This window comes from Juglans regia, chromosome 3 (genome assembly GCF_001411555.2).
Source record: "Juglans regia cultivar Chandler chromosome 3, Walnut 2.0, whole genome shotgun sequence".
Classification (NCBI taxonomy): Eukaryota; Viridiplantae; Streptophyta; class Magnoliopsida; order Fagales; family Juglandaceae; genus Juglans; species Juglans regia.
In genome coordinates, this window is record NC_049903.1 from 4482262 (window position 1) to 4553375 (window position 71114).

Here is a 71114-nt window from a genome sequence, read left to right on the forward strand (position 1 = left end):
GGATATGGAGAAAGCCTATGATCGCATGAATTAAGACTTCTTAATATATTTGCTTGGGAGGTGTGGATTTGGGGAGATATATTGTTCTTGGATCAAATAGTGCATCTCAACGGTGAAGTTTTCAGTGTTGGTAAATGACAGTCTAGTTGGTTTCTTTAATAACTTGAGGGGCCTAAGACAAGAGGATACATTGTTCCCACTTTTGTTTGTCATTGTTATGGAGGCGCTTAGCAGAATGATCTCGACCTTAGTTAACAATAGTTTTGTGGCTAGATTCTCAATTAGTGACCCCAATAGGGGTATTCTAAACATTTCTCACTTATTATTTACAGATGGCACACTGATTTTTTGTGAGGTAGAACAAGACCCATATGTGGGCATTGAGGGCTCTCTTACTGTAACACTCCACTCCTCACGGTTAATAATAAAGTCACTTAAAACATTCTAGGGAGCTGGAATGCTATTATTGAACCTTGACTTAAAAAAATATTTTCTTTTATTTTAAAGGAATCGTCGGGTACGAAGATTCTATAAATAAAATAATTCTTTATTAAAATGCTGAAATTATAAAAGATGGTGCGCGTAAGCATTTATTAAAATTCCTCAAAGCTTGTGTCATAAAAATCATAACTTAAAATCTCTATACATAATTTAGGTCACTGTCATGCCTCCCTGGAATAAGTCTCATCTTGCAGCTTTATCGTCAAAATAATTTTAACCTGAGGTGGTTTAAAAATATAAAAACAAACTAAAATGAGTTGATGACTTAGTAAGAAACTCATCATAATGTAAATATACTTAACATAAGCTTTTACAAAAAATATTTTATGCTGAAAACTTAAAATCATGATCATTCATGCGTATGCTTATGTCATGCATGCGTTGTCTTGAATTATCTAACTTGTCATACTTATCTTACTTACTCACGCACTTAATCTTGTGTGCAACGTTGTGCACTGACTCCACATCATGCCGTCATAAGGGGAGCCACTAATAATATTATAGCATATTATAGTAGACCATGCTTAGGTCTGTGGCTTACACGTCCACCCATAAATTCGCATTCGTACCATGCATCTGAATGACCATCTAATTTACTGTTATGAGTTTATCTTACACTTGATCTTATGAAAATTTACGTGTCTTATTTAATGTGAGATGTATAATACATATATAAATATAATATGTGGAATGAAACATGATGAATGACGTGCTTGCAAATATTAAGACATGCATGGTACGTAAACATTGGCTTTAAAAGAACTGGTTTTAATAATAATATATATAACTAGCTAACGTATGTTAATCCTAATTTATGATCAAGCTACTTATCTTGTAGTGTTGCTTCCTAAAATTTCTGATACAAAATCGATCATGGTGCTGAACTGAGAAGTTTATGGTTTTTTTTTTTCCAAATAACACGCGAAAGAAGATATTTATAGAGAGATTTGGGAGAGAGTGACAACTAGTTTGAGTTGGACTAGGTTAAAGAGTTTTAACATGAAGATGACTTGTAGAGTTGTATCTTTGTTGGAATAGGATGCCGACAAGTTCGAGTTCGAGTTGGACTTGGTCACGATCATTCAGGAAGAAAGTTTGAATTTAAAAACATGACATATTAGTTCATTCAATGTAGGATTGACAGTAACTCAGATTGTGTAGGAGACTTCAATCAGTGATGATTTTAAATTGAAATAAATTTTTAATGGCCAAATCTTTAAATTCTAAAATGAGTCTCACTCGTTCAATAAATAATAATAAATGAGATTTAACCTAGTTATTGAACCTAATTAAAACTCTTAAACAACCTTAATAATTTATGGCTAGTGGACTTATCCAATATGGTCTATTAAATATAATTTAGGCCCAATAAAAATTAGTAATATCTCGACCTTAGAATTATTAAGCCAAGTCATTACACTTACTTTGCTTTGAAACGACATCAGGCCTGAAAGTTAACTTCGACAAATCAGAGTTGGTGCCAATTGTTAATGTTCGCAACACCCAGCAGTTGGCTAATATTCTTGGATGTAAGGTTTCCTCTCTTCCCATAAGTTACCTTGGTCTCCCGTTGAGAGTTGTGTCAAGGGCTAAATCGATATGGGATACAGTGATTGAAAAGATTGAACGTAGATTGGCTGGTTGGAAGAGACTGTACTTATTAAAATGTAGTAGGATCAAATTAATCAAAAGCACTTTATTTTTTAGAGTGGTATTCATGGAGAGGAATTCAAATTCCACTTGGTTAACTGGGATAAGATATGCTCTTCTATCTCTTCTGGTGGATTGGGAATCAGAAATCTAAGGATTTTTAATAGGGTCTTACTTGGGAAATGTTTGTGGATATATACTAAGTAATCAGAAATCGTATGGAAGTTGGTGATTAATTTCAAATATGGAGGTGGGGGGGGGGGGGGGGGAATTGGAGCACTAGAAAGGTGAGCGAGGCCTATAGAGTGGGACTTTGGAAGCATATTAGACGAGGATGAGGGTATTCACTCGTCACACTAGACTTGTGTTGGGAGATGGCTCTAGAATTAATTTCTAGAGCGACCTATGGTGTGTAGATAATGACCTTAAGGATTCATCCCCATTAGTTTTCAGGATCGCATGTGAAAAAGAAGTTTTAGTGGCTAATGTTATGGTAATATCCGGGAACCAAGTACAGTGGAATGTGAACTTTAGTAGGGCTGCCCAGGATTGGGAATTTGATAGCTTTGAGGATTTTTTTCATCTTCTATACTCCATGAGACCGAACAATCAAGGAGTTGATAAGATGTCGTGGATATCCGCATGTAAAGGCACACTCTTATTCGCGCTTTGAACTACCTCAATGTGACATCGTAAAAAAGTCTCAAATAATCTACAAAAGTAGCAACAACCTTCAAATCATCATTAATAGACTTTCCTAATCCCTCGTGCTCATCAAAATATTTTATATATTGAATGTCTTCATCACCTAATAATTCAAAGGTTGCCTTATATTCTTAGGCCGCCTCCAACATAAAAAATGTTGAGTTCCATCTCATAGGAACACCAGTACAAAGGCCATTTGTGGGTGTTATGTCTGCATTCCTCGCAACAACCTTGAATTTTTCTAATCTAGCAGGAGAAAATCTCACAAATCTCACAGTCGTTCTGAGTTCTTGCAATCGAGTCATCAACATCTTTCAACCCATCAGTTACAATTAAATTCAAAATATATGCAGCACATCTAACATGCAAACAATCACCACTTAAGATTGTCTTATTTGTCTCTCTAATATAGATCTTAAGATATCTCAAGGAGACATCATTAGATGAGACATTATCAATTGTAATTGTCAAAACCCATACCAACTCACACTCCTTTATTGCGGCCTCTAAGGCATTCATAACTGTCTCACCCTTGTAGTAAAAAATTTGAAAAAACTTCACAATTTTTTTGTATAGTGTCCAATCACAATCAATGAAATGCACAGTCAAAGACATGTAATTATAATCTTGGACGGATGTCCAAGTATCGGTAATGAGGCAAACTACTTGACTTGCCAATTGGCCCCTCAACAATTTTTTCTCTTTCTTGTAATGTGTTTTAATATCTTTTGTCACTGCATGGCAAGAAGGAAGATTAAATCTAAATTCCAAGCAATTAAAATATTTTTGGAACCCTCTCCCCTCCACAAACTGAAAATATAGCTCGTCCACGATAATCATACGAGCTAACTTTCTTCTACACTCATTGAGATCGTTCTTAGTATACTCCTTCAACGTTGAACCCCCACTACTCTCATCCGACATTTTTTTAGTCCAATCTTTAGTCTAGATCGACTATTCTCTAGTAAGGATTTTAATATTAGACTCTTCTTGAATTGTTCTTCTAAGTTGACCTTTAATTGTGATGTATCATGTTTCCTATAATGACATCCATAGAGTTTACCACTATGGTTACACTTTGCTTGAGAGTTATTGGAGTCATCACTCTCTAGTTTTGTCAAGTTAGACCAAACTCTGGAAATAACTTTCTTGTTTTGTATGGCCTTGGGGGTAGGGCAAGGTTCCGTCTTTGTAGGGTTAGGACTAGGGTCTGTGGGGTTAGTGCCAGGTGTTGGGGTAGGGGTATGAGATCTATCACTAAAATCTGCCGGACTAGACATTCTTGATACTCCAAAACAGTAAAAAATCAGAAATGAAAACATGCCACTAACATCAACAGTCAACATCACAGATTCACAACAACACCAAGAATTCACATAATGAGAAAAAAAAATTTGCAATAAAAAATATTTCCAACAATTAGATAAAAAAAGATTGCAATAAAAGACACCATTTCAAATATATCCAAAATTTGAACCAATTTGGCCCATCACAACATTCCTATGAGAATATGCTAAAACTAACAGTTGTTCTATATTTATTGACCATCCATCAAACATTGATATAAGAATTTGCTACAACTAATAATTGAGCAATTTTCAATTTACAGACTGCAGGGATTGAACAATTTTGCTGATTTAACAAGTTTCTCTTAAACAAATGTTTCTAGAGTTTCAAGCTATTTACAATGTCACTAATAAAGCTGATGAGAAACTCATTTATGAATTTCTCAAATAATAAAGGATGCCGACCTTCAAACTTATTAACGCCCACACACACACATATACATCAAGGATAAATTCCATTTTACAGCCCTAAATTGACAGCCACACCAAAATAAACACAATTTAACTAGAGGGATTGAGATTTTGTAACAATCAATTTGAACCATTTTTAGTTTTGAGAAAAAATCTAGTAACAAGCCGTAGATTCATAAACCCTAATATGCAAAATTATAATAATTTTCACAAATTAGACATCATAAACTCGATGAAAAGCTCATAAACCCTAGGAATCCCTAAAAAAAAGACCTCCACACTCCACAGATTCATAACCCCAACTTAATTTAGGGTTTCATGAAAACTTAACATAATTAAGTTTAGGGTTTCAATCTGAAATTCTAAAGTCACCAAAACACAAAAAACTAATTAACACGAACATCACAACCACATGCACAAATTGAATCTCCACAACACACAATTCACAAAGACACAATCCCATCCTTCGACTCCTCCATTTAATTACATCCCAATCTCCATAACTCAACAAAAAAATAAACATTGGAATAATTGGATTCATTTAACTTACCTTCGGTGATGGAGATGCAGACAGATGGCGATGGCATAATGCGAACGTCGATGAAAATGAGAGAGAGAGAGAGAGTTTTCACTTTCAGTAGGGTTGCGGGAACAGCGAAGGGGTCATGGGGGAGGGGGGCTATGACAAAACAACGTTGTTCTGGTATGGGGTGTTTTATAAAAAAACCCTAGTAATAAAATGAAGCCGTTTTGTCAGAGACAGAATGGCGTCATTTTATGACGGAGTTTTTTTATTATATATAATTACACACACACACATACATACATACATATATATATATATATATATATGGGGCGAGGTTGGCCCCCTCTATCCCTCGTCTCCGCTGGAGGCCCCATATGTGGGGCCACCCTACCCCCACATCTAGCGGTACGGATGTCTTCAAATAAAACAATAAAAAAGAGAATTTACTTAATCTTTTTCATTGTTGGAGAACGCAATTAACAGTACAAATCTAATTATAAATTTATATTTATAAATATAATTTTTTTAAGCATAATTTTTTATTAATTTTATAAAAATGTTATATACTACATCTTGTTTATATCAACTAACGTAGTATGATATTATCTATTATTTTTTTATTACTTAAAAATATAAAAAATAATGTAAATTAAAAATATATATGATTTAAAATGAAAATTAAAGTTTTCAAAAATTTGGAAGATAAAATAATAAAAAAATGATGATAAAATGTGAAAGATAAATTTTAGGGAAATGCTATATCTCCAGCTTGGGGCTCCTGCTAGAGATTAGTAGTGTATTTTTTATGTGTTTTTTTAAAGTTATTTTTTATATAGATTTTTTTAATATTTTTTAATATTTTTAAAAAATAAAAAATATTTAGAATATTATTAAAAAATATTTTCTTAATCACGAAATAAAATAAAAAATCATATTTATGATTTTTTATTTTACTTCGTGATTAAGAAAATATTTTTTAATGATTTTTTTTTACTTTCTATTTAAGGAAGTGTTTTTAATGATGTTCTAAATTTATTTTATTTTTTTTAAAAATATTTTTTATAATTTTTTATTTTACTTCATGATTAAAAAAATATTTTTTAATATATATTTTTTTTACTTTCTGATTAATAAAGTATTTTCTTAATAATGTTTTAAATTTATTATTTTTTTAAAATATTTTAAAATAATAAAAGATCTATATAAAAAATTATTTAAATAAAACAAATAAAATAACACGGGGTTGTAGCATAACATTACTTTCCATAAAAGATATATAAAATAAAATGGACCAACTCGTTAGAGTAGGGTGAATTGGAAAGAAAGGTAATAGGGAGAAAAGTACGAAGAAAGAGAGTAGAGACTTCCACGGGAAGAGATCAAAGGAAAGACGGGTGCTCGAGCTTCGTCTTTCTCCCCTTGTTCACTGAGAAGAAGATGAACGGTGGTCCATCTGGCTTCAGTACGTAGAGTAGTCTTTCTCGCTTAAAATTATCCCATAGTCTTTCTATGTTATATTTCGTTCCCTTTTCTCTATTTCTCTCCAATTTTTCCGACATCTCTGTTCTTTCCTTTGACAGACAATGCTCCTGTTACAAGAGCTTTCATTATTGCCTCTGCTCTCTTCACCGTGTTCTTTGGAATCCAAGGCCGTTCAAGTAAACTCGGATTGTCATATCTGGTACTCTTTTTTCTTTCTTTTTTTCATTTCGACATTGAACTTGTTTTGGTGATTTAATTTGGTGCATGTAAATTCTCTTCAGTTTATTTGAATCTTTTAGATGTAATCCAACGTTGGGTTTTTATTTATTTTCGTTACTTTGTATTCCTTTTAGTAAGAGCTAGAATTGTAGAGTTCTTCCTAGCTAGGTGCTTTCTCTTGTATACATCCAGTGTACTTGGGCCGCGCCTACTGGTATTAGCAAATTTTTTACTTATAATAAAAAGAGCTCAAAATTGTAGAATAGAAATTGTGGATCTATTAATTTTTGTTGTATTTTCTTCATGATGATCTTTGATTATTAAAGGTATAGTTTAATCTTACTTTTGAGTTTGTTTTCGATGTGGGGGCGTTTCTATCTTTCATCACCATCTGAAGAAATGATTTTTACTAATGTACTATTGCTTTTTCAAGTGAAGTTATTGCAAATAGGTTTTCTGTGTAAATAGCTGAATTGCAGTTGACTTGCTGTTTTTAATCATGTTTTTTAACTTATTTATAAATTGATTTGTGGTTACTTTCCATCATCATCATTAGAGACCACCTTAGACTGGTGTACTGCTGCTTTTGACATGTAATTAAAGATGGGGTTCTGCTGTTGTGTAGGCATGGCTTGGCTTCACTGGTGCTTTTCCTTATTATTATTTGGATCCATTTTGACCTGTACTGTTGCCTTTCAGATAATGCATTATAGGCTGTTACGAGTAGAGAATTTTGTGGTGCATGTGTGGGAATAGCTACAATTGGAATTACAACTTTGTTGCCCTCTTGGGATCTTAATATGAGGAGTGGGATTACCTATGGACGTGTTATTAGTATTAGTAATAACACTAATTCTTCAATTCTTGATTTTGAAGGTTTTGTTTCTTCAATTCTTTCTATTATTTGAGGATAATGAAAGCTCCTGTAGCTTCGCTTTTGGGTTCTTGATGAGTGTTTAATTAACACTATCCCAGATTTATGTGTGCAGACCAAGTTAAGAATTATTGTGCCTTGGCAATTAACTCATGCACCCAACAGGACCTAGAACACCCTAGCTCACCCACCAAAATTATATCATTAGTAAGCATATATGCTGGCTAAGGATCCTGGCTAGAAAGTACCCACACTAAGTCTGATTGGTCTGAGCACATTACTTGGTCCATATCTCACTGGCTCCAAGATTGATAATTAGAGTCAATTACTCCTGTACTTGATTTTTCTTTAGAATCATATTCAAGCGGAGGAGAGGATATAATACCTCACTGGTTAAGTAGTGGAAACTTTGGTGGTTCCTATTTTGTCTAGACTTTCAGAGGATCTGCTAAATGCTATGTTTTGTTAGAAGAGTGCCTAATGTGCAGAGGTCCTACAAAAGCATTTTTTTTTTCTTTTTTCTTTTTGGTGGATAGTTGCTTTGATTTAGATCTTGATTGTTGAAAACCTCGTCAAGTGTCAAGATTGGTGTTACTTATAAAAAAAAAAAAAAGTGTCAAGATTGGTGTTGCATGCACAAGACCAGATGTGGGACAGATAATCATGTCTTGTTGCATTGTGCAATGGTAGCATATGTGTGGTTGATAGTATTCTCTTCTTGGGGCTCAATAATTAATGCCTTAGATGGCAGTTGAGGATTGCCATTGCAAAGGGAGGTATGCTCAGTATATTTATAAGGGTGAACCATTGCATGGTGGAGCTTCAGTATGCAGTTATAATTGTGCTTTTTTTACATTGTGGAGTTGTGTACATATGCTCCTCTTGGCTGTTAGAAATTGAAGTTTCTTCCCCAGGATAGATTTCTGTTTGATGAGATATTTTTTATGGATGTTCTTTTTTTCATGAAAACTTAGAGATGTTAAAAATTTTATTGTAGACAATATATGGAGAGGCATTTCCCATGCTTCTTTAAAATATGTTTTGATATGGTAACTCCCTTGAAGTTATAGTCAACAGTAACTCTCGTGAAGTTAGTTCCTGTAACCTACTCTAACGAGCTGAAGAGTGGGACTGTATGTCATTGTTGATAACCTAAGACTGAAATTCTTGCATTTTCCTTTTTTGTCTTCTTTAAAATTGGTATGAACTGTTCAAATTTGCAACTAGCATTCATTCATTTGAAAGTGTTTTATTATTGTGACAGGATATTTTTGGGAAGCTTCGACTTTGGAAGCTAATTGTGTCAGCTTTTGCCTTTTCTTCCGTACCAGAATTGATGTTCGGACTCTACTTACTATACTACTTCAGGGTCTTTGAGAGACAGATAGGTTCCAATAAGTACTCTGTGAGTAATCATCTAGCTTAAACTACTCATGAGTTTGACTTTGATGTCTTATATAAATTAGATATACCTATTGTAGATCCATTGGATTAATGCAACGAACCAAATTGCCGCTGTGATGCAAATATCTAAGATATAAGCAAGGAGAAAGAATTTTAAAGCATCTTTGTGAAGGTCACCAATTTTTATTTGCTTACTTTTCTTGTACCTGGCCAAGCTAGTTGACATTAGAAGCTTGTAATGTAACTATTCTCTTGGGCCATGAGTCTACATCCCTACATTATGGAGATTGGTACAACCAGTGATGGCAAATCATGTTAACAAGTCGTGTTCATGTTGTGTCAAGTCATGTGTATTATACGATATGGGTCAACCCGAACATGACCCGTTAAGTTTAATGAGTCAGATTTCCAAACCCTAACATGACTCATTAAAATAATGGGTTGACCCCCGAACCCTTTTTGACCCGTTATGAATTAATTAAAAATATATCGACACGACTTGTTTAAACTTGTTTATGTAAATAGGTTGAATTGACCTAAATAATCTATTTGACCTGATTAACATAATTTCATATAAAATTTAAAATCACAATATCTCCCAAAAATATAAAACTAACTACATAAGTCCAAAATTACAATTCAAACAATAAAAACTCCAAAATTACATTCCAGAGAAAGTGTGGGAGGCGGTCGTGACTTGTGAGAACTAACTCAACTGAGAACTAAGAGTGAGGATCGGAGAGAGAGTTAGGAAATACAAAAAATGCTTAGGGTATTTTTGTTTTTAGGTTAAAAAGGATATAATTATAATTTTGAGTAAAAAAGTTAACGGGTCTAAACGGGTTAAGTGGGTTGATCCGTTAGTGACCCTTTAATGAATAGTGTCTTAACAGGTCAACCCATTTTGACCTGAATCCGTTAACATCAGATCCAAACCTGCTACTTTCGTGTCGTGTTTGTGTTCGTGTTGGGTTAACAGGTCGTGTCACATATTGCCACCCCTAGGTACAACCATGCTGGGACTTTAGACCATGACTAGGTTTTCTGTTAGAATTGAGGGCAAAAATCTAACCCTTGCTTGAAATGAAATTATATGTGGACAAGGTGCCCACTATAGTCAGCTGCATGGACGCTGTTCTGTCATTTGGTCATTTCCTTAAAGTGTTTTATTTTCTTTTTGAGAATTTATAACTGCAATCTAGCTTTGGCTTTCCTTATCGTGCTTTGGACACACAAAAGACTGAGCTTAACATCAATGGGGTTAACTTTATTGGTTACGTTGTGCTTATAGATTCAGTGCCCCTCTTTCTTTAATTCTACAGGGGTGTGTTATTGTAATCTGAGAATCAACGCTTTAGGAAATGGTAATAAATCATATTTATTCTTGTATGATTGATGTGTAATCATTCCACCGATCAGTTATCAAACATGAGAGAGAGAGAGAGAGAGATTATTTTTTCACCTATTTGGTTTTAAAACCAGTCTGCCCCATTCTGCAGGTCTTTATCTTGTTCTCTATAATCGTTGCATTACTCTTTGAGTTCCTCACACTAACACTCCTTAAAGGTATGGCTCCCAATTATGCTTTTTGTAGTTTATCTATTATGCTTTTTTTGCATTTATGCTGTCTCTTGGTTCTTAGTTATATCTATTTTCCTGCTTCTACATTTTCCATGTGGAAAGTTTCTTTCACTATTTTCAAAAGATGACCCTTTATCAAATAATTAGTACATAATCTCCAAAAAAAGAGAAGTGCTCGGTTTACAAAGAGAACTACAAAAAAAAAAAAAACTACAAATTGACGTGGCTTGATGTGGCACGTTAGATCTACCTTACAATAAAAAAAGTTTTAAAATTTAACCTACCTCATCAAGCCATGCCATACTGTAAAACAATTTTTTTTGTAATTCCCTTTGTGGGTCAAGCATTTCTCTAGTAACTTGATTATGGCAAAGCATAAATGATATTCACCTCATATATTAACAGTCATGGTAGGCTTGTGTTCCTTACTACAAAAGCAAAAATGAACATAGAAAAGGTCTTTGATGAAATGCTTAATGAGGAGAATAAAAAAGAGTTGTTATTTCAATGAACTGATTGCTGTTAAAATCTTATGTTTTCCTGCATTTTCTTTGCTCTTTTCCCTCAAGACTCTGCTGGCATACTGCAGTTATACTGTCAGTGCTAAAATGGCTTCTTCTTTTTTTTGGCAGATTCTGCAGTGAACCTGGTCACAACAGGACCTTATGGTCTTATATTTGCTTCATTTGTCCCTTTTTTCTTTGATATACCAGTTTCAACATGGTTTCGTGTATTTGGAGTGCGCTTCTCTAATAAGTCTTTCATATATCTGGCTGGTCTGCAGGTAAAAGTTGACAGATAGTTTATCTATACAGTTTATGGCACAAGATAGACCATATTTGAATTTCATTTAGCATATTTGGCATCCCCATCTCTCTCCAGCCACTATAATCTAATTTTTAGTTTTTGTCTTGCAGCTGCTTTTATCATCCTGGAAAAGATCCATCTTACCAGGGTTATGCGGCATCCTAGCTGGTTCTTTATACCGTTTGAATGTCTTTCATATCCGCAAGACAAAGGTAACTTGGCACTGTTACCTTTGGAAAGAATGATGCTTATTTTTTCTTATCCCTTTTTGTCCCTTTTTTATGATAACTTGTCATCCTATTCAAATATCTATAAATTCTTACATTAGTGAAGCCATCTTGAGAGTGCAAGTGAATTGCAAGTTTGAAATTATATGTAGCAGTCACTTAGATGGAACTCCCTGGATACATTTTACTTAATAGTGCTAGATTTGGAAAAGCCTTTGCCATCTCTTTGTCGGAGAACTTTTTTTCTCATATTCAAGAAAGAATTATTCAGATTGTTTGAGTCTTCTCTTATTTACAAACGTTACAACTGCTACAGCTCAGGTAGAAGTTAATTGAAGTAACATGTGATTGTGCATGTCTTTTCTCATGCAGTTACCAGAGTTCGTTATTTCATTCTTTTCTCGGATTTCTTGGCCAACCACGGGGAGTCCACCTTCAGCACCAGCTAGGAGTATTGTAAGAAACATACCATCCAATGCAAGTCGCCAAGTGGAGGCAAGTGTTTTGCTTAATGCTTTCAATCAATCTTCTATTAGAGAATATTTTGACAATTTGTAATTGCAGTAACTCAAATGAACACGCTTGAAAGTCATTTATCTTATGTTGTAAGGTATCGCACAAGATACCAACACCAACCCAGAACAAGAAAGAATTGGAACAAGAACGTGATCAAGAAAGGAGAGAAAGAAACCAATAATCCACTTTATTGATTCTTGAAATAAGGTTTTTGAGGAACCTTAAACCGCCATACACTTCCAAGAATTGATCTAAGCAACTGAATAGAAAACAATCAAGTTCCACTTCGGTTTTATACAAATCGATGTAAAAGAGAAATAAACGATGTTGTTAAGTCTCCGTTGCCTTTCTTCCCTCCTAAGCCAAAACGCACTGCTTCACTTATGGGATAAAACACATCGTTCTCACTCCAGTCCGTTAATTCTATTATTCCTCACTGCACACCGTTTCATTAAAGCCAAGCTCACTGTTGATTCCTTCAAAACTCAAAACACTACTTCAATCTTACTCAGCCCTCTCCTCCCATACACCTTACAATCACCACCCCTTTAAGGACCTTGTCCACAAGGCCCTAACATTCCCCTCTCCTCAAAGGACCTTGCCCACAAGGTGTGGGTAAAGATTCCTCAGCTTCCATAATAGTTCCCAAGAGCTGTCCTCAATTGGTGCCCCAAACCATTTAACGAATACTTCTGTTGCTGCCTGATTTCCCACCTTCTTCAATCTTCTTTCCAGTATTGCCTCAGGCTCGGGTTGAAGTCTTCCTTGTGTATCCACTGGAGGTAACACTGGCAGTGGAGAAACACCTTGGACCAACTTCTTCTTTAGGCATGAGACATGGAAGACAGGATGTATTCTTGAAGATGTTGGTAAATTCAGCCTATAAGCAACTGATCCAATCTTTTCAATCACCTGAAATGGACCATAAAACCTTGGTGACAGCTTCAAATTATGCCTCATAGCGATTGTTCTCTATCTATAAGGTTGAAGCCTTAAGAAAACCCAATTCCCTATCTCGAAAACTTTCTCAGTTCTCTTCATATCAGCAAAAAACTTCATCTTTGCTGAGCCTTCTGTATATTCTCCTTCAACAAGGACAACTCCTCTCTAGACTTCAATTGGTGATCCACAGTTGCATTAGCAGTTGTTCCAAGTACATATGAAAGTAACTTGGGGGGCACATAACCATAAAGGGCTTCAAAAGGAGGCATGCCAATAGATGTATGACAAGTGGTGTTATAACACTACTCAGCCATGGTTAACCAAGAATTCCACTCTCTCGGCTTATCATTGGTGTAGCACCTCATATATCCTTCCACAAACTTGTTCAAAATTTTAGTTTGCCCATCTGATTGTGGATGATAGGCAAAACTAAAATGAAGAGAAGTGCCTTGGAGCTTAAACAATTCCCTTCAGGCTTGTAAAAATAGCGTCCTTGTCTGAAACCATTGTCTTGGGTATACCATGCAATTTGAAAACCCCTAAGAAGAATACTTGAGCCACCTTGCTTGCTGCGAATGGATGGGACAAAGGGAAAAAAATGAGCAAACATGATTAGTTTGTCAATAACAGAAAATATCACAGAAAAATCATTAGATGAAGGCAGCTCTTCCACAAAATCCATGGAGATGTCCAACCATGGAGAATGAGGAATTGGTGGGGGCTGCAAAAGCCCTGCTGGATTGAAGTTCTCATGCTTGTTGGTCTGACATGTAACACATTCTTTAACAAGCCTTCTAATGTCACTTCTCATGCCTTCCCAAAAGAAATCCATCTTGGCCCTCTGCAGTGTTTTCTTGTACACCATATGCCCAGCCTGTGGGCTATTGTGAATATGCTGCAAGACTTTAACTTGAAAAGGAGAATCAGGAACCAGTACCAGTTTGTCTTTCCTCAACAACAGGCCCGGTTGGATACTGTAATGCTTAGGGCCTTCCAAGCCTTGTTGAAGCTTAGAAACAATATCACTGATAATAGAAGACAGTTGATAGCTACTCTTCAGTTCTTCAATCCATATTGGGGTAGGAAAAGTAATCAAGGCCAAGGTAGCAGACTCATCTTTAGCCTTCCTCAAGAGCCCATTTGCTACTACATTTTCTTTGCCCTTTTTCTAGTCAATGGTGAAGTCATAGCCCATTAACTTGGATAGCCACTTTTGCTGAAATTTTGTTCCGACCCTTTGCTCTGATAGGTACTTCAAAGCCTGTTGATCTGCTTTAATCTTAAAGGTTTGGCCCAGTAAGTAGGGCCCCCACTTGCCCACTGCAGACACGAGCCAAAAGCTCTTTCTCATATGTGGATAACAAGAGAGCCTTACCTTTCAATTGCTGTAGAAGGCAATTGGCTGGCCTTCTTGCATAAGGACAGCCTCCAACCCTACACCAGAAGCATCACACTTTATTGTAAAGGCCTTAGAGAAATTAGGTAACCTCAAGACAAGAGGTTCAATAACTAAGGCCTGAGTAGTAGTGTCACTCCAAAGTTCCAAACAAAAGTATTCTTCTTTAACAAATCAGTTAATGGTGCTGCTATGGTGCCATAATTTTTTATAAACTTACTATAGTATCCAGTGAGACCAAGGAAGCCTCTCAATGCCTTCAAAGATCCAGGAATTGACCATTCAAGCATAGCTGTTATTTTTGAAGGATCAACACTCACACCCTTAGCAGGAATTACATGGCCCAAGTAGTCGATTTCCTCCAATCCAAACTTGCATTTGGACCTCTTAGCGTATAAAGTGTTCTGCCTCAATACCTCCAAAACCACCCTCAAGTGTCTCAAATGGTCAGATTGTCAAAACCAAGAGAACTTTGGAAAAACTGATCCTGTGTATTCAGTCACCTTCATTATCAATCTGAAAAACCATATACAAAGGAAAGTAGGTCAAATGCTATACACGGGAAGCATCTAACTGATCCCTGATATTTAGCCTATATACATGGTAATATATCTATATAGCTAATATTAATAGAGAAGTCCTAAATTGTATAAACTCCTAAATTGTATACGTTAACATTCCCCCTTAAATTGATGCTGATAAGTCAACCATCAACAATTTGCCAACCAAAAATTGATGCCACTGTCGAGTCATTGCTTTGGTGAAGACATCGGCCACTTAGAGATCCGAAGAAGAAATGTAAGGAAGAGATATCACCCGACTCTCCATGGTATCTCGGATAGAATGACTATCAACCTAAATGTGCTTGATGCGTTCATGGAAAATGGGATTGGTGGCAATCTGAATAGCTAGTGTTATCAGCATGATGAGGTGTAGAAGTAGTCTGAGGAAACTCAAGCTTCTCAAGAAGACCGCCTAGCCATACAATCTTAGAACAAGCAGTAGACATGGCACGATACTCGGCCTCAGCAGAGGATTTAGAAACACGATCTTGTTTCTTACATCTCCAAGAAATTAAGGCATCACCTAAAAACATACACCAACCTGTAGTAGATCGACGTGTATCCAGACACCCAGCCCAATTAGCATCACTATAGACAACAAGTTGAAGAGATAAGCCTGTAGGAAAGAATAACCAACGAGTAGGAGAACCTCGAAGATAGCGGATGATGCGTCAAACTACAGCAAGATGGAGATGCCAAGGAGAGGACATAAACTGACTGACCTGATGAACGGCATAGGAGATATCAAGGCGAGTAGTGGTCAAGTAGATGAGACTCCCAACTAGGCACCAATAGAGAGTAGGATCATCCAGAAGGTCCCCTTCATCTTTCTTGTATTTGACATTTACCTCCGTAGGAGTATCAACAATAGAAGTGTCCTCCAAACCAGCCAAAGTAATAAGATCTTGAATATACTTATGCTGGTTTAAGAAAATACCATTGGCCCGATGATATACTTCCAATCCTAAGAAGTATGTGAGCTGGGCAAGATCTTTCATATGGAAAGTCGCATGCAACAGCTGCAGCAGCTTAGTAATCAAACCACAATCAGTGCCAGTAATGATAATATCATCCTTATAAACCAAGAGAATGACTATACCCGATGCAGACTTGTGGAAAAAGAGAGAAGAATCATACTGACGTTGTGTAAAACTGAGGGTAAGAAGTGTATTGCAAAACTTCTCAAACCAAGTCCCGGGAGCTTGCTTGAGCCCATACAGAGAACGCCTTAACTTACAGACATTATGAGGAGAAGAAGTAGTCATACCAGAGGGAAGCTTCATGTAGATCTCTTCTTAGAGATCACCATGAAGAAATGCGTTCTTCACATCCATCTGATGCAGTTGCCACGACTGTGAAGCGGCAATAAGCTAAGATGGTTCAAACCGTGGTCATTTTGGCAACAAGAGCAAATGTCTCCTCATAATCAATCTTATATTCTTGTTTGTTTCCCAGAGCTACTAGGTGAGTTTTGTACCGATCCAAAGAGTCATCAGAACGAAGCTTTATAGAGAAAACCCATTTAGACAAAGCCTCTACATCTTTAGGTGCGGGAACACTCCCATCAATATGACCTCACAATTCTTTCCCTTTGACAAATAATTGAAACTGAAATTCCCAAGCAGAATAATTTTTGCCAGTAAAACAAATATGGAACGAGTCTAATTGATTTGATGACATGATGGAACTAAGAATAAATTAACCCACCAGAAGAGTGCTGCGACAAGCACAAAAAAATGTGCCGAGAAAAACCCAGACCAGAAAATCAAATAGTTGGCAAAATATTACCACACCAGAAAACCACAACAAAGAGTGCCAAAATTGTAGTCAAGCCAGGAACAAAAGGGCCCAAAAGAAAATTGAACCAGAGGATTGCACCAAAACAAGTACCAAACCAACAAGAATTGAACCAGAAAGTGCGCCAAAATCCAGAAACCCCAACAGATTGTACCGAAACAAGAATCAAACCAAAGAGACGCAACAGAAGACGCCGATAGGAAGAATGGAACCAGAAACTGCTCAAACCTGACAAAGGGTGCTGAAACTTCTCAAACCTTAAATAGGAAGTGCTGACAACACCAACCCAGAAAGAGAAGACCGAAAACAAGGAAGCTTTCACGATGGGTTCAACGAGAGCCACACAGAACACGCCGAAACACGAAACGAGAGAAAAGAAAAAAAAAAAACTCAAGTGAGAGAAGAACCTTACCAACCTGCTCTTGATACCATGTCAAAACCAAGAGAACTTTGGAAAAACTGACCCTGTGTATTCAGTCACCTTCATTATCTCTGAAAAACCATTTACAAAGCAAAGTAGGTCAAATGCTATACACGGGAAGCATCTAACTGATCCCTGATATCTAGCCTATATACATGGTAATATATCTATACAACTAATATTAATAGAGAAGTCCTAAATTGTATAAACTCTTAAATTGTATATGTTAACACAAATAAGGTACTGTTGTAAATAAGGATGTCATCAAAGAACACCAAAACAAACTCCTTAAGAAGGGCTTGAATATGTTATTCATCAGCCATTGAAAAGTTGCAGGTGCATTAGTAAGGCCAAAGGGCATTACTAAGAATTCATAGTGGCCCTCATGAGTTTTTAATGTTGTTTTCTCAATGTTGTCTTCCCTCACTTTGATCTGGTGATAACCTGATCGAAGATCCAGCTTTGAAAAAACTTTGCACCAAACAACTCATCAAGTAACTCATCAATGACAGGTATGAGAAACTTGTATTTGATGGTTTCTTGATTCAAGGCACGGTAATCCACACATTGTCCATGATCCATTAGCCTTTTTAACCAATAAGACAAGTTAAGAAAAAGGGCTTTGGCTAGGCCTCACCACTCCTGATTTCAACAAATCCTTCACTATGTTCTCTATTTCGGTCTTCTGGTAGTGTATATATCTATAGGGTCTGATTGAGATTGGTCTAATGTTTTCCTTCGAAGGAATTTGATGGTCAAAACTCTTTTTAGGAGGCAATCCCACTAGTTCAGCAAATATGTCAGCAAATTCATCAATAACTGTAGTAACTTCATCAACCCCACTGTTTACTGCCTGCTGAGAATCGTGTGCCATCAACTGCAGGAACCAACCATGTTGATTCACTAGGGAAGATTTCAAGCACCCTTCCCCATTTTTAACCTTTAAACCTACACTTTTTAGTCCTTGCAAAACTACAACTGACTGTCCCACCTTGAAACTCATAGCCATAGTTGAAAAATCCCAATTAATGGGTCCCAATGTTCTCAACCATTGAACTCCCAGCACCACATCACATCCCCCCAAACTTAACACATGGAAAGGGATTTTGAATTTAGATCATTGGATCTTAAGAGTCTCTTCACATCTTCCTTGACTCAAGACAGTGTCACCATTGGCAACTTTAACTTGCAAGCTGGCCTCTTTTTCAACTCCCAACTTAGCTGCCTTGATTACTAGTGGATCTAGGAAGTTGAGTACTTCTAGAGTCCACTAAAATCTCTACTGAAGACTCACCAATTCTACCCAACAACTTCATAGAATTGTTGTTAATGCATCCTAACAGTGCATGAATGGAAATTTTCATACTTTCATCTTCATTGCTCACCTTCTCACCCATTATAATCTCATCCTCACTGCCCTCCTGCAGTACAAAATCTTCAGACAAAGTTTCTTTCCCATGTAACACATACACCTTAGGTTTTTTACACACGTGTGTTGGATTCCACTTTTCATCACAATGGTAGCACAACCCTTTCTCCTCTTCCCATCCATGTAGAAAAAACCTTCTTAATTGATCTTGCTGTCTTCTGAGACTTATTCATCTCAGATGGTGCATCAAAATGCTTTCTTTCAAAACTACTTCCCATACTCCTCACTGACTTCCTAGTGGCCATTACATACTCCTCTTGGATTTTTGCTAATCCAAAGGCTGCATTGAGATTAATGGGATTGAGCATTCGGACTGGCAACTGAATCTCATCCTTCAAACCACTCAAGAAACAGCTCAATTTAGGCCTTTCTGACAAGCCCTTAAGCCTGTTAGACAAAGCCACGAATTGAGCCTTATAGTTGGTCACATAAGTGATTTGTTTAAGGCGTGTCAAGGCCTCCATAGGGTCATCATAGGCTGTGGGGCCAAATATGACTTGCAAAGCCTTGATGAATGTATCCCACCCATTAAAGACTCCACCATCTAAGGCATCTTGGTACCAAACCAAGGCCTCATCCTCCATATGATGCGCTGACATTAAAAGCCTCTGATTCAAGGGAATTTGATGAAAATAAAAAAAATTGGCTGGCTTTAACAACCCAACCCGCAGGATCATTTCCATCAAAGAGTGGAAAATCAAGCCTCACCCCACGAGGAAAAACTGATCTTTCTTCAGGAACCCCACTACCACTACCATGAATAACAATGAACAGGAGGTACAACTTGTCTACATTCAACCAAAGACTTGAGCATATCAGATAGTTGTTCTAACCTGTATGGAGGTCATCCAACTGTCGTTGAATAGCTTCCTGTTGCTTCTGTGACCCATCCAACTGTGACTTCAGAGCTCCTCGCATACCTTCCGCCATGAGAGGATCGGCCTCTCTGATACCAATTGTAAGGTATGACAAAAGATATCAACACCAACCTAGAACAAGAAAGAATTGGAACAAGAACGTGGTCAAGAAAAGAGAGAAAGAAACCAATAATCCACTTTATTGATTCTTGAAATAAGGTTTTCAAGGAACCTTAAACCTCCATACACTTCCAAGAATTGATCTAACCAACTGAACAGAAAACAATCAAGTTCCACTTCGGTTTTTATACAAATTGATGTAAAGGATAAATAAACAACACCGTTAAGCCTCCATTGCCTTTCTTCCCTCCTAAGCCAAAACGCACCACTTCACTTTTGGGATAAAACGCATCTTTCCCACTCCAGTCCGTTAATAAAGCTTACTCAAACACACTTCAGTCTTACTCAGCCCTCTCCTCCTATACAGCTTACATATGTCTGATGTTTGATTCCAAGCTGACAGATAAAGTTTAGGAACCAAGATGAGGCTGGATATATTAACTTTTAGTGAACCCAATATGTGCTTTTGACATGTTTTGCATAGTTTAGTTTTTCCAAACTACGCATAAATAAGTGTCATGGGTTTGCTTTCATGGATATAAATTATAGGAGAATGGTAAGGAGTATCATGAAGTGGGCCAGCCAGGTTTATAATCACCTACAGCTGGCTATTGCAAGTAAAAACCAACTCAATTTTGATTCTAATGTTCCTTGTGAAAATACTAGTTTTCTTCTGCACGATAATGCATCTTATGGAAACTTTTGGCTTCAAACCATTAGGAGGGAAACCACGTTGATATGACATATTTGACAGGCTGCAGGCATCCTGGTACCTTGGGTGTTTGAACTGTAACTTCTTTCAGATTTTGATAATTTCTTGACTTTTTTAATTATTTATTTCCTCAAATGAAAAGGAGTATCTCCAAATTCTGGTCTGTGGAAGTTTCACTGAGGAAATATCAATATGAAGTATAGTCAAAACTCATATGGTCATAAATACTCTTTGTAAAAGCCAAAACAACACAGCTTAGACAGGGTCAGGTAGGGTGCGGCTGGCTTGCATATTTTTCTTTTGAAACCAAGATTCTAAAAGAAAATATCTCTTAAAACTGATGTGTAAAATATAAGCTAAAAGTATGTGGAAGTACTTTCATGGGTACAATTTTTTTTTGCAACATTGTTGCTCTAGAATAACTTCTTCCCTCTTTTTGTTTCAGAGAAACTACCCGTCCTCCATGCCATCTGCCATAGAGCCATCAGAGGACTCTATCGCTACCCTGGTTTCTATGGGCTTTGACAGGAACCCAGCCCGGCAGGCACTTGTGCAGGCTAGAAACGATGTCAATGTGGCTACTAACATCCTTCTCGAAGCACAGTCTCACTAGTTCCATCAACACTGTTCCATAAAATGAAACCTATATTGTTTCAAATTCTGAGATGGAATCTTATCTGACACAGACATGCTGGCCAAGCAAATTTGCACGAATGAGTGACAAGATTGATATGCCTAGAGAAACCCCGTCAAGGTTTTTGCAGTATCACTCTAAAGGAAAGGGTTTTCCTCTTTATTTTTTCTTGTAATTTTTAGTTTCTTTTGTAGTCCTTGTCATTTTGGTTGTAGCTATTGGTTGCAAGATAAATATTCATACGCCACTAACAGACAATTCGAAACATGTCCAATTTTTCGCACTAACTTGTGAACTTGATTCTATGCCCATGTATGCCATGCTTACCTTTGATAGGTGTGAACATGCAGATTCTATGTGTGACCCATAAATGATATGCTTACCTTTGATAGGGTTCTCTATCTCCCTCTCTCTGGCAAGCTAATTCTTATCATGGTAAAGTCCGTTGTAGAACTAACCCTATTGTAATTAAAAACACATTTGTGTTTAATTTATAATCTAATGTATATGTTTTTCCATTATTTCCTTATATAAAAAGTATAAAAATCATCACTTATCAGGTATGGACTTTTGTTTGGATATTATCCATAGATATTCCTATAGTAATAGCTGTAGAATAAAATATTTCTCAAGTATTTGAAGCACTTAGTTGTATGAAGTTATGAACCAAACAGCGGACTGCACTTTTTGAACATGTAAAAACACTAATTTCCGAGAGAGAAGGAAGCAAAGAAAGAAATGCAATTGGCACAATAATTAATTGGAGAGCAGAGTCCCACCCAGCAGTTTATCTCGTAGTGTCTGTCTCTCATATTTTCGTGCCAAAAAAAAAAATGCCTAAAACACGAACTCTGTGACAACATGATATTCGAAGTTTCGAACAATCAATCAAACAAGCCAGCATAGTGGTAAATTACAAAAAGCTAGGTAAAATACATCGTAATCATACTTCACTCTCCCACTGTAGATCCATCGTAATCAAATTGGTAAAATACAAAAAGCTTGGAGAGGCCTTAGTTCTAGAATTTCAGGTTCACTTTGAAAGTATACCTTCTTCGAGCCATATATTTGAGAAGATTATAGTATTGGTAAGATACCGAGCACTTTATGGCTGGAGGATTAGCTCATTTGCCTTGCAAGCAAATATTAGACAGTGCTGATGTCCACTCGGCTTTTATGGAGCTGAAAGGCTGGGGTGATCCAGCTCCCGCAACTGCATTGGATGCCTGACCAATTGAAGTAACCCAACCGGGCTTCACAATGGGCACACGACAACTTGCCCTCCATTGCACCTTCTTTAACTGGGTGACAACATATAAACCACTATAAAAACCTTAATTATTTCATACATGCCTATGCACATGACAGAATACATGCTAAGATGCCCTCAACAATAATAAGTTCAAATTATAGTTGCAGTATATGGAATCGCTTGATTTGGTCTAGATTACAGCAATAATCAAGATGATCCAATTGCAGTTAGTCAAATAGACTAATTTGGACAAGAGCGGCCCCGGATCCTTTTAACAGCAGTTGGGATCTATATTCAAGATACAAGGTGGCTTTTATCTACCTGGCAGTAAATAACCAGAATGGAGGAAGTAATTCTTTAATGCAATCAATTTACAAGAAATTTCAAACAGATGTAAGCCCCATGAAAACCCTACTTGTCTGTCATAGTTAGAGCTGGTAAGACAGTTACAGCTCATACCTCAGTATTCATCTCCATGTACACCTCAAGAGTAATCCAAAAATCAGAAATTTACCTGCTGTCATCCATCGTAGAGGCTCAACAAAAATGGATGAACACTCGGTCTCATCAGACTTGATAAATGGGTTTCCGCTTTTACGCTTGTGCCAATCAAAGGATGTTTCACCCTCACCTGGAAAGTGATCTACAACATTCTCTTGCACAGCAACAACTCTTCGGCATTTCTTGCAGCGGTATGCAGGAGTGCAAATATTTCCTACATTTGAAGTTACTTCCACTTCTGAGGAAATTTCTGTAGACAAGCCAGGATCTGCCCCAAATCTAGAACTCTCTATCTTCTCCCCACGGTTGTACAACTCACCTGAGACCATGAACGGATATACCTTTAGATTAACTTAGAACTATTATAATTATCACAAGTAAAATAATTTAAAGACAAAATTACACCTGAAGTTGATTATAGAGCCTGATATTTAAAAAAGGTAAAAAAAAAAAAATCAAGTAAAGAAAGCAAATACAGACCGTATTTAAGTGGTATATCTAGTAAATAATAAAAGAAAGATATCAGGCTCATGGCAGGAAGCTGGCAGCTCATAGAACACCCAGGAGTCAAAATGATGCTCCGGATCTAACACTTAAAGGCCATGTGGACCAGTGACAAATAGGTTGACAACAAAATTTAAAAATTCTTGGTTGATTAATTTGGAGAATGGACACCCAAGGGATAACAAGGAATGAAAAACTGAAAATAAGACAATTAAATGAATCATTTATCAAGCAAATAAACATTTATTTTTCTTTCTAAAGTCATTGGTTTAAGATCCACTAGGTGCATGTAGCTTACAAAGAAAACAAAAAACTTTTTAACAAATATATATAATTGTTTCCGATTCATAAATCCTAATATATTGGATTAAGCCTCAGAGCTCCTCCCTATTAAGAAGTAAAAGCATCACTATGCTACAAAGGCATAAGCTAAATAGACGATTAAGCAAAGAAAAGAAGGGGGTTTACCCAATACTTTCAGTCGAAAGCGCTTATATATGGGGCTTGCATGGTCAACCTTGAAGCCCATCTCCTCAAACATTTTTAACTGATATGGCAAAAAGAAAAACATAGATTTATGATAATGTACACACAGGAAATCGCGCCTTAGACTAACCATGTGATGGAGCATTTTGTTGCATTACCTGATCTAGAAAACCATCATTGGGGCAAACAAACTCACAGCTTTGCCGTAAGGATTCAAGTGCATCTGGAGGAATGTAGATATTCTCGATCTCATCAGACAATGGGAAGGGGTCATTGAAAATATTGGAAACAAGAATAGAAACCAGGCATATACCAATTTGTAGACCTATATAAACTTCATTAAAAAAAGGGACTTGCTCGCACCTTCTTGAGATAGATGTTCTGTTCTCATGAGATATGCCGTAATGATAGCTGCACTGCAACAAAACACATGCAAAGAAGTGTAAGTCCTTGAGACTTGAAAACTCAGCCAATCGAAAACCTCTTCCGAATAATTTCTGACATTTATTAGTATACTGACATATGTTATATGTTTAGTAGTAAATATTGTTTTAGCTAATCCTCATACAATTTCTGAAATTTAGTTATAAATATTGTAATGATATTTCTACTTGTCAAAAAAAATACTGTAAATATTTATGACATTTGCAAATTTTTATACTTCTTCAAGATCTTGATTGAATGTTAAGCATTATACCCTAACGACTCATCTGTCTACGGAATACCGCAAATCCCAGAGTTGATCCCTATATACTACCAACTACAACCATCTTAGATCTCAATCTACGACCACCAAAAGCCCAGGAGGGCGGTTACTGCTACGAGCACGCCACCAGAAAAATATGGTAGGCACTCGTACGACTGAAAAGCGCTTAGCAGTATCTTCGTTTCCAAATTACAGCTATACATACATCGACAACAATATTTATCACTAAAAAGAAAAACAATTTATACCTTCGTGACACGCCGGCAAAGCAATGGACCAAAACGGGCCCTTCTTTTCGACTCTGATCAATGAAATCAAAACAAACATCCAAATAATCCAACAAATCTTCACTCTCCATATCTCTCAGTGGCACAGCCATCCTCACCATCTTCAAATCCTTGCCTGCATATTCCAATGAGTACAAAAGCTTTTCAGGCGACAAGGAACTCTTCAACCCTCCGTCACGACCCGAAGCATCCTCAGAACCCGAACCAACACCTCTGCTATCGGACCCACCAACATAAACCTTCTTGATTTCCTTTGTGGGAATAACGAGACCGCTACGCCATTCAGAGAAAAACGATATCGAGACCGAGCTGAGTACGGATAATATGTGTGTGATCTCAGCGCTACCCTTTTGGAGAACCTCCGCCGCGTCGCTGATGTTGCCGATGAATAGATTTTCGCGAACACGGTACGGCATGACAACACACAAAAGATTCCGCCCAAACCCTTGAATACCTTTTCCTACCAAAAGATGCGGTTTGTTATGTCATATAAACTGATCGTCTAGCAGTACTAACCGAGCTGGAAACTAAACTTTTCCCTAAAAAAGTAACGTTATGTATGGTTGCAGAGAAAATGAAGGGAACGAAAAATGAAAAAAGCGCCACATTATTAACAACCTAACATTTTCTTCTTAATCAAAAGCTACAAGAATCAGTTCATCCTACTTTTCGAATCAATTCACATTTATCAATCGAGGATAATAAGCAATTAAAGCATCGGAAGATTTTCAGAGAAACAAATCTCTGCGTGATTGTTTGGCTGCTGAGAAAATGTTGGAAAGCAATGGTTCTGAAAATTGGAATGCTAGCTCAGTGAAGACAAAGCTCAATATCTTCAGAAACCGTCATAACATAAACGATAAAACATACAGTTCGAATTTCGTCTTCTCTCAATTTTCCCTCGTTTCCTTCACAACCAAACAGATTTCATGCGAAAGAATCGCAGTCAATCAATTTTCCGGGTAAACATAGGGCTTCTCAGCAAAGAAAAAATCGCCTGATTTTTTTTTTTTTTTAAATAGCTTCTTTGACTAAAAAATCGAAAAGGAGTAATATAAAAGAAAATCTAATTTTAGGTTTAAATTGCGAACTAAGATTATTTCATTTCCTGTTGAAACTCAATTTTTTTTAAAAAAATAAAAATCTCAAACCTGAAATCTCGGAATATTCCGGTCACTCTCTCTCTCTCGTCTCTCTCTCTCTGCACTTATCGTTTCCTATTCAATTAGTAATTACATTGTGGTTATGTAGTGCTCGGTACGTGGGAGCAACTGCCATGTGGGGAGTGGACCCCACCGAGTATTTGCGGTTAAGAGGTGAAGTCAAAGTCAGGCCGTGTTATGCCGTGGAAAGATCAAGGCCCTACACTCGGAGTTTGCCTACCGAGAGTAGTAGTGGCTCGACGTGTTCAGCTGGACGATTAGATTGGTGTTTGCGTTTGCTACTTTCTTTTTCCAAAAGATATTTATATAAAAATTCTACTAGTCATTTTCATATCACATAATTTTTTTTCTTATTAAATATATGATATTTAGATTATGAATAGAAAAAATTAATTAGTTTAGAAATAATAAAACTAAATAAAAAATAAATAAATATAATGTGTAGGATGATAAGTAGCAAAACTACATTATATATATTAGCCTATGTTTGGACGTGAAAATCACCTCAATTCATTTCATATTAATCATTGATGAGATTTGCTATTTTTTCAACTTCTCATAAAAAGTTTAAACTCATCTCAACATATTTCATACATTCAAACATATATCTCGATTTATTTATATTCAAACACATCTTAATAGAATCTATAAAATACTATTATTTATAGATCAATTCAGATCATCTGAGATCACAAACACATCCTTAAACAACGTACAATAGTCGAAGGAGTGGGAGATCCTTACAATGATCGCAAACTAGCTAATAGAATACAAGAAAAATAATAAAAAAAATGAGGAATTTAGATCTAATGACTTGACTCCCACCCATTTTCCATGAGAAATTGCCTAAAGCGATTTTATTGCAATAAAAAAAGCATACTACAAAACTACAACAAAAAGTTGCAATAGATTGTTTTATGTTGTATTTTGCTGATCTGGTTTGGTTGAAGGAAACTTTCCATTTCTATTTCTATTTCTCATGATCTTTGGTTAGTAGAAGCAGAAACATAAGAAAATAACAACTATTAGATAGTACGATACGCCGGCAAACAACCGTCAATGACTATATATACATATGGGAATCACCGATCACGCGCCACTATTGGAGAGAAGAGTAACGCGTCACTTTAACTTTTGTGCACAAGACTCACACACCACTTATTTAGACGATATCCTTTCAAAAGTTAAAAGGATCAAAAGTTAAGAAGTCTTGTGGCACAGCGCATTACGGTCGTAGGTGGCCGAAAAGTAATAGATCGACCCACCCGTTAGACAACTTCTAAAAGGATCAAATGGTAGGAGGAAAAGAGGAGCTGAAGCTCTACCCCTGGAGATAGGAGGATCTTTGAGAGTGAGAGAGAGAGAGAGATTTTTATGTTTTCTTTTTTTTGCCCGTTTGCTATTTTAGATTCTCTCTCTCTTCATTCTTGGCTGGGCAAATGTATTAACTTTATTTAGTTAAACCTCGTAGAGTTTTGCCATATTATAAATACTAAGATGGTAAACATTGTGAATCTAAAAGTGGTAAATATTATTATGAGAAAAATCACATTATTAAATTAAAAATTATGGCTGGAATTTTAAAGAAATCCAATTGATAAAAATATATTATCATAGATTATAGATATTAGATAGTAAATAACTTTTATAGAATCATTGTCCTAAATTAAAAGTTATAAGATAGGAAACAATGATTATACATGACTCAACATTTATATTTTTTGCAATTTAGGTATTTCTATTTATAAAATTAAATATTATTATTTAAGTAATATAGGATAGTATGTTATACATTTCATAATATAATAACTCTTTACTCTAAAGAATAGAATGATGGAAAGTGTTTTGTTTTTAATTTTTTTATCCAGGTGATGTCATAATTCCCAATAGAAAATGATAGATATACAACTATTTTTACAATATTTTATACAATTATATTTTAAATTAGAGATATTTTTATAAAATAGCTTATAAAAGTAACACCACTTTACATAAATACTTTTATTTTAAAATATAATTTTATAAAAAATTATAAAATAATTATACGTGTATCATTACTCTTTTCCAGTATATGTAGTATAGGGAGAGGGAGTGATGGGGGAGTGTCCAACTTTGTGGACAGTTATCATGTGCGGCACAAAAGCTACAAAATATTGCTGTCGTTTTGACAGCAGTACAATGCCGTGTCCCTTTCTAAGTGTTGTTTTAGGAGACAAATTTGATGGGTCCGATGACAATGTTGGTTGGGACTACTTTTGCTTTGGGAACGCGCATTTAATTACAGATAGAGCGTGCAAAATCCTGCATTTTATTCCAAGAAGATAGCCTCTACTTGGACTAGGGAGGTGTCGCGAGGCCGATACATGTGGATTAACTAATGATCAAAAGACTTGCTTTTATTTTCTCTTCAGTCACTATTCAACATCTCACATCTCATATCTTATAAAACATACCTTAAACTTTATGAAAAATAAAAAATAAAAAATAAAAAATAAATTTTCACATTATGTGTAGAGTGTGTGATGTGAATAATTACTGATTTGTAACAAAATTCTTACGGCAATAACAAAAACTATATAATGTTGCACGGGAGACATACATAAATAGTTGCAAGACGAGCAACGTTACGTATAGTCCTCATTTGGAGACTACATTGCAAGCCTAATTAATTTTATCTTTAATTTTTTTTTAAATTACAATAATATCTTTATCAAAATAGTACTTTTTCCATTTAATAAAAGACTTACACATGCAATCCCCATTTAAAGATTATAAATAAAATTTCTCTCCTTTAAAAATACCGTGAGTGATTTGCATTTTGCCCTAAATGTTTTTATTTTTGGCTCGAGGTCCTGAAATTGGTCCAAGTTCCATAGGTTAATTTGGGCCATGACCAATGACAAGGTATGAACTGGGCTTCCAGATACGAGGCCTTTCCGCACTTTATCACCATTGACCAAGTCAATTTTCGAGCAAAACGTCTGAGAGAGTGCTGAGATTAACATTTTGCTGTATCAAGACCTGGAAAGGCACATATCTCCAAAGGGAAACAAAAAATAAGCATGCCGAGTGGACTTGTGAAGATATAAATACCTTTCAAGAACACATACAAGCCTGTGTACAGCTAGGATCGCAATTTACAACATCAATCTAAGCGATCAGCCTCTCATTTCATCCCATTATCTTCATTTTTCTATGTGAAGCTGTCTGATATGCAACTTAAATATCTGCCTATATAAGGGAGTGAGTGGGAAGAATGAGATGAGTTATGGATGAAACAGATAACACTTGTGGAAGCCGTGTCAGCTTCCCTCTTCATCCATGGTATAGACAGGTATTTGCCACATCTTGTTGTTCTTCTTAGGATCGTCTGTAAGGTAGAGATCTGTTTCATCTAGCTTGAATGTTTTAATGAATGTTTTTGCACCCATCATGATAAGCCTCTCAATCATGAACAACTGGTAGTTGTTCTCAATCAAGGGATCCAGGATCTGACTATAGTTTGATGAGTATGCCAACTTGTACCTGCAAATACGGATCACCACAAATCAAGGTCAGCAGGTCTTCACATGACAAATTACTCCCCAAAGACACCTGATCGTGAGCCAAAAAGTACCACAAAATGCAATTTCTGACTAACAGTGAACAGTGAGAGCATGCCAACACCCCCCTAGAATGTTTCATCCTATAAAAGGAAAACCCTAATCAAGTTAGCCAACAGTGTCATCTAGTTTCACCGCACCATTATGCTAGATCTTCCAGTTCCAGATGGACTGCCATGTAGCTCTCACATACTAACACAGAAATGGTTGGATTAATGTTTTTGACAAAACAAACACTCTGCAGTTAAAACTCGTTGAGACCTTAATTTGCTTGAGAGGAGTAGAGCCAGGGGGGAAGGGGGGTTACCTGACAGAGAGAGGTGAAAAAAATCCAGGTGTCCTCTCATTTGAAGCAATGAAAATAGTTCGTCCAGGTGGAACCCACTTTTTAATCCTTCGGAGGATAAATTCAGGACGTGTATCCCTATCCAGATGGGGATGCAGCGTCCTCTCAACCCCAAATCTGTCCTTCCTCGTCTTCATCTTATCGCCACGACGAACATGGATGGCATCATAATCACCAAGGACTGCCTTAACCTGTGGTCATGAATTTGTTTAGAGATTGATCAAAATTTTCTCACTGAAAATTTTTGATGCAGTTTATGGCCCACATTTAGGGAACAATAATTCCAAAAATGTACCAATGGCATAAGACATAAAAATGTAGTAACTACCAATCGGCTGTGAGAGGAATCTTAAATTCCCAGCACAGGGAAAAAAATTCATCGTTTCCGTTCCGAGTTCCAACACTTCATATTGAAGATAGAGATCAACAATATAAATAGCCTGAATTAAGTTCAGAAGCATGTACTGGATGGAGAGATATTGGCTACGTTTGGGTAGTGAGGTGATCTTAAATAATCTGTGAATAATAGTAAAAAAGTGGTAGGTAATAATAAAATATCGAATAGTAGTGAATAGTAGTAAAAAGTAGTGAAAAGTAATGATAAAATATTGAATACACTACCCAAACACAGCCAGTCTAGAATCTTCAGAAATGTCCACAATCACTTTAGAACAGTGTTAAGACTTCCACAATCGAAAGTTTGAGTGCCAATTAAGGGATAAAGACAGGGTTCAAATTGGGTTAAATCTCATCCAGTTATAAACTGCATAATTATTCTATCTTCTTTTCTTTTCTTTTTAATGAAGAACAATTCATTCTATCCAAAACCAATGAACAATGAAACCATAGAGAACAGAGATATTCACGTTCTGTGGTACCCACGGCCCACAGGTTTGAAATATAAAAGCAAGAAAGAAAATCAACATCTTGAAAACTATACCAAGTGTTTCAACATTTTTAAAAGATTTCAGAAATATAGATATTCGTAATGCCGAAAAAACCATTTTCCTAAATAGCATACAGAAGAAAAAGAAGTGCACAAAATGAAACCTTAACGGGATGTCAGATAATTCAGACCTTATCAGCTGCATCTCTTAATTTCTTTGCCGCCATTGAGGGGAGAAAAGAATATGGCAACATTATAGCACTTCGGTTATTTCGGTCCTTGCACTCCATAAACCTGAAGAGCAGTCATTATCAGAAACTCATATCGTTGATATAATTCCTAACTGACCCACATTAAGTTGCAAGGAATTGAGAGAATATATGAAATCCAATTAAACAAGACGGATTTTTCAAAACTCTCACCAGTAACAATATTGGATTGCATAAAGGAAATCAAACCCTATCTCTTATTATTCAATGGTTATTCCAATCAACTTTTCTTCAAGTAAATAATGGGGTCAAGAGGTTCAAAGAAGTCTGAATCAAGTTCAAGTACTTGCACTGAAACTTGAAAAGAAAAGGAAAATAAATCCCAGCAAAGGAAGAAAGAGTAAGATATACAAAAACAAAAAAGAAAGGGGAAGAAGAAACCAACTTACCATGAAAGGGGGCTTGCAGTTCGGTTTATGAGCAAGAGATTTGAGTACAGATTGTTCTCTTTAAGAGCAATACGAGTGACTCCTTCCACGTGGGCAATTTCCCTTGCTCCCAGCTTCATACTTGTAGAGAGGACCTGATACCATAGTTCTGAATTGTCTAAAATCACCGGTACAGTATTAGATATGAGATCCATATCATACAAAGAGTCCATGGCACATGAGCTTGCAGCCCACCTACCAAATTAAAGGATGGGAGTTCAGATTGTAAAACACTTTACTTTCGTGATTGAAAATTAACATATACATTAATAGGAAATAAATTCAAACTGCAAGTGTAAAACCTAAAGTAGAAGTTATCTTTCTGGCACATTCAAAATTCAGAGCAGACAAAGGAAATAATAACTTTGAAAAGAAAGGAAGAATTAACATTTCAACAACAACTCATCTTCTTCTGGGACAAACCAACAAGGAAAGCCTCAATGAACTCACCTTTCCTCTAAACTTGCATTATCAGAATGATGCAGAATTCCTTTCTTATTATGTAATGGATTGATACACATCCTAGAAGGCATGACAAGAGTTCTGCACGAAGAGAGAGTAGTGAAAGACTAGGCAACGTCGAATAGAGTTACTATATTGGTACAAAATAAATGTTATGTGAGTACGAATTCCAGAGGAAATGAATCAGTTCAAGGAGGATTACATAGCATAGGAACGCAAAATTCGTAGCAAACAAAACAGAATAAGAACTACCGTAATGTATGATGCCCTTTATAGAATACTTCAACTGCCAAACTCCAAGCAAGAAAATCTTACTGACTCAAATAAAATGGACCCCAAATTTTGGAAAACCAAGAAAGACCAAGTCTTCAACTATATGAAATTCAATATGGAAGGTAAAATCGATTCATTTGCATGCGATAAACAAACACAGTCGAATCATTTTCAATCCTACTCAAAACACCTTGAACTGAACCAAATTAAAAAGTATAACTAGTTTTGATCATCTCTTTGGATTCTGAAAAACATGTTTCTTTAAACTCCACTGAACATCCTAACTGACGAAAATTCTGTTTTCCCTCATAACAATTGTGCTTGTTAGCGCACATTTTTCCTACACTTACTCAGCAACCAAAGAGATCATAAGCTCCAACCCAAGCAACAAAACACAAAACAAAGGCAAACCAAAGAACCCAAAGACTCGTATATATACCTCTGGAGAAACATGGCTTCCTCAAGGGCACACCTGAGGCTGGACTCCTGGTGACCCAGACCCTCACAAGAGTCGCAATGCTTTCCAGGGCAGTCAATTCTGTTACCCCAGTACAAGTACTTCTCGTGGCCCGTGCGGATTCTTTTTTGCGGGTTCCAGTTCTTGGGTTTGAGAACGATTTCCCGGGTTCCAGAGGAAGACAGAGAGGACCCATTTGTGGAAATGAGGGAAGAAAGGAGAAACAAGAGTGCAATGGCGGCAATGGCGAGGGTGAGAAACAGTATTCTGGATCTCGGTTTTGGTTTGGGCTTCGGGACTCTGTGGAATGCCATGGGAGTTGCAGAGGGGGAAGGAAGTGTGAAGTGGGAAGTTAAATGAACTGAGAAGCTTTTAGTTCAGTGCTCTCACCATTCAGATCTTGCCAGATCAGCATATTGGTCAACCTGACGTGGCCGATATTCTTTATTTTTTTTGGCCTTTTCAAAGACTCATGTCGCTGATATTAAATTTAAAAAAAAAAATCAGATTAACAAAAGAAATCCTAAAGCTGCTAAACCACGTGGAACCACTAATGTTGAAACACGATGACGTACTTGTGCATTGAGGTCTGAGGATAAACGTGTGTCTAAATTCAGAGTCAAATCTAACCAGTAGCTTTTGGATAAGATGCTCTGTCTAAAAACCTACCATAATCTATTTCTCTTCATTCAATTTTCCTCAATTCTTTTTATTTATTAGAGTCACTAAAAATGAAAGTTTTAGTTAAAGTTAAAATTATTATAGAGGTCAATAATTATCTATTTAAAATTTCAAATAATAATATAATAATAAATATTTTAATAATAATTTTCTTTTTTTATTTTATAAATACAATCCATATATTAATTAATAATTTAATTTTTATTTAAAATTATTATTTTTCAACTATTTTTTTCAATCTAATTATTCAATAGTAGTCATTGAGAATATTTTTTTAGTAAAATATTATTTTAAAAATAAATAGTAGCTGATCAAATATAGAGAGATGGATGAATTTACTATAGCTCAAAAGTAAAGTCTTGAAATTTTGATTACTTTAATACATATCACTTTTGAACTACTTAGCCAAAATTTGATTAGGTACTAGAATACATACTATTACCATGATGTAAGACGGTATTTAATTTACAAAAATAAAAAACTAAATTAATTTTTTTTACAAAGAAATCTCACCATGTCAATATTGTGAAGTGAAAACTAAAATTCTTCCAGCAAGATTTTATTGCAAAATGAGGGTGTATTCAAGGCAAGTCCAAGTATACAGAACATGTTACTGTTTTAGTATATATGCAAAATGATTATTGTAGTAGAACCATTTTAGGTTCATTTTCTTTGAAGCACTTCAATTGCTGTGAAGAAAGCACTTGAAGTGCTTGAATCCAAATACGAATATCACAAAAAGATTCTTCCTTTCCAGTCGGTACACAATTGATATCAATATAACTGGCCAACCTGCTGTACCCATAAAAAATGGCAATGATTTGTCTAAAAGTAGCAAGTAAAAATTTATTAGGAAACCAAGTGCAGGCTGGTACACGGCAGATAAACACTGAAGGCAAGGGAGAAAAAAAAAAACTTCAGTCTTAATCAGTCTGCTAATCCTACTTACATTCTTGAATCTACCCTCATCTGTACAACTTCTCTAGATTTCAACAGCACCAATCATATTTAGAAATACGAAAAAAGAGCCTTATATGAGTTGGAAAAAATTGATATGAGAACATGCATTGCTGCCTATGGTTTCACCAGCACCAAATGCAACAGCTGCTACATATGCTTCATCGTTTGCAGCATTCTCCCAACTCGACCAAGACAACACTGGCTCGTATAGGACAGCTCTTGAATTGTAGATAGTTTCTTCCCGACATTTCAGGTCAACGAGAGGGAGATGGATGAGAAAAGTTCCTTGTGCAGTCTGGTTTTGAATTCAAGCCTTCTGAAATGAGCGGGAAGAAGCCCCGTGGAGAAGCCTGACAAACCCCAAGAAACTAAGCTTCCCATCTGAGTGTCTTATCCAGTCCTGGAGAACCACGTGAACTGGTACTGATGGGCTAAGTCCAAGTTCCTGGGAAAAAAGTTAGACAAAGTTAGTACTGCAATCCATTGGAAGGGAAATATGTTTCTTACTTTTTATAAGTTTGATAGTAGCTGAGAAGTTGAAAAAAGTCCAAATGGAAGCGTGGGTAGAGTTATTGTAGAGAGAGAGAGAGTACAGAGGCAAGTTCCTCTATCATAATTGGTCTATTCCCGTCCTTCTCGAACAGCTCATATGCACGCCTTGCATGTTGTTCCCAGCACTCCATTCCTTCCAGCTGATGCACACTTATGGCAGCTGCACAAAATTCTTCGAAGTCCAATTTTCTGTACTGAATAGAACTGATCTGCAACATAAACAAGTACAATCAGCTTCCACTCTTATAATTATGTTCTTTTATGCTGATTTCTTTAATAAGAACTCAGCTATAACATAGTAACATACAGAATTATGAATCTGGCCGCATTACCATGTTGGCGAAATCTAGGGCTCGTGAATCCTTCATTGCATCGGTGGAGTTCTTCATGACACCCTGCTAAGTCCACCCATATCATAATGCATCCAGTGGATCTTAAAAAAACGAAAATATAAGATCAGAAAAGGTGCTGACCATCTTAAAGTTCTGAATGGAGATAAATCCACTTTTGTTTGGCCCTAACAGCGTAAATTGTTCCCGCAAATGAGCTAGCTGAGCTCCAGTTAATGTCTTTGCAAGGGCCTGTCACAAAGGCAAAACTTCACAGATTTACTGCCCTCAAAGTATCTGATATTCAAATCAAGGATGTTATACAAATATTAAGACAACTTAGCAGGCGGTACTATCTCTACTCGTTGCTCCAGGGGTAAGTAGGTAATCTAATTACAAATTCCATATGAAGTCTACTCAATTCTCTATGCAAGAAATTCTTCTTTTTTTTCATTATCTTTCAGGCTGTATTTATTTTATTTTTCCTGAAAGAAGGGCAGGGTGCAGCCTATCTTGCACAAAAAAGTAACGTGTTTGGATGATAGAGTTGTATTTTAGGTGGTCCTGTCCAACATTGTAATAAATTTGTTAGGCCTATTCATTTGTAATGTGTTTGGATAACAAAGCAGTGTTTAGGTGGTCCTTGTTGGGTTTGTGGAGCCTGGCTCGACAGATGGCTCGAGCGGAGTCTAGGCAAAGAGTTAGCTCGTTACTCGCAAGACAGATGGCTCAAGCGGAGTCCAAGCAGAGAGTTCGCTCGTTAGCTGCTCGACAGATGGCTCGAGCAAAAGACCAGACAGAGAGTTCGCTCGATGTGCGCTCGACACACCGCTCGAGCGAATATTGGAAATTAGGATTTCCGCCGTGTAACCCTATAAATATGTATTTTTTAATATTGTGGCCGTACGATGTGCACAGTAATGCGCCCCAAACATTGTACCTTGTGATTCCTCAAGTAAATAAAATCCTCTGCAGCTCTGTGGACGTAGGTACGTTGCCGAACCACGTAAAATTTGTGTCGTGTGATTGATTGCTAGATTATTTCTCGTTTATGCTTTCTTTATTGTCATCGTTTTTCACAACAGTCCTGTCCATCATTGTAATAAATTTGTAAGGCCTATCCATTAAATAATATTTGCTTTTCTATTTTGAAGAATCTTAGAAGCTCCAAGCTTATAAATAAACAGGCTGGCAGGCTCATTCTAGGTCAGTCCTGATAAACTATCAAATGAAGTTTGGGATTCTTGAGCTGATTTGAGAGTTGCTGGTTGAGTAGCTTTGGAAGTAGACCAAAATCCGAGATGCTGTCAAACCTAAGTGTAATCAGGTTGGCAAAACAGGGTTTCCAAGATGGACTAACCCCAACCTAACCATATAGTTAACGAGGTAGGTTTAAATTAGATGTACGAAACCTTCTTTAATTTCAATAGTTTTAGCATAGTTTATAGTATAGTCTCGTACATTCGTTTTAATCAGCCAAAACATACCAATACTTTAAGTCTTCTTTATTGTACCTATTCCAAATAGGTCGGCTTCACTTGTAAGCTTTTGACCAAACAGAAAGAACTGTAAAGCATGCTAATCACACTCTAAAAATTGAAACCACCACATTGCTAGATTTCAAAGAATTGTCCACGGGCAAATTTAACATATACAATGCAGAAAAATAGGATAAAGGAGAAACGGGGGAAAAACATAAACTATATACCATAACATACCGCCAAAGCTGATTTGCGCAGAGAAGATGAGCATACATAAGCTTTAACAAGCTTGTACACTATCATATCCAATGGTATCTTTACATTGGGGTGATTGACCAGCCATGGATGACCTAGACAAAAATTTGTGATGATCAATAGAACATTTAAACAACACCATGGAATAAGAGTATCTTCACCTAAACACTAGAAACAGATGAATGTGAAAGAAGTAAGCTCAAGATAACTGCTTCCCACGTCTCTTATTACCATTTTTCACTAGGGAAAAACTTGAAAGGGAAAACATGAAGGCGGCTTTTCCAATATGGTTTTATTTTTCATATACCAGCGATAGAACCCAGTACTCATAAACAAATGCATCTCATATCCATTCTTTCTTTCCCCAAACAAGACTTGTACAAACATAATAATCTCAAATAACAACTATTAGACTGTACTTTTTTCATTATGTTAGAATAAAACCCAGCAGAAATTGACTGTGACGATTGGTAACCTCATGACGGACAGAAAGCATTAGACTGGAGCTTATCAAAGTTCCTTACTAGAACCTAATTAGAAGAAATGAAGAGCATAAGATTCAAGAAAAAACCATTAAAAGAAAATTATGTATAAAAACATTTGGTTTCCATCCCTATCATAATAAGGCAGCCTGTAGATTATTGGTATTCACCACTGGAGTTACAAGCAGCCACTCCTCTTAACATAGGCAACCCTGGGAATCTTTATATTTTATGAGAGGATGGAAGTGGCTCCACCATTCTAACATGTGTGTTTTTACCCTTACATCCCTCCCATTTAGCTTGTTTACACAGAGGAATGTATGTGCTTAATTCCAACGCTATATAATTCCTTGATAGATAAACAAATCATGATAACAGATTAGATAGCTTTTAGTGACTTACTTAGAGCCTGAGCAGCCGTTAATCTCTTACGATAATCCTTGTTCAACAACCTCTTCACAAAGTCTATTGCATCATTGGACAAAGAAGGCCAAGGGGCTTCATCAAAGCTTGGATCCGCCTTGAGGACAGCTCGGAAAATCCCGGATTCTGTCCGGGCCCAAAAGGGACGACTTCCACACAAAAGAATATAAGCAATTACACCAATACTCCACATGTCAGCTTCTGTTCCATATGATCTATGTAGAACTTCAGGAGCCACATAATAAGCACTTCCTACGATATCGTTCAACCTCTCATCTGCAGAAACTTCTAATTATCGGACCACAACTTGCCTTTTAAAAGTAATCAGAGATAATCTCAAGTAGTAGTCCTGACCTGGCTTTACATAGTCGGAGAGTCCAAAATCAATGGCTTTGAGTGGAGAATTTTCATCCTTGGTAACAAAAAGAAAATTCTGATGTAGAAAGAAACACATTCAGAAAAGAGGATGCACAATAATGGGAGAATAAGTATATTATGTGGAAAAATACTCCTCTAATGCATCATTATATCAGTAATAAATAGTTTATAGACCCGTGCAAATTAGTTGGTTAAGCCATTGATACAGAAAAAAGGGACATCATTAAAAGCTACTTCTTTTGCCAATTTAAAAGTTCTTAAATCATTACTATGCCGAATACCACTGCTGGTAGTTCCCTAACTTTCGCATCATTACTTAGTTTATTCACGAATCCTGAAGTATGTGTAGTGCCATGTTTCCCATTTCCCAAATCTTTCACGTTGTCTCGAAGAAACATTAATCTATTCCACACCATTCAGATCTAAGAAATTTTGAAGGAAACTAAAACAAAAGCGCAGAAATGCTTAAGCAAGGACCATTCTCTAAGTCATTTCACAACTTCATACTATTTCCTTTGAAAGATTCTAAACCAGCCTTCTTGAAAGGGCAAAACCTCCTCCCAGCAACAAATATAGACATTGGCCAAAAGATTAACCAGATATTTTTCCCAATTGATGAAAACACTATAATAGGCACACATCCAGCTCTTACTTTGAAATGATAAATGAAAGCCACCATAAAAATAAATGAAACGTCCAAAAGCTATAATGCAAATGAAGAAATTGTTCAGTGTTATATCACCCAGTGTCACTACATATGAAAGAAAGAAGTTAAAGCATATGTTGTGGAGAACACTCCCAAAAGGAGAACTCTCTCTCTCTTCATTTCACTGTCCAAATAACTCCCAGAGTAAATTTATCAGGAAGTTTTAGCGACTGAATTACCAAAAGAATATTCCTCAATAAACTCTTTGATAAATTACCTCTGGCTTGAGGTCTCGGTGGACCACACCTTGGAGGTGACAGTAGGCAACTACACTTAAAATCTGAACCATAACTGCTTTTGCATCTTCTTCTGAGTATTTTCCACCCCTAGTGAACATAAATGGAAAATTAGCTGGTCAAATTTTCAAAAACCAGGCAGAGATGGCATGCCTTTTCCTTCTTCATGTATAAATGAAAAAATAATAATAATAAAAAGTTTGTTGAATATGGGTACCTTGAAAGTATTCTATCTAACAGCTCACCTCCTGTGCACAATCTGCAAAACATAACACATAAAAGAAGATGATAACCTTCAAAATTTTCAAAGCTCATTTGTAGCTTTCATCAAGACCAATTTAAAAATTAAAAATAATTATTGAATTCAAACCAATACTTGGGAGTAAATGATATCCAGCAGAAAATGTGAAAGGATAAAAAGCTAATAAGCATGCATACTGATAAAAAAGAACATGCATCCCCAGAAATCTTGATTTATCTGGTTAAACCTCTAAGCATGCATCACTATTTTCATAGAAATCATCTGTAAGCCGATTGTATTGACGACTCAGCCATGCTAAATAAGTTTATCACCACATGCAACATGCTAAAATTGGCATCATATCCCAATAGTTTGGTGGATAACCAGAAGGCACACTAGGAAGTACGAATCATTTACTGGCATTTACATCTATGCACAGTTGTCACAAGTAACAATTTGGCATCAACTTTGGATAGAGAAAAATAAAATAAATTCTTTCAAGCACTAGTATGGAAATTATATGGAACTATCAATCATTTCATTTCCTCAGGCCATGAAAGGCATTGTAACAAAATTATAAGAAAATTTGAAGCAACCTAAACTTACTCCATAACTACATAAACATTGTCTTCATCTTCATAGGCATCGTAGAACTGCACTAGGTTCTCATGTCCTGTTAGTGCCCGTAGTATCTTCACTTCTCTTCGCACATCCTCTATGGCAATTGCTGTGGTCATCTGCCAAAACATCAGCATTCTCATGAGATGTAACAGTCATTCATTTGTTTCCCCAGTCCATAGCCAAGAGGACCAATAAAAGTGATCTTACCAATCATAGAGAAAATTTCATATCACTTTTGTGTGGAAATATAAGCTAAAATATCATAATGATTCTGTATAATAGTTCTTAAGAATATAATTCAAATAATTAAATCTACATTTTCCCACCAGCTTAAACTTTTGGGACAATTGGTGATTTCACATGGTATTAGAGCAGAGGTCCTATGTTCAAACCTTAACTCTATATTCTTTAATTATATATTCCACGCATTGGGCCCACTCATTGAGAGAGAGTCTAGCCCACACGTGAGGGGAAGTGTTAAGAATATAATACAAATAATTAAATCTACCTCTTCCCATCAGCTTACGCTTTTGCAACAAGTGGTGATTTCAAAACAGTAAAAGACAACTTTTCACTATGCTTATTCAAAACAAACAATGTATCCAATGGTCTTCAACAATCATAGATCATTGAACTCCATATTTGTCTCAATAGCGGATTACTTTCAAATGAAGAATACATAAAAATGTACGCATAAATGGTCTTGTCACTATGAAAAAGAGAAAAATCTATTATGAACGCAACTAGTACCATGTAATAAACATACAGCTCGGGAGTAAACAATAACCCCTTAAAGATAACATATAAATAGCGGTTGATATTGCATTCTATACTCTCCCAGCAATCCTGAGATTTGCTTCCAATCTGTAACAAGGTTCCCCTGTAATTTCACCAGAACAACAAAAACAACCTAAAGAAGCCATTTTGAATGAGTAAGAACTAAAAAGGTCCCAAGTTCCCAATGGGATATTAATTTCAAACAATCTACAACAAACTTCTTCCGCAGATAAAGATAAGCAACAGTGCAACACAAAAGCAAGAGGAGTTCTGTAATGACATTCATAAAACATAACTATTTAAACAATGAACAGAGTCACAAAGAAAAGTCAAACAAGAACAAAGAAATAGAAACCAAACCTTTGATTTCGGGATAACCTTGACAGCCACATCCTGCCCCTTCAAGCTCCCTTTCTTAGCCTTGGCCGAGCAAGTATAACCGAAATGCCCGCGCCCCACCTCTTCTCCAATCTCATAATGAGCTACAAACTGTTTCGAGAACCCGAAATTCTTATCCAACGCAATCTCACACTCACTTCCTTCCGGGATTGAGGCCTCATTCGGCTTAACCGAGCCGTGCCTTCGGGCTAGCAATGCCCGAATGTGCTTTGCTGGAGAAGGAGGCGGAAATGGACGCTTGAAAATACGCAAAGGAGTCGAACTAACACTCGAAATGGCGGGGGAGTTCCTGAAGAGACTTGGCAGGGGACTTGGGATGTAGAATGGGAAATTTGAGGGCTTGCCAGTCTGGGAATGAGGTACCGGCTCGTTCTCGCCGGGAATTATCGGTTTCTCGGGTTTGGTTTCTGGGTGGTCAATGGGTTTTCCATGACAGAGTCCCATGGAATCCGAAACCCAATAAAATAGAGAACGAGAATTGCCAAGCAATCAACAAAACTTCAACGTTTGCGACCACGAAATGAACAGTAGAAAGTAATGAAATTTAGACCGATAGAAGTGAAGGTATGGGAAACATTCCGGAATTTGAAGCTCAAACTTATATTTAAACTACTGGATATGATCATAAGACCTAGAAAGGATCAGCACCTGAATTTCCAGAAAATCAAATTCCAGAGGACAAAAGGTAATTTCAGGAAGGAAAATTAATAAGAAAAGCAAATGAACTTTTTTTTCTTCTTAAATAAACAGTTCAATGCCAGAGAGGAAAGCCAATAAAGACTCGCCTCAACAAGAAGCAAGTTCTAGCTAAAACAGAGGAAATGATGGCAGAAAACCAACCAAAGAAAACCCAGTAAAACTTCTCCGAGAGTAAGGAAAGAATGAGAGAGAGAGTTGGAAAAGGAAGGGGAAAAAAGTGAACAAAAGATGCTTGGCAGAGGCTGCAAGGAAAGAGGAAAAGAAAAGAAACCCCAAGCCTCCTTTTTCTCACTTTATGTAAGCTTTTCTTTCTTGCTACTGGTTCTGTTTGTGCGGAAAATATCAAACTTTATTAGAGACTGAAGAGTCCGTTCTTCTCTAATAATAATGGAACCATGGAAGTGGGGTTTGGTTTGGATCCTTCCAGCCTGTCGTTAGTGATCCCAAAAAATTAAGAGCAAAGGATAGATGGATTTGCATTTCCATTATTTGTGAACATTGTAAGAAGTTAAACAAATTGAGCTACCATTGTCTGTGTGTGTGTTTATTTGAGCTTTGACCAGCTTTCGTTGGGCTTTGAAAGGCTCTGTCTTTTTAACTGTTTTATTACTATTTTCTTTTTCTTTTTCGGTTTCCTACACGGGGAGTCTTTTCTTGGAAAACCCGATCATCTCTTACCTCTTTAACTTCGATAATAATTGAACAGTAATAATAGACTCTGTAATTGGAGGTACCCATCTTGAACCAGAGCTTTTCAAGCCTACACAATTTGCAAGGTACTTAAAAAGTAGCATATCTGTTCTCTGCCAGACTTAAAAAGCTTGAAATTGGGTTTAAATAATCAATTTAGTATCTTACCTAAATCCAAATTTTAGTTTTCTTTTGCGAAATAAGACAGCATAAAGTCGTAAAAAGTTCAGCAGATATCATGGAAATCTACTCTGAGATGTACTCATCATGTACCCTTAATTTGTAGGGTAAGATGCCATTCATTTCTGTGGGCTTTTGCTCAAAAGTAGGTGCAGCTACTTTACTGTTCCTAAATAAAGAGTCGGGTGTAATTGACAAGCATTAAGTATAGCTTTATTCCTAATCAAGGGAGTAAATACACTCCCACTCCCACCCCCACCAATCGGATTCACATCTACACATTGCCACTTGAATGGTATACTGATTAACTTAATATGAAGAGTGTATGCATGCATATATGTGTTTGTGTGTGTTTTTAACAAAACCAAGGCAAGGGCATGATCATGATCAGTGACTATGAATAATGGGCTAAACATGTTTGGTAGGTGACCTGCTGCAGTTTAACTTTCATTCAGAAACTGTGTCCACCAAAAAAGCAGAGAAGAAAAATCAAGGAAAACCCTAAGAAAAGACTAGGGCACAGGGTATGTGTCATGCACATAGCATTTGCTTCTAAGATCAGTATAATTAGAAAAGAAATACATGTCATTATTTATTTTATGGGTATATAATACTCCATGTTTCTAAGAGGTATATATAGATCATAATGTTGATATGATATGAGGTCTGCTATAGTTGGAGCATCATGATTTATGAGCTGAGATCAGGTTGGCATCCGGTAGTTACATTAATATATTAATGGACCCTCCTCCAAAACCAACCATTAATTGATAAGTTTTCAAAGTAGAGAAGCTTCTCTATAATTAAATTAAAACCACACGAATCAATAATCCATCTGGGTTACCACTCTTTCTTCTTTCTTTTCTGCTTGAAATAATAAGAGGAATGATTGGATTCATTTTCCCACCTCCTGAACATTTCAGCACACTATGCCCTGAGAAAAGCAAAGAAAACATTATTAAATTATAACACGAACTATCATTTTTTCAGGCAAGTAATTTTTTTTTCAGAATAATGCATGGATAGTACAGGTGATCCGAACGAAACAATCAACTCCTGCTTTCATATACCTCTTTGTTTTTCGGAATACATGATGCTTGCTAGCAGTTACCTTATTTTAAATCATAGAACTTTCTCTACCAATAAGAAATCATTAATACAAACATGTGTTTATCGATGTTTTATATAATTAAGCATCCAGATGCATGAAAAATAATAATGGAAAATTTTGCATAATCTGATCTAATCATGTTGAAATTCACCAACAACCTCTATAGCTGGGCTTTAGTCGCTGGTCTTCTACGTGTGTTCTTGAAAATTAAGGAGCATTAACTCACGTCACCATGGAGCTTGACAATTTCAGGTTGTAACTTTTGACAATTTTGAATCGTTTTGTCTTACATCCCTCCCTGTGTTCAGTCTTACCCAATGGTCCCAATCTCCGATCCTCAGCCCCAACCGAGGGAAATTCCTCTTCTTTCTCATGCTTTTATTGCAATTTGCAAGCATGCAGCTGGAGTTTTTTTTATTGCTAAATCCTTAATATGATGCGACCACCTATCATTTTTATATTAATGCAGGCTGACTTTGAATGCTTCTTAGCCGAAAACCATGACTTAGAGACAAATGAAGAAGTGGTTGTAGAGTGGAATTTAAGCATCACAAATGCTTCCCATCTTTCAGTGCATTAATCGTTAAGTAATTAGCGAGGAAGCGGCCGGTAAAGCAAAGTACTTATGGTTCCAATCCTTGTTAAGAAACAATTTAAGCAAAATCAGGTTGTAACTTGGTGACAAATGATCAAAATGCGAACCTTTTTGTGACCCTCACTATTGCTGACAAAGTCCTTGAAAAAAAAATCTCTGAACAAAAGAATATGAATTAGATTTGGTAAGCTCTTTTTCTGTCCACTATATGTAGATGATACCATAAATTTCGGGAAAGGTAAATAAGGACTACAATCATGCTACTTTATTGCATGGTGGAGCTTTGTGCAAATAGCAAAAAAGAGAATTCTGATTCCTTGATACCATCCTCTCCAACCCTTCTTTTTCTATAGAATAAAGCTGTTGCAGATAATAGACAATCAAAGTTGTATAGATGTGCCTCCACCACAAAGAGAGAGAGAGAGAGAGAGAGAGAGAGAGTTGGTACGTGCGGATTAAAAATTGCCTATGAACATGGAAGAACATGGGGTACAGATGTTTCCAAGCCACTGCAAGGAATTGCTCGACTCTATTAGCCATCTAGGTCAAATGTTTGTTAAAACCCAGTTGATAAGGAGAATCCAATGGTAATATTCAGGCGCTAATCACGAAAAGTAGCTTCTTTTAATCTCTTCCCAAATGGCTACCAGAAAGTCTAAAGTTGGAGTTAATATTTTTTTTTTTTAGAGGGAGGGAGGACTGTAATGCCTTGAGATATGTCATTATTTAGAACCTGATTTTGTTTTGGGCATAGGAACGCCTTGAGAAATGTCATCATTATGCGCATAATCATCGTTTGGTAGCCCCCACTTTATCTTCATTATGATTTTGTTAGGTGACCCAACAGTAACCCAGTTTCCATTTCGTTAAAATGCTCTGACCAGAGAGATCATCAAGGGATGGGGAAAATGACAGACAGCCATTTGAGGTTCTTTGATCATTGAATTGGCCACAACATGGTCCCCTTGTACCACTTCGATCAAACTGCGGCAGTTTATGCTGTTCTGATCCGATGTTTGTTCTCTTTTCATTCTTTTCTTTTTATAAGGTGGGAGCAATCAATCATCTAAGACACGTGTCAAGCATCGCGGTAAGGCAGTTGTTTCTGTGATGGTTCCATGTTCAAAAGATTAATATGCTGTGTTGGACTTTCATAGGGATTAGAGATATTATATTCTCCAACAGTCCTCCTCCCCAAAATGCAACTTTCATGCTCACTTGTTTAATTTTATTCTCCTGACACCTTTCCTTCTAAAATTGCAGACTTTTATTAAAGATAGAAAAACTGTTATTTTATCTGCAGTAGTACTTGTGTTGGGGGGGCCGTTCTGAATTAGATTGCAACAATACAAAAGAAAACAAAGAGAACCACTAAAAAGCAGCAAGAAACTCCAACACAAAATAAGACAAACTATGCCATGTGTTGAACCTGTCCCAATGGATTCTAGAGCCATCAGGGTGGGGAAGAGAGTCGACACCCAGGACAGTCATTAATCTGGCGGGAAAGAAGTACCTTTTCTAATTCATTTGTTTGCTGCCAAGGCAGCAGCAGCAGCCGAGCGTTCTTTATTGTCGAGGGGTTCATCCAGTATTTTTTATTCTTTTTCAACTTGTGGACAGGCATGAGGTTTTGCTTGGCTGCACTGTGATATCATCAGGACTCTGCACTACTGCATGCTTTGATCCACGAAAAGGACAACAAGTAATAGACAAGTAACTGGTTTAAAAGACTTGTGCCTCGCAATTGAAAATGGCTGTACATATTACAAAACTTGATTTTACTTGGAACCATATTTTAGATATAGGTTTATCCCGCATGTTGCCTGTTAGGGATGGACGCGTAAATACCACACCAATACGATACAAAATAAGTGGATCTAAATTTAATATAAATTAGTTTGGGTCAAAACGGTTTAATTCGATAAGACACAGTTAATAAACAGATCAATTGTGAATTAAGTCATGAAACCCGTGATCTTATATGTTTTTTTTTATTATTGAAAATATGTGATATTAATATTAATTAGTATTTGTCTACACGACACGACACGATACGAATACACCCACAAATACAAATTGCTATCTCTATAAAGAATATGAATGGAGTAATGCTACATACAGTAGTAGAATGCACAAACGCCGTGCAGTCATTTTGAAAAAGAGTAGGATTCATTTATAAAAAATTAATTTATTTTCATGTAGACTCTATATTTATTTATTTTTTTCAAAACGACTGCATGGTACTTGCACACTCATGACTGCAAATATCATTTCTCACATGTGCATTATATTACTTATGTGTGTATTATATTGCCTTGTTAATTGTGTTTTGGGAGTTATTAAAAGCTGCTCTTTGCTAACCAACAAGAAGGTGGTGGTTAAGAATTCCGAAAAAAACGCTTCACGCTCTACGTATGGTTATTATATATAAGTTGTCCGTCCATGAGTGGGTAAGACGTGAAGGCCGGAAGTGGTTAAGTAATTGCAAAATTTTCAAGCCAAATAAAGAACTAAATTAAATAACTTATGGTCCAAGCAAATGTTTCTTGCATATAGATCGAAATGACATATCACAAAACAAGACAAAATTATTGCCTATTAATTTAACGGAAACAATCAAATTTCATGATAATGATATATAATTACAATTCTTTTATAATTATTTTACAATTTATTTTAAATCAACTAATATGATTGTACCACTTTATTAAAAATAGAGATTTATTATGCATCAGTTACTATTTACTTTCACACTCCACACCTATCACTTTTTATAGGGTATGAGGTGTGCGGTAGTAAATAATTATAAGTTTATCATTTTCCATTTTATATTAACGGATGCTGATCATGAGCTTGGAAGGTTGAGATACAAGCAGTAAACTGGGCAATAAACGGCATAAATTAAACAACCTAAAGCACACAACCGGCGACTTATCTTAGTACTCCATTAGGTTTTTTGTTTTGTTTTGTTTTGTTTTTTGGGACATGAGCTTTGATTCCAAAACAAGTTGGAAGGATAAAGGATACCTGCTTGCTTAAGGCACCTCAATGCTTTAAAGTGGGGAAATGTCTGTTTTGAGCAACATTAATGAATGAGATTGTTCTGTATTGTTATCGAATTTGAGATACAATATTGTCAAGTCATGTTTATTTCAACCCATTCACTTTATATGGGACTAAAAATAAATATTTCAAGTGTGAAAACGATTTTTATTTTACGTAACTCATAGTTTGGGCTTGCTTGTAGAAGCCCAACCTACTACAAGCCCAAACCCAAACCCAATCCACAATAGTTAAGTTCGCCGAAGCGTAGAGTCAAATATATCCTCAAAAAAATAAAATTTCCTAAAGTTTTATCGATCGGTGAATATTCTGGGAACATGAATAGAGAAGGTGGAGCTTCCTTCTCATGTTAACTAGCCCAGTTCAAATTTGGGCCTCTGGATAACACCAGCATGGGCTGTAAATAACAAGCTCGACACCATCAGGACCCATGATTTGTTGGGCTCCATCGTGTCAAAGGAATGTCTTTTACCAATTGCTCGTATTAACAGTTGCCATGGGCCCATGAGGGAGACTATTTTGCAAACTTGTCTAGATCGGAACACTTTCTACACTGTCTGTATTATGCTATGTCAATAATACAGACAACAAATCATTTGCACCAACTTACAAGTCGGAAGGACTTTTTCTATCAATTATTCGACTCTTGCACCAATTATTGACAGCTCACTTACCACAAATCAGCAAAGATCTCCTTCAAATTAGCAACACCATGATTTTAGAAAATTAGACATTAATTTTGTAATTGTAAATTCATACCATACTCAATTAGTTATCATAGATAACTTAATTCCTTGTATCTATTTATTTGACCATTCCCTTAATGTAAAATTCAAGTTTTAGAAATACAAGTTTATAATTTTGACATGGTATCAGCCTAACCGATCCTCTTTCTCACGTCCAAATGACCTCTTCCTCAAGCCCTCTTGCCTCCCCATATTCTTGTGATATAACCTTTCATGAACAACAATTTTCTTTCCAAGACATTCCTAATTTTTCACCTACATCTCTCCCTGTTATTCCCTTCCCTGTTTCTAAACCTATTTTTCCACCTCCCACTTCCTCTACTAATATTTCTGACCCTCCTCCTCCTCCTCCTATTTGTCCTCGTCGAACCACTACTCGACCCACATATCTTCAGGACTATGTATGCTAGGCTAAGGCTGTATAGGAACCGGCCTGACCGACCATCTCCAACGTGGACCGGCCGCCGGATTCAGGAACCGGTCGAAACCAGTGAAGAGCCGGTCGACAGGCGAGAGGATTTGAGGGAAAATCAATGTTGATGGTTCGGCACAGGTTTGAACCCCTAGGAAACCGATGAACTGACCAATCCTTTCTTTTTTTGAATATATGTATATAAAACGGCGTCGTTTCACTTATTTAAGTGAAACGACGTCGTTTTCCCAAGTGGAAGTAAAAAAAAAAAAACATATCTAGAACGGTGCCGTTTGTCTTTAAACCAAACGACGCCGTTTTGAATTACGTTTCATTAACCCCCATCTTCTTCTTCTTCTTCCTCGCATCTTCGTCTTCCTCTGCAACCCTAAACCCTAAGCTTTTACTCTCACTCGACGATGGACGTGGCATCCCTCCTCCGTCACAGAGACGCCAACGGCAGACTGAAGAACCGAACCGCATTGCATTGAGATCGATAATATCGATTTTCTCTCCCAAATCAAGTGGTTTCGGCCAGTGTTGAGCTCTCATGGTAGACGTCGGTGGGCTCTCGGTTTGGCGCCAAAATCGACGTTGAAACCATCAGCGTACACCCCTGTGCTCGGCAATACACATGGAGCCTACTACATCCTCTCCTGCTGCATCGCCTTCAGGTACTTCTCACCCTTCCTGTTATTTCACTGCTATTCGTCACACCCATTGGCGCGACACCATGTCTACTGAACTTCGTACTCTTGAAGATAATTTCACTTAGTCGCTTGAGCCATTTCCTCCTGGAAAGAAACTCATTGGTTGCAAATGAGTGTTCAAAACTAAGCACAAGTAGATGGCATCGTCGAAAGATACAAAACTAGGTTAGTCACCAAAGGCTATACTCAAGTTGAAGGTCTCGACTACCATGAGACTTTTGCTCACATTGCCAAGATAACTAATGTCCGGTGTTTATTGGTTGTTGCTGCTTCTCGACGATGGATTATTAAACAACTTGATATCAATAATGCCTTCTTACATTACGACCTTCATGAGAAAGTCTACATGACTGCTCCTCTTGGTTACTGTCCCAAAAGGGAGACTCGTGTCTGTCGCCTCCGTCTATGGCCTCAAACAAGCTTCATGCAACTAGCTTTTTAAAATAACTATTGTGCTTCTTGATGCAGGTTTTTTTCAATCTCAGGCAAATAATTCTTTATTCACTTTGGTCACTTATACTAATATCACCATTATTCTTGTCTACGTCGACGATATTCTAGTTGTCGGAAATGATCACTCACAAATTGAGGTCTTCAAAAGTGTTCTCCCCACACACTTCAAGACCAAAGATCTTGGTCCTCTCAAATATTTTCTTAGTCTTGAAGTTGCTGGCTCACCGGATGGAATCTTCCTCAATCAACGCAAATACGCTTTGACATTTTATCTGATAGTGGCCAACTTGGTGCTCAGATTGCTCCCTTTCCCATTGAACAAAACTTGAAGCTCACCAATCACGACGCCACTTTTCTTCCAAATCCTTATACTTATTGACGACTTGTTGGTCGTCTCATATACCTGACTATCACACGTCCTAATATTGTATTTGTTGTGAACATTCTTAGTGAGTTCGTGCACGCTCCTTGTGCTCCTCACATGTAGGCTGCCACTTGAGTTCTTCGTTACATCAAAAGATATCTAGAGTAAGGTATTTTTTCCTTTTCTTCCAACATTCTCCAATTATTGCCTATACTAATTCAGATTGGGCTGGTTGCCCCACTACATGTCGCTCCACCACAGGCTATTTCATTCAACTTGGCACCAGTCCTATTTCCTGGTGTACAAAAAAACAGGCGATAGTGGTCCGTTCCTTTGCTGAAGCTGAATACCACATCATGGTTGCCACCACCTGCGAACTCACTTGGTTGAAACAGCTTCTGAATGACCTTTGTGTCTCTCACTCCGAGCCTATAGCCTATATTGTGACAATCAATCTACTCATATCGCTCATAATCATGTGTTTCATAAGCGAATTAAACATATTGAGATTGACTGTCACGTTATTCGTGATAAAATTCGGCCTAAACTCTTTACAATTATTCACACCTCCTCCCACGAGCAAGTTCCCGACATCTTCACCAAAGCATTAAGACGAAAACTTTTTCACCATTTTTCACACAAGTTAAGCATTACGGATCTTCATGCGCCAACTTAAGGGGGAGTATTGACAGCTCACTTACCACAAATCGGCAAAGATCTCCTTCAAATTAGCAACACCATGATTTTAGGAAATTAGACGTTAATTTTGTAATTGTAAATTCATACCATACTCAATTAGTTACCATAGATAGCTTAATTCTTTGTATCTATTTATTTGACCATTCCCTCAATGTAAAATTCAAGTTTCAGAAATACAAGTTTATAATTTAGACACCAATTGCTCCTAACCCTTTGGAAGTTGGTTGGACAATGATCTCTACAATTGCACCCAAGTTAGCAATGAACGACCCTTAAGCTACGTTTAGATACTAAGGTGATCTGATATGATCTCAGATGATCTTAGTTGATATGTGAATGGTAGTATTTTGTGAATTCTATTGAGATGTGTTTAAATGTAACTAGGTTGAGATATGTGTTAATTAAATTTATGAAATAAGTTGAGATATGTTGAAAAAGTAGTAGACCTCATCAATGATTGGTTTTAGATGAGTTGAGATACTGAAGTTGACATACAAACGCCGGCATAGTCCAATGATTTCAAAAAATTTAATGGAATAATAATAAATGTTATAGGAACTACTTCATGTGTAATAATCTCACATCCTTTGATTTAAGGTCCTCAAATATATACAATAACTCGAGACGATTTTTTCATTTTTTATTTTTTTTATTCAACTTCTTAATACTTACACGGAATATAGTTTGTAGATAATTTCATCAAATTCGTTCATTTTCAAACAACAGTTTTTCTTGAGTTCATGAAAAAGGAGGGGGGTGAAGTGGAAGATGTATAGTACATGGATTGATCATGATCACGTCCTCAGAATTTGAACTGATCATCATCCGACGAGGGAAATGGATCCGTTGGCGTTTCCAAATTTGGAGTCCTCGATCGATCGACAGTACATGACTTCTTGCTTGAGGATCTATATATCATCTATATATGTCTCTTCCAATAATTGTGTAGGGACTGTTTCTTTCTTACTGTCCTCTTTTTTTCCCATCATTATTTTGGAACGGATCATGACTACTGTAATGACTTCTCTAAGCACTGTATAGCATCTTTTGCTCACCAACTCCAAGATCATGACAAAACATTAGAACCCATCACGTGTTTGAGGTAAAAAATCTCAGATTAGAAACTCATTCCAATTCCAAGTGCCTAATGCAAAATCAGAAAAAGTAAAAGTGTATTTTTCTGTCGTGCTCTCTCTCATCTTCTTTCTTCTTCCTCTGTTTTCTGAACTATCATTTTCCCTTTCTTGATCTCGAGCATGAAGATTCATATTTTGTCATGGTATCAGACGGTATCTTTCCGTTTTTGACTCCACACTTCCGCAATTTCTCATCTTCTTTCTCAAGATTTCGATTTCTTGAACAATCTTGATTTAGGTTTTTTTTTTCCAGACACAATGTCTGATCCCTTCCATTCAAATCCTTGTGATGATTCTTCTAGTCCTTATTTTCTTCATCATGGAGAAAATCCAGGCTCTATGCTGGTTACACAGCTACTTACGGAAAATAATTTCCATACATGGAAGAGATCTATGTCCATGGCTATTAGTGCGAAGAACAAGACTGCTTTTGTGAATGGTAGTCTCCTCAGACCAGCTGCTGATAGTCCTTGCTTGGATGCTTGGATACGCTGCAATGACATGGTAATTTCATGGCTTGTCAACTCTCTTTCTCCAGACATCGCTTCTACAATTTTATTCATGCATACTGCTGCTGATATATGGAAAGAGTTACATTTGCGTTTTGCTCAAAGTAATCGCCCTAGGATTTTTCAATTAAGGAAAGATCTCTCTGCTTTAACACAAGAAAATCACTCTGTCAGTGTTTATTATTCTCAATTGAAGGGGTTCTGGGATGAACTATCCATTCTTAAACCATTAGGGGCATGTAATTGCAAACCAGTGTGTGTTTGCACTGCCACAAAGTCCTCACTCGAAAATCAGCAAGAAGACTATGTTCTTCAGTTTTTAATGGGGCTGAATGATAGCTACTCTCAGTTCAGAGGACAGATTTTACTCATGGAACCATTCCCTACCATTAGTAAAGTTTTTTCTCTGGCCTTACAAGAAGAGAAACAGAGAGGTGTTTCTATGAGTAACACACAACATCTCAGCACTTCTACTGCCTTATCCACTAAGGTCAGTGCTCCTGTTTTTATGCCCAAGAATGGTGGTAAACCTTTTACTCGCAAAGATAAAGTGGTTTGTAGCCATTGCGGTTATAATGGTCATACTGTGGATAAATGTTACAAGATTCATGGTTATCCACCTAATTGGAAGCCTGCCAAAGCCAAGAATTTCTCTTCTGGAGTTGTGAATCAAGTTAGTGTTTCAAGTCTAGACACTAGCTCAGTTGATCGTGCACAACTTTCAACTATACAACAGCAATGTCAGCAGCTGCTTGCCTCACTTCAATGTACCTCAGATTGTAAATCTGTAGTGAATCAGCCCAATTTCCTGCAATCTGCAGTTAATCAGGCTGGTTTACTACCAACACCTATTTCAGATATCCAAAATTATGCTAATCTGTCAGGTAAAGCTTCTAATTCATCTTCTTCTTCTTCTCATTTTTCTTCTCACGAATGGATCATTGATAGTGGAGCAACCGACCATATGGTATGTTCCATTTCCTTGCTTACTTCTGCTTTTTCACCCATCAATCACTCCGTTAAACTCCCTAATGGAGCTATTGCACATGTAACTCATATAGGTACTGTGCATCTTTCAGATTCCTTAGTACTAAAGAATGTGCTTTGTGTTCCTGCCTTTTCTTTCAACCTCATTTCAGTTCATCGTCTTACTGCTGATTCATCTTGTTCCTTCATATTTTTACCCAATTTCTGTCTTATTCAGGACCTACACTCTTGGAAGATGATTGGGAAGGGTGAGCAGAAAGCTGGTCTATATTACTTGCTACAGGATTTTTCATCTTGCTCAAAGATTGATGTCACCTCTTCTGGTTTGACACCCAAAGTTGCTTCTGTCAATTTTTCTTCTTTTGATTTGTGGCATTATAGACTAGGTCACCTTTCTTTACCTCGATTACTTCTTCTTAATAAAACTGTTCCTGCCATAAAGCTGTCCAATGTCAACAATTCTCCTTGTACAGTCTGTCCCTTAGCAAAACAGCACAGACTTTCATTTCCTTCAAGTCAAAGTGTATCTCATTTTCTCTTTGAAATAATACACTGTGATATATGGGGTCCTTTTTCCATATCTTCTATTGATGGCTCTAGATATTTTCTAACTATTGTGGATGATTATTCTAAGTGTACATGGGTCTATCTCATGCATCATAAAAGTCAAACAAGACATTTTTTGCTTTCCTTCTTTGCCTTAACAGAAAATCAGTTCAATAGAACAATTAAACACATTCGGTCTGACAATGGTCTTGAGTTCAATATGCCTGAGTTTTATGCTTCTAAGGGAGTCATACATCAAAAGACTTGTGTAGAAACACCACAGCAAAATGGGGTTGTAGAGAGGAAACATCAACATTTATTAAATGTAGCTAGATCTTTAATGTTTCAAGCATCTCTACCTCTTAAATTCTGGGGTGAATGCATCTTGACAGCTACATATTTGATAAATAGAACTCCTACACCTCTTCTTTCCAATAAATCTCCATACGAAATCTTATTTTCTAAAACACCTTCTTATTCTCATTTACGAGTCTTTGGTTGTCTCTGCTTTGTTTCCACCATATCCAGCCATAGACATAAATTTGATCCTCGTGCTAAGAAATGTCTCTTTCTTGGATATCCTTTTGGTGTCAAAGGGTATAAAGTATTTGATCTAGATACTAATTCTTTGTTTATCTCAAGAGATGTAATCTTTCATGAGAATATCTTTCCCTTTCAGCTTGATTCCTCTTCCACTCCAATTCCTTCCTCTTCACATAAATCTCTTGTTTTACCACATCCTATCCTTGATATTTTTTCATCTGCTCCTACTCCTGCAGATATTCCTAATTCTAATTCATCTGCAGATTCTGTTCCTCCCATAGAAAATGTTTCCTCTTCCTCTTCTCAGCCCTCTCAAGTTCTCAGACAATCTTCTAGAGTCCGTAAGCAACCATCTTACCTGCAAGATTATCACTGCAGACTAGCTAATGCTCATGCTTTTTCCAATCCACCAAGTGCAGGACATGGTAAGACAACTTCAATTCCTTATACTCTTGATTCTGTTTTGTCATATCATAAACTTTCCCCTTCTTACAAGTCTCTAGTACTTTCAGTTTCCTCTCATTTTGAACCCAAAACTTTTAGACAAGCTGTTCAGCTTGCTCATTGGCGTGATGCCATGGCTGCAGAAATTAGTGCCTTAGAAAATAATCATACTTGGTCTCTTACTTCTTTACCTAATGGAAAGCAATCTATAGGCTGTAAATGGGTGTATAAAATCAAATATAAGTCTGATGGCAGCATTGAGAGGTATAAGGCAAGGTTGGTAGCTAAAGGCTACACCCAAATTGAAGGTCTTGACTTTCAAGAAACCTTTTCTCCCGTGGCCAAGCTAGTGAGTGTTCGCTGTCTCTTGGCTGTTGCAGCTTCAAAGAACTGGTTTCTTCATCAGTTAGATGTTAATAACGCCTTTCTTCATGGCGATTTGGATGAAGAGGTTTACATGGAAATTCCTCCTGGTTTTTCTAGACAGGGGGAGCATAGTGTATGTAAACTGAATAAATCCTTGTATGGTCTTCGACAGGCTTCTCGACAGTGGTTTGCCAAGTTGTCTTCAGCCTTACTTTCTTATGGATTTGTTCAATCTCAAGCTGACCATTCTCTTTTCACTCTTCAAACTTCAACAACTTTTACTGCTCTTTTAGTTTATGTCGATGACATAATAGTTGCTGGAGATCATTTGCAATCCATTTTGGATTTAAAACAGTTTCTTGATCAGAAATTCAAGATTAAAGATCTTGGAGATTTAAAGTTTATTCTTGGCTTGGAAGTGGCACGTTCAGCTAAGGGAATTGTTTTAAACCAGAGAAAATACGCTCTTGATATTTTGGAAGAATCTGGTTTTCTTGGTTCTAAGCCTTTGAGTTTTCCAATGCAGCAAAATATCAGATTAAGCAAGGATGATGGTCCTCTTTTGACAGATGCTTCTCTTTATCGGAGACTCATAGGTCGTTTGATTTATTTGACTATTACTCGACCTGATCTAGCATATTCTGTGCAAGTGCTTAGTCAGTTTATGGATAAACCGAGACAACCTCATTTAGATGCTGTGCACCGAGTTCTCAGATACATTAAATCTTCTCCTGGTCAAGGTTTATTTTTTTCAGCACATACGTCACTTCATCTTAAGGCTTTTACTGATTCGGATTGGGCGGGATGTCCTGATTCTCGTAGATCAGTAACTGGATATTGTGTTTTCTTGGGAGATGCTCTTATTTCCTGGAAATCCAAGAAGCAGCCGACTGTTTCACGCTCTTCTGCAGAAGCGGAATATAGGGCGATGGCATCAACTACATGTGAACTGACTTGGCTTCTTTCTTTACTTTCTGCTCTATGTATTTCTCATTCACAGCCTGCCCTTTTGTTTTGTGATAACCAGGCAGCCCTCCACATTGCTTCCAATCCGGTCTTTCATGAAAGGACCAAACACATAGAGATCGATTGCCATCTAGTTCGTGAGAAAATTCAAGCTGGCACCATTAAAACTCTACATGTTCCAAGTTCCCATCAGCTTAGTGATCTTCTTACTAAGCCTCTTGGATCAATGCAGTTTCATTTTTTACTTTCCAAGATGGGTGTTATTGATCTATACACTCCATCTTGAGGGGGAGTATTAGTTGTATAAGACACTTGTCACATAGTGGTTTATTGAGAGAGTATAAATACATGTATCTGTACATAAAGACTCATTGAAAAAGAATAACAGAAAAAGTAAAAGTGTATTTTTCTGTCGTGCTCTCTCTCATCTTCTTTCTTCTTCCTCTGTTTTCTGAACTATCATTTTCCCTTTCTTGATCTCGAGCATGAAGATTCATATTTTGTCAAAATCCGTGCGAGATTACTTCTGAAAGCCCTTAAGAATATGGATCCATGTAATTAAAAACTTTCAGAATTCGAACTGTCAGGGCCAAATGTCCAGAGTTTTCATAGATATTCAAATTTGCTCCAAAGCGTTGAAACAACAGTTATCACCATCTTCCAAAGGAAGATGATTGAAAAACGCAGGGCGGAACAGTGCTTGTAGTTGTAAAGTGATTTTATGGGAAAGTGCTCGATCGATCTCCTAGCTAAATACGACGTACCGTCCTAAGTTGATATATATCCAGGATTCCAGATTATAAAGCGAGCAGTAGTTATGTAGATTTTAGGATGCAGAAGATGATGATGCAGATCATGCTGCGTCTGCAAACAGTGGAGAAAGCTGATTGAATCTAGTGGGAGTTATGATTGGTCAAATAGAGGCAGACAGAGATGATAGCTAGGTTAGCACAGAGGACCAATTCTATCGCGTATAAGAAAAGGATGCACGCCAGGGCCACACAGAGAGGTTTGCAGAGATTGAGAGCACGTCCCCGACAGGGCTTTCCGATCCGCATTGCACTTTGTCTCCACTCATGAAATGAAAAGAAAAAGAGCACTCCCCACATCACACATAACACCACACTTCCTCTGGGTCTCTCTTGTCTTCTTGTCACTGCCGGCCCATGATTGCTGCTTTTTGTCAGCTCCCTTTACGCACGCCTTCCCTCTCACACACACCCCTCTCTCTCGTTCATTTGGCCATTGTGTATAACACTGCATGCTTTCGATCACGATCAGCTCACTTGGTCAATCTCTCGTTATTGATCAAAGATCCTCAAAACTTGGACCAGACAACGAAAACTTCTACTATCTATAATAATTCAGAACTTAGTTTCATAACCCCAAATTAAATAACCTTTTGTGATAACTTAAACATTTCAAACGTACGTTCCTCCAAACCTAAATTTAGAAGCTGCAAAATTTGGTACCTCAATGGAAAGGTTGCAGATAGTCCCTGAATAAACTGTCCACGCAGTACTTCTGAATGGAGATTATCTGATTTTATTCTTTCTTGCAAATGGAAAGTGATTAGCTATATATATATATATTAGCACTGCTATAGTTCCCAAAATAAGCTTCCGAATACACTTCCCGAACAGTATATTTTAGTTTTTAATTTATTTATTTTTTTCATATATTTTTTAATCATCATAAATATTTTTAAAAAAATAAAAAAAATTTACAATATTATTAAAAAATACTTCTTTAATTACTAAAAAGAAAAAAAAAACATTCGGAAATAATGTTTTTTCTATATATATATAATAGTAATCCAACTGCTGTTGCTACTACCTTTGACCCAAATGACACCAATATATCCAGTGAGATCCTGAATGGAATCTTCCTATCCACAAAGGCAACAAAAAAAAAAAAAATTTGAAAACCCCACCATGCTGACTTCGCGAAGTAATGTTTTTTCGATCGAAAGAAAAAACCAAGTATATATCCAATTGGCAACGTTGAAAACTCGGTAATGTTGGAGAAAACCAAAGCTCTTTTCCTTAAAAAAACATTTTCTTGCAAAAATTAATGTAAAAGGTAATAATGAACTATCTTATATAATAATCCAAAAAAAGCTAGCTAGTACGTAGTGCATGGTCCGAGACCAGAACGATGTGAAATATGGACGGAAGGACCTGTACACCTAGATCTAGCTAGGGAAAGACACAATCGTATTTGGAGGGAACAATATCTCACATTCAAATTCCAAAGTGATCCAGTGGAGATAATATCAAATGTAATTTTCTCATATAGCACTTAATTACTGAAAGAAGACTATTCCTTAAAACTTACATTGGTAGTTTCAATAAATCATGAGTCTTTACAAGCAGAAATACAAAGCATATATGCCGTTCGTTCGAAGACTACACAAATTAAGCAGCAATTCATTCAAATTGTTCTTGTCAGAAAAATCCATGCAACTTCGTGGAGTCCCATTGATTTTAGAAGACACCACGTTAAATGCATACTATCACGATCTAACAAGATGATCAGCTGCATGCAGCTCACTTAATAAACAAGATGATCTAACAAGTCCCATTGTTACGAATTCCTTATGCGTACATATATATATATATATATAAACAAATCAGCTCATACTTAAATAGATTCTTCCACTTTTCTTGGAAAAACTATATATAAATGTCAAGTACTAATTAAACAAATTATCAACAAGCTCACACATAAATTGTTCTTATTGTCATATTATATGGGTTGAAACAAACAAACCGCCATATATATCACACAAATTGTAAACTAGCTCTCGATGTTCGATCGGAAGATCATATGAAATGCAAAAGCTAACAATAATTTTGGAAATCGAAACGAGCAATCACGTACTACATACGTTACATAATCATTTTTCGATCTAATATTATGCGTCGCCTTTTGGACCGATCACTAGAACTTGAACGTTCAAGTAAAGATTTCAAGGCATTTTGCAAGAAATGTACTGACTCAATGCTGTGATCTTTATCCGCAGCGACAACAAGAACATTGCGAATTCTTCCGCCGAGTGTGGCCATCTCTGCTCTTAGAGTTGTCAAATGGAGAGACTTTAGAATTTCGATTAGGTCTGGTATCAGATCGGTGCGGTCCTCACAGCACAATGAGGCCTTGAATATTAATCTGCCATCACTGTGGTCGCCCGAGAGTACGGTGATTTCATCAGTTTCAGACGGGAAGGTTTCCAGTTCAGTGATTTCTGACGTTTGTTCTTTCAGCTCTTTAACACGTTGAACCACTTTTGCCAGTAGTGAAGCTTTGTCTGTCTGATAAGATACAGAAAAAGAAAAGATGATCAGAAGGGATGGAGTTGTGGGGGGAACAGAAAACCGTATTTCGAAAAGCTGGGGCAACTTTCCCAATTAAAGTGATGAGTAGCCCTAGAAGCTAGAAAGGCCTTGACCCCTTATCTCTTTTCAGATTCTGTATATGCAGTTTGAACATTCTAAAGTTTCAAAAGAATTTTGTGTACCCGAGATTTCAGATCATCTTAAATTCGTAAAGCTGGTTCTTAAGTACTCCCTTCTTCTTCCTCTCTTGTAGCAGAACATCCTAATTAATTAATCTCCATAGAAATAGAAATAACAAAAACTGAAACTCTGAGTTCTTTCTTTCATAAAACGCTTCCGCCCGCCACACACACCGAAAATAAAATAAAATCAAAGCATTAGTTGATGAAGAAAATTAAGTTTGTGTAAATAAGCCATGAAAGTACTCTTACTCGGACATAAATAGTGGAAAGTCCAAGATTCAACGTCGCAATCTCTCTCTCATTTCTTTGTGTACTTTTCTTAGTAACCAAACAGTCAACATGAAAGCAAAAAACACAACGAACACGAGAATCTTATGTGGAGCAAGGCATACTTGTGACTCTTCAAGGCTATAATAGTTTTTACAAAAACCATTGAAAAATAAAATCGAAAACACACGTTGAGTAAAAACAATTTATTTCTTGTTCGCAGACACTAACCCTTCACCTGGAAAAGAAATTCCTTCTCAAACATCAAAGTCAGTAAAGTACCTAACCCCCACATATATAGAAAGAATTTACACACATACGCACCCGTGCACGTAAGTTAAGATAATATGCTAATTAATTACCTTAGAATTACAAGGAAGAAGACTCCTCAGTTTATCGAGATGGGAGTTGATTCTCTCTCTCCTCCTCTTCTCAGCCTCTTTATGATTCTTCAAAGCGGCAAGTGCTCTATCCTGCGGTGGCGTATCCGCTAAACCCGACACCCCCAAGGGATAGTATGAGGAACTACATGAGAAGCTTTGCATCCCCGGAAACTCACAGTTTGCCGGGAAACCATATGTTCCGACGTTGATAACGCCGTTGCCGGTGATGAAGCGGTAGAGGTCTTGGTTTTCGGCAGGCTGATGCATACTGGGCTCCGCTTTGTGGTTATGATTTGGATCCTCGACTGATCCCTGTGTGAAATAAGAAAGTGCAGGAAGCTTTCGGTGGCGTTTTGTCTTTAGGGTTATATAATCTGAGAATTTTTCGGTCCTTGACTCCTTTGGGACCTTTTGTGCGTTGATTTAATAATGTTGTCGTGGAAAAAGTAGATAAATTTCTCGGGCTCACGAATGTAGCTGTTATATATGGCTCAGAGATCATTAAGGATGTAACTTATAAATTTTCCTCTACGGAATTTTAGATAGTGAATTAATATCAGATAAAAATTAAAAGTTAAATAAAATATTATTAAAATTTATATTTTTAATATTATTATTATTTTGATATTAAAAAAAATTAAATTATTTATTATATTTTATATAAAAATTTAAAAAAACTGTAATGATTAAATACAATAAATTGAAATGAGTTGAAGGACTTTTACATCCAAACCAAGCCTAAATGGATTAACTATTAACTATTATGATTAAAATCTCTTGAAATTATTATAAAATATAATTTTCCAAAATTTAATTAGTGAGACATCATAATAATGTTTGTTACAAGAGAGGCATGCATACACAAAATTAACCGGACCTTCAAGTACTTTTACCTACTATCGGCATCCTTATTCAAAATTCAGTAAAATATAATTTTGAATTTTAGTTTTATATCAAATTTAGAACGGCTATAAACTATAAATTAATTAAGAAATGTTTGGTTCACAAAGATATCTCACAAAATAAAACTCACGAACGGATACATACAACTAGGCTTGTTCATAAAAAGCCTAAACCTATCCATTTGCAAAACCCTTTATTGACCCACCCGACAAAATTCGGGTTCATCGGATCAAGGGGAACAACGGGTTTGCAACGTTTTATATAGGTCGAAATCAAAGAAACCGCAAGATTCGCTTCTTTTTTTTTTTCTCTTTTACAAAAACAACATAAATCCTCCCTCCATCCATCACTTCCTTTGTTCCATACAAATAACACGCAACCCCTCCCATAATTATTCTCTCTCTCGCTCTCCGCCTCATTCACAAGCTGTAGACAGAGACATATATTGAAGGTTACATAAGAAGAGAAAAGAAGAAGAAAATGGCGGTGGCTATGTCAATGAGTTTCAACCTAGCTGGGGCATTCAGAGGCCTCACCTTAGCTTCTCCGAGCTCTTCTTCTTTCTCTTTCTTTAGAGGCGTTTTGGGATCCATAGACGTGGTGGGTCCCAAGTCATCTTCCGTGAGATTGTCGCTAACCATTCAAAATGCACACAAGAAAGGAGCAGAGAGCACCAAGAACGGCCAACATTCCAATCAAGTAGTTCATATTTTTCCATCTGAGGATTTACATATCTATGGGGTTCTTAATTGATTGAAACTGCATATAATTGTACATGGCTACTAGGCTCTCTTGACGCTCTTTTTCTAGGAAATTATAGAGGCAACCGATAATTTGATGATAAAGGGTGTTTCATGAACGACCAGAAGTGCACCAATCGCAAAGGAGAATGCAGCCTTCCCTTGCTAAAATCCGTTCAATTCTAATTTTTTGTGGAGCGAGCTTTGGGATTTTTACAGTGAAGCAAAGAAAACCCAGCTTTTGATCTGATCTAATTTTCAATACCGACCTCAGAGGAGGAGGAGGAGGAGCATTGCTAGGCTTTTGGTGCTGCTCTTTTCGGTGTTCTTCCCCAGTTTGTTCAGCCCTTTAGGCCATGCTTCGCCTTCGATGTTCTCATTAATATTCGCATTATTTACTTGGAATCGTCTTCCTTTCTACTTCACTAAATGGGTCAATGGATGTTTCTCAGAAAGAAGGCTTTAAAATAAATAAATAAATCATTCGGGTCATACGGGTTCGACCCGATTATGTTTTGAAGCGCCGGTTCGGGTCGGGTTGGCTCCTTAAATGGGGATATTCGAGTCGGGTCGGATAAAAACCTAGTGTTTTGAGCGCAAGTTGTAGGCCTACATACAACTCAATATTCTAATGTATTAGATTGTAAAATTATTTTCATTATAAAATAAATCTAAAGCATGACATTTAGTCATATTAGTTTGTGAAATGATATAGTCAGAGTACTTTGCATTCTAGCTAGCTAGTATCTACAACATGACTGATCTTTCATTTTCTTAATTGTTAGCACTCCTAGACCAGTCGATATTGGAAGGCCGGATGGATTATATAAAAAGCTAGAGCTCTCATATGCCAAGGATTTTTACGAATCAGTTATAAGCTCGAATACATGATATGACAAGGACCTCACCATCTATATTAAAATTTCAAACGTAGTAGGTATAGATCTAAAGAAAAATTTGAGGGATCAAACTGCAGATATATAAGACGTTGATTGATAACTCACTCACGTTTGAGGAGGGATCAACTTGCAGATATATAAGACGTTGATTGATAACTCACTCACGTGATCGATGCATTATATTTAGGAACATTTCACTGATCATATATAATTAGCACTACTACTGTACTGTAACGTACATCAATGGGATTTTTGTAATTTCATAATATTCATCACAAAAGTTTTCTTTTTTTCTTAATTTGTTCACGTGAGACTATAGTCCTAATAAATTAGAAAAGAGAGGATGACAGATCATCAGAGTCATGTGTTGTACCTTTAAGCATGCAGTGAGCTCTAGCTGTTTGCATCAAACATGATAATATTAATTGTTAGATCGATCATTAATGTTCTATGCCCTAGCTAGCTAGTTAGCTTGAGATAAGTTATTTTAAAGAAACAAACCCCAGCTTTTCCCTAAGCAATTGATATATAATAGGTATATATAGAGATTATAATTAATAGAGTGATCGAGGAATATCCCAACAAACATCACATTATAACTATTTGGGTCTTGACTCTAATAAAATATTCATACGTAGTACTCATGATCCCCTTTGATCTTAACAAATCAATAGCCACTTTGTTCGATAGTGGCTTCGTTTGGTTCCTTAACTCCTCTCAACTCATCTCAACTTATCATTACAACTTTTTCAAATCTCAACACAAAATATAATAAACAATTCAATTTTTTCAAATCCTAAAATAATAATAATATTAAAAAATAATATTCTAATAATATTTTATCATCTCAACTCAACTCAACTCACTTCAACATCCAAATACAACCTTAATATATACGTACAATTTAGCTGAAAGATTGTTTAATATGAGAAATAATAGTTACAGTCGTGAGTGTATAAATATCATGTAATCACTTTGAAAAAATACGAGACCTACATAAAAATAATAATAATAATTTTTTAATTGTAAATTCTATTCTTTTTTAAATCGATTGTATAGTACTTGCATACTTTACGATTGCATGTAACATTACTCGTTTAATATATATATATATATATATAAGAAAAGTGTTTTGTTATATATATATCAATCACTATTTCACCAATTTTTTTTTTATATAAATGTAAAGTGTGAGATAATAAATGATAAATGATAAGAATGATAATTATTTATAAGAAAACACTTTTTTTTCGTGCAAATATATATATATATATATATATATATATCCCATGATCCGGCCAAAAAGCTACTCATGGTATTGAGTCACGTCTTAATTAATTAAATTAGTGACTTACAGGCTGTCGCAAAATGTTTAATTTCCTGTTTTAATCAATTAATTAAACGGGTGCACTCTAATTATAAAAATATTACATAAAAATAATCTCACAAATTGATATAATTTGATGTGATTCATTAGATTATAAAATTATTTTTATTAAAAAATAGATCTAATAAATCAGATAAAATTATGTCAATTTATAAAAAAAATTTTATATAATTTTTTTTTATAGATATAAACAGTCCTCTTTTCCTTAATGATATAAGTTAATTTGTATATATTTAATTCAAGTAGCTGCTAGTCAGGTCATGGGATCGTCATGTGATAGCTTACTTAATTAGACCAATTCTTGTCCTGCACGTGGTACAAAATCCACCACGTACGTACCTCTCGGTTAGGTTATAACTGTTTTCCATTTTTTATTGGATATATTCCTTTCATTATAACGTTGTTCATTAAACGTCCGATCATTGACCAAATTATTCAATATTGCATGATACAATAATTTGGTAGGCCAGTTTATCTTGGAGGTCCACAAATTTGATCGCTCGGCGACATATATATATATATATATATATGTGGGTGAAAAACATAGTGTTATTGGACCAAAGTTTCGAAGACTTTAGACTCTTCAAATTAACAGTAGTTAATTTTTGAATTATGTTATATATATACAGTCATTTTTACGTATTTTTTATACATTTTATTAATATGATTGATCAAAATAATTATTTTATATTAAAAAAATAATATAACTACATTAATGAATAATACGTAAAAGTTATTGCACATAAAATTTTTATTAATTTTTTCTACAATTTAACATTTTATACAAGGTGTGGAATTATCGTACGAACAGTTTTCATTATATAAATATATATATATATATTATATATAGTTGTCATCATGATTCTCTGCATGCAATATATTATTATTTAGTTTGAACTTAAATTACTTTTGCCGTTATGACAGGTTAATGATCGAGTATGTTAGCCAATGCCTATGCCAGTACTCGAACTTCAACCTGTTTGTACAAGATGATGATATCGGCTGAACTGAAACATGTCATTGGGTTACCAAAATGTGTCGTAGTTCTTGAGCCCCAAATCTCAGTACTTTTGAATAACAAGTTGGTTCACAAAAATATTTTATAAAGAAATAAATTCAAACATTAATATATATATATATATATATCTTGTCGTATGTTGAAGTATACATTACAACAAAAAAGATTTTTTAAGATGATTTTCTTCTGAAACGAAATGAAAATTGTTTCAAAAAGTGAGATTTATGGACGAATTTCAGATTTCACCTCACAAAAATGATGGAAGAACAGAACCGCTCGAACAGGATAATTAGGAACAAAATATTTTATCCCTAATAATAAAACCGTTCAAATGTAATATTTTAGCGTTCGGATGATTAAATTTAACCGTTCGAACGTATAATTTTCACTGTTCGAATGATTAATCAGCATTATTCGAACGTACATTTGTGCGTTAAGTATAATTATTATAACAGGAAACTGGTTACGTTCAAACGTAAAATTTCTATCATTCGAACGAATTTATTTTTGTTTGAACGTATTTTACAATCGTTCAAACACGTTACTACTATTCGAACATAAAATTGTTTCCGTTTGAACGATATTCTGTGATGATTTTTAATCGTGACAAAATAAATTACCGTTCGAACGATTTCCCTCAATTTTTTCCCAATATATCTTTTGATACAGTGTTGTTGGAACGAGCTCGGGATGACTTTTTTTCGTCCCAAATAATTTTTTTGAATGAAATGATTTTCTTTTGGAAAAGAGCATTTCTATTGTGGTGATATTATATTGTAAAATTACTTTTAAATATAAATAGATCAAACTAGTAATGTTAGGGCATAAAACTTATGCAAGCTTTGCGTAAAAAATGTGTTCTTCCCACTTTTTCACAATAAAGTTCAAATTTTTATAAAATACATATTTGTAAATCATATTTAAAATTTGTATATATTATTTTTCTTTTAAAAATAGACCGGAGTTAGAGTGATTAATGAACATAGAAAAATACTTCGGACACCGAAAGGTGGTCCTGATACATATTCCCGATATATGTATATATTTTAGTGATTAAGGATATATTTTATTTATTGATATTATGAGTTTTTGAGAAAAAAATGTTAAGATTATAAAAAAAATATAAAATTAAAAAAATAATCAAATGTACTAATCGATTTTTTTTGTCAAAATTCTCGATAGTTGTATTGTTACCATGAACACAATCAGACCTACGTACCCTTAATTTTACGGGAGGCTAGCTAGGCCTGCTTAAAGCTCTTGTGATGGCCCAAAACTTGCGAACTTGAGCTGAAAAAAGGCCTCTGACATGCATAATAGCGCGTGCTATTTGATATAACACGGTTCTGATTTTGAGAAAGCCAGGCCCAGGCCATGAGGTGATATTATTGAGATAATGCGTATCACTATCCCGGCCAAGACGGACCAAAAATCTTTAAAGAAAATTACTAAAGTTTACCCTTTTTTTTTCCCTAAAAAGTATTTAAGTCATATGTAAACTATTATCAAATTCTCTTAAAAAATGAATTATATATTTAAAGTAATTGGGGTCATTAAAGCTTGCTTAAGAGTGGTTTAGATTTAGAAATGAGTTGAGATGGTTTGTGAAAAATATAATAAAAGTAGAATTATTTATTATATTTTATGTGAAAATTTAATAAAATTGTAACGATGAGATGAAATAGGTTGAGATTGATTACGAATACAAACGAGTAATTTTAAAATTTCAAGGCAATGCTCACATATATATGAAAATGGTACATTCTTTTTTAGGGCTCTGATTAGTGCATGCTAAAAAATTGAAGTCAATTGGTTTGGTTATATAAAATTAAACTATTTTACCTTATTTTATATGATCATTATAATTTTTTTAAACTCTCACATAAAATATAAAAAATAATTTAATTTTTTTAAATTTTAAAATAAAAATAATCTAATAAATTTATATTATAATAATATTTTATTTAAATTTTAATAAAATATCTAATTTTATCTCATCTAAACTGTATAACTAATGGCTACTTTAGTTGCTTTTGCGTTGGCTTAACAAAGTAGGGTTTACATTTTAATCTCATTCTTTGAGCGAAAACGTACACTTTTTGTTGCCGCTGAAACCAGTTTTCATATGACTTTACAACTTCTAATATTATTATTCTTAAGGAACTAAACATGGGTGGGAACATGTGCATGCATGTTTATTCTGTATTTATTTTTTAATAATTTTCAATCGTAGTCTATATTTAGATAACTTTATAACCGAATAATTGATAATAAAATAATAATAATAATTTAAAATATGTGAAAATGATATAAAAAATAAGAGCCCGTTTCATCATTTTGGTCACTAGGATAGTCTCAAGTTCTGCGCTTTCTGAATTTTTCTGTTTTTAAAATGAAAACAACATGGGAAAAGAAGGAAATAGTACTGTAAATAAATAGACAGAACAGCAAGGGTTGTCTGCTTTGATTTAGATTCCTGTATTTTTTTAATAAAAGAAAACCAATTTGGAAAAAACTGCGTGCAGGTCATGAGTGGAACCCCAGACGCAAATGTTTGCTGTCTCTCTCTCATTGCCTGTCTCTGCTACCATTTGATGATGACTGTCAATTTTTAAGTTCACTATGCTTTTTTACTGAAAATACGGCTTTTTTGGATGGATTGAGATGATGGAACGTGGATCAGACTTTAGGGATGGTTGTAATGAGAGAGGGGTTTGCTACGCGTCGTCTCATTGTACACATCATTTTTATTTTTTTAGATTAATTGAATACTTTTATTCAAAAATCTTTGCTCTATATATTTATTAAAGAAAAAAAAATATATATATATATATATATAATATGTGATGTAACGATGATTAAATTCTCGCTTAGATTGTAAAATTATCTCAATTTTTCTTATTTTAATATTATATTTTTTAAAATTTTTATATAAAATATAATAAATAATTTAAAATTTTTAAATATTAAAATAATAATATTATTAAAATATAATATTTTATTTAATTTTAAATTCTCATCTTTCTCGATCCAATCCAAACGACCGCCTAATAGAATTATCGAACGAGATTAGTTTACATCCTTCGAGATTTTTGCAGTGCCACTTGGAAAGTGTACTACAACTGCCTAGAAATTTCTGTTCTTTATCAGATGAATTTGGTATCATCATTTTTTTTTTAAATTTATCTATTTTAAACGATTAGCACTTTGTCCTGCTTAACTCTTAAGTATAACAAGGCCACGGTTATAAATAGTTTAAAATAATAATAATATTAAAAAATAATATTTTATTTTATTTTTATTTAAAATTATTACATTTCATCTCATCTTATTTTATCATTCTAATTTTATTAAATTTTTATATAAAATATAATAAATAATTTTATTTTATTAAATATTAAAATAATAATAATATTAAAAAATAATATTTTATTTAACTATCATCTCTCAACTTACAATCCAAACCGTATATGTAAATTGAACACAAATGTACTTTAGTTTCTAAACTAATTTTATAAAATAAATTTATAAATTAATATGTTATTACGATACTTAACAGTTTTATAAAAAGAAATTTATTATGTATTAATTATTATTTATTTTCAACCTTTAAAGTTATAATTTTTTTATAAAATGTAAGAATATTTTTTATAAGATATAAAATTATTTTTGATAAAAAGTGAGATAAATAATGATAAATAGTAACGGATAAAAAAACATTTATATCATGTTACATCAATGTGCAAGGGGGAAGCCTGGGGACCAAAGCTTTTTGGGGGGAGAAGGAACATATTTTCGATTATCATTTTAACATGGTTATCTCTTGTTTAAAAAAAAAAAAAAAACGATCATCTCCCTAGAGAAGCCGAGACTAAACGCTATGGAGTAATGATATTCTGAACAAATTCTGATCATAGATGTGGACAAAATTGAATCGGTCAAGTTTTTAATAGGAAAAAATTATTTTGCCCACCTTTTTTTTTAACCGTTGGGAAAAAAATAAAAATAAAAATAATTATTATTTTTTCATCACTCTAAAAACTAGGGCTTTTAGCCTTGCGGCTAAAGGCTCCCCCAGAAAGTTATTGCACGGAACAAAACCGACATGGCTACGCAGCTTTTCTCAGATTATCGTTATGGTATGTGAATTAATGACGGTCATTCCCTATTTGAACCTAATAAAACTGTAGGATATTAGCCCCGGCCATGTTTTCAATACCCAACCCAACCTAAATTACTTTACACAATTAATCCAGATCACAGAACGATAAGGATGGCATGGACAGCTGGTTACAGCTACAGACAGTACTGTTTGGCTCGCCGCGTTTTTCTCGAGAAAAGAAAAGAAAAGAAAGCAAAGCACTTTCGAGATTCTAATCAAAATCTGTTTTTGACGGAAGCAGCAAAAAGTAGAAGTATCTCCACAAAAACGAGCTTCACTTTCCTCGTCAAAGGAACAGAAAGTAGGGGAGCACAAGGTTACAGGGGGGAAAAATGACAACAAAAGTTAGAGCTCTCCCGATGGGCTCAAAATATGATATGTGCTTCAATTTCTCGTTCTTCTATCCGTTCGCTGCTCCCTACTTTCTCCTTTCATTTCTGCAGAGATTCTATCTTGTTCAGTCTGTTAGAGAAAGCCCCCCCCAAAACAAAAAAAAAAAAAAATCAGAACAGTAAGCACTGCTATATAACTATTTCCCTAATGGCTTCAGTGTCTCTCAGCTTCAAAGTCCCAGCAAGATGTAGTAAACTAGTGTAATAGGAAGAGCTATTAGCATCCCAAATATAACCCTGCAACAAAATCAACATCCACCAAACTGATATTAAAACCAAAAAATAAAAAATAATAATAATAATACATGGAACTGTAATGGATTGCAGAGTCGATGCTACTTTAGCATGTGTGTGTATGCAGAAAGAATGAACGAGATTTACGTTAAGAAATTTAAAAAACATAAAAAAAGACAGCTATATGCCAATAATTAAATGACATTTATCGTATATATCTACATATAGATACTGGACCACCAAGGTTAATAACATTAAAAACAGGAATATATATATATATATATGTATATATCGGTACTGCACCACCAATGAACCATTATAACATGTCTCCACGAAGGAGACATGAACAGGAATATGTTCTGATATGTTCATGTACACATTTGTAAAAGGTGTGATGTAGTTGATCAGAAATTAAATGAGAAATAAGAAGGATAGTGTTCGAACCCAGTGCTCAGAATGTCTGGATGAACATTGTATTCCTTTGCAAAGACAAAGGGGACAATCCCCTGGGGAAGAGCTGCCTGAAAATTTAAGGAGAGATTTTTTTACATTATCCACAAAGAAAGAGCATGTTGTGTCTGGTTAAAAAAGGGTTCGATAACCAAAAATGACAGAAGGCTTGGGATACACTTCTTCACCTGTACAATGGCAATGTGCAAAAGGACCCCTCGTAGTCCAACTGCGACTGAGGCAGCAGCCATGACCGCAGGGCCGGTGATGAATCGAA

General features: G+C 35.8%; 7 protein-coding genes across 8 annotated transcripts in view; 2 read left to right on the forward strand and 5 right to left on the reverse strand.

Annotated features, from left to right (window-relative positions):
- Positions 1-6451: 6451 nt before the first annotated feature.
- On the forward strand, positions 6452-21469 carry LOC109013355 (rhomboid-like protein 20). Its single transcript, XM_018995410.2, has 8 exons — positions 6452-6601; positions 6720-6820; positions 8979-9119; positions 10618-10684; positions 11332-11483; positions 11617-11718; positions 12106-12228; positions 20932-21469. The coding sequence occupies exons 1-8, from the start codon at positions 6577-6579 to the stop codon at positions 21097-21099; spliced, it is 879 nt and encodes a 292-aa protein (XP_018850955.1). The 5' UTR covers positions 6452-6576; the 3' UTR covers positions 21100-21469.
- A 489-nt stretch (positions 21470-21958) lies between these two features.
- Positions 21959-26075, reverse strand: LOC109013354 (dual specificity protein phosphatase 12-like). Of its 2 annotated transcripts, none has more exons than XM_018995408.2 (7): positions 26008-26075; positions 24818-25316; positions 24227-24279; positions 24022-24086; positions 23846-23924; positions 22887-23192; positions 21959-22421 (listed from the first exon to the last, which is right to left on the reverse strand). In XM_018995408.2, exons 2-7 carry the CDS (start codon positions 25270-25272, stop codon positions 22267-22269), a joined length of 1113 nt encoding a protein of 370 aa, XP_018850953.2. In that variant the 5' UTR covers positions 25273-25316; positions 26008-26075; the 3' UTR covers positions 21959-22266. The 2 variants fall into 2 exon arrangements, with proteins under 2 accessions (XP_018850953.2, XP_018850954.2); XM_018995409.2 differs by lacking the exon at positions 26008-26075 and adding an exon at positions 25727-25874.
- A 2998-nt stretch (positions 26076-29073) lies between these two features.
- Positions 29074-33085, reverse strand: LOC108980125. Its single transcript, XM_018950960.2, has 6 exons — positions 32725-33085; positions 32001-32093; positions 31512-31745; positions 31045-31147; positions 29929-30158; positions 29074-29544 (listed from the first exon to the last, which is right to left on the reverse strand). Exons 1-6 carry the CDS (start codon positions 33054-33056, stop codon positions 29322-29324), a joined length of 1215 nt encoding a protein of 404 aa, XP_018806505.1. The 5' UTR covers positions 33057-33085; the 3' UTR covers positions 29074-29321.
- Positions 33086-34243: 1158 nt separating this feature from the next.
- LOC108980126 (CDPK-related kinase 7-like) lies at positions 34244-42412 on the reverse strand. Its single transcript, XM_018950961.2, has 11 exons — positions 41225-42412; positions 40073-40203; positions 39443-39484; positions 39207-39315; positions 38260-38338; positions 37885-38181; positions 36983-37095; positions 35409-35516; positions 35268-35330; positions 34977-35144; positions 34244-34828 (listed from the first exon to the last, which is right to left on the reverse strand). Exons 1-11 carry the CDS (start codon positions 41705-41707, stop codon positions 34691-34693), a joined length of 1731 nt encoding a protein of 576 aa, XP_018806506.1. The 5' UTR covers positions 41708-42412; the 3' UTR covers positions 34244-34690.
- Positions 42413-52390: 9978 nt separating this feature from the next.
- Positions 52391-54045, forward strand: LOC109000797. Its single transcript, XM_018977796.2, has 2 exons — positions 52391-53514; positions 53835-54045. Exons 1-2 carry the CDS (start codon positions 52461-52463, stop codon positions 53867-53869), a joined length of 1089 nt encoding a protein of 362 aa, XP_018833341.1. The 5' UTR covers positions 52391-52460; the 3' UTR covers positions 53870-54045.
- A 5157-nt stretch (positions 54046-59202) lies between these two features.
- LOC108983406 (transcription factor bHLH106-like) lies at positions 59203-61095 on the reverse strand. Its single transcript, XM_035688187.1, has 2 exons — positions 60632-61095; positions 59203-59796 (listed from the first exon to the last, which is right to left on the reverse strand). The coding sequence occupies exons 1-2, from the start codon at positions 60917-60919 to the stop codon at positions 59374-59376; spliced, it is 711 nt and encodes a 236-aa protein (XP_035544080.1). The 5' UTR covers positions 60920-61095; the 3' UTR covers positions 59203-59373.
- An 8767-nt stretch (positions 61096-69862) lies between these two features.
- LOC108983403 (probable auxin efflux carrier component 1b) overlaps positions 69863-71114 on the reverse strand; it is a 3995-nt gene continuing 2743 nt past the window's right edge. Inside the window, exons 4-6 of the mRNA XM_018955015.2 lie at positions 71026-71114; positions 70832-70908; positions 69863-70390 (exon numbers count right to left, since the gene is read on the reverse strand). The exon at positions 71026-71114 is cut by the window's right edge and continues 69 nt beyond it. Coding sequence (XP_018810560.1) covers positions 70324-70390; positions 70832-70908; positions 71026-71114 — 233 coding nt within the window. The 3' untranslated portion in view covers positions 69863-70323. The remainder of the gene's footprint in view (positions 70391-70831; positions 70909-71025) is intronic.

Excerpts from the sequence above, each read along its gene's own strand:
- LOC108983406 (XM_035688187.1), bottom strand. The coding sequence starts at position 60,919 with ATGCATCAGCCTGCCGAAAACCAAGACCTCTACCGCTTCATCACCGGC. Across the intron at positions 59,797-60,631 it reads TTCTTCCTTGTAATTCTAAG|ACAGACAAAGCTTCACTACT; the intron begins GTAATTAATTAG and ends GTATCTTATCAG.
- LOC109013354 (XM_018995408.2), bottom strand. The coding sequence starts at position 25,272 with ATGCCGTACCGTGTTCGCGAAAATCTATTCATCGGCAACATCAGCGAC. Across the intron at positions 23,925-24,021 it reads ATGATGGTTTTCTAGATCAG|TTAAAAATGTTTGAGGAGAT; the intron begins GTAATGCAACAA and ends TTGCCATATCAG. Across the intron at positions 23,193-23,845 it reads CTTTCGACTGAAAGTATTGG|GTGAGTTGTACAACCGTGGG; the intron begins GTAAACCCCCTT and ends TCATGGTCTCAG.
- LOC109013355 (XM_018995410.2), top strand. The coding sequence starts at position 6,577 with ATGAACGGTGGTCCATCTGGCTTCA. Across the intron at positions 6,602-6,719 it reads CGGTGGTCCATCTGGCTTCA|ACAATGCTCCTGTTACAAGA; the intron begins GTACGTAGAGTA and ends TTCCTTTGACAG. Across the intron at positions 11,484-11,616 it reads TATATCTGGCTGGTCTGCAG|CTGCTTTTATCATCCTGGAA; the intron begins GTAAAAGTTGAC and ends TTTGTCTTGCAG.
- LOC108980126 (XM_018950961.2), bottom strand. The coding sequence starts at position 41,707 with ATGGGACTCTGTCATGGAAAACCCATTGACCACCCAGAAACCAAACCC. Across the intron at positions 37,096-37,884 it reads AACGGCTGCTCAGGCTCTAA|GTCATCCATGGCTGGTCAAT; the intron begins GTAAGTCACTAA and ends ATTTTTGTCTAG. Across the intron at positions 34,829-34,976 it reads TGATAGAGGAACTTGCCTCT|GAACTTGGACTTAGCCCATC; the intron begins GTACTCTCTCTC and ends CTTTTTTCCCAG.
- LOC108980125 (XM_018950960.2), bottom strand. The coding sequence starts at position 33,056 with ATGGCATTCCACAGAGTCCCGAAGCCCAAACCAAAACCGAGATCCAGA. Across the intron at positions 31,746-32,000 it reads AATGCAAGTTTAGAGGAAAG|GTGGGCTGCAAGCTCATGTG; the intron begins GTGAGTTCATTG and ends TTAATTTGGTAG. Across the intron at positions 30,159-31,044 it reads TAAGAGATGCAGCTGATAAG|GTTAAGGCAGTCCTTGGTGA; the intron begins GTCTGAATTATC and ends TCATGACCACAG.
- LOC109000797 (XM_018977796.2), top strand. The coding sequence starts at position 52,461 with ATGCTGGTTACACAGCTACTTACGGAAAATAATTTCCATACATGGAAG. Across the intron at positions 53,515-53,834 it reads AAATTATGCTAATCTGTCAG|GACCTACACTCTTGGAAGAT; the intron begins GTAAAGCTTCTA and ends TGTCTTATTCAG.